Source organism: Quercus robur, chromosome 8 (genome assembly GCF_932294415.1).
Source record: "Quercus robur chromosome 8, dhQueRobu3.1, whole genome shotgun sequence".
NCBI classification, from domain to species: Eukaryota; Viridiplantae; Streptophyta; class Magnoliopsida; order Fagales; family Fagaceae; genus Quercus; species Quercus robur.
The window spans coordinates 53,462,682-53,531,286 of record NC_065541.1 but is presented as its reverse complement, the minus strand read 5'-3'; the positions used below and the strand labels follow the sequence as shown (position 1 = coordinate 53,531,286).

The window sequence follows — 68,605 nt, the reverse complement described above, 5'->3', positions numbered from 1 at the left end:
CATTCAAAAATTTAGATGCAAGTTAAAGTTACTTATCAAACGATTCTCATTATAAAAAATAAAAAAATAATAATAAAATTATTTATTAGAAAAGAAGTCACTCCTACACATAATATCAAAATGTGTTCGAGTGATTAAGTGTAAGTTTGGATTCACGTTTACTTTTGCGTTTTGCGTTTTGCTTTTTTTTTTTTTTTTTTTTTTTCCTACACGCGTTTCAGACTTTCAGGGGACAAGCGAACAGTAGAGTACTGTTTGGCCCTTTTTTTTTACTTTTCTGTCAATCAGTGGGTCCGTGCACTGTTCATGGACCCACAAATTTCATTTTTTATCAATTTTTTCATTAAAAATGGGTCCCACAGCACTATTTACACATTTAAAAATTATTTTGCTACAGTGTTTTCAGTTTTAAGTTTTCAGTTTCAGCAAAATAAGTTCTATCCAAACAGACCCTAAGAGTATCGTGGTTCAATAATATCGTTTGATTTTTTTCATAGGGAAGAATCTATGTTGAGAAACATATAATTAATGTAAACCTACACATAATTTGGAGCTAACTGAATATAGTAAAAAAATTAAAGAACAATTTCTTATAACCTACTTTTTGAACAAACTTAGATATTTTATTTTATTTTATTTTCTCAATTTTTCTGTGATATTTTATATTTTAAGGATGTACACTAGATGTATCATTGTGTTGAATTCAAAGGAGAAAGTTGATTTTAAACTTTAATGCCCATACAATTAAGTTTCTAACACTAGTTTAAGGTTCACTTCACTAAATAATGCATTATCTACAAATTATCACTAAATTAAGATTCATGCTAATGTTGTAAAGTAAAATAGGATATACGAATTTTTAATTAATAATTTGTAACACTAATCTCCAGCTGTTTGAACTGTGTTGCGTAGCAAGTTGTGCAAATGCAAAATATATATAAACCATATAATTAATGTAGAATCCGACAAATATAACACTGAAAGCAAAGAGTCTAAACTCTTAAACTAAGAATGTATAATAGTATATTGTAGAAACTAACATCCTCAGTTCCCTTCTTTTTTTTTTTTGAGGAGCAACATCCTCAGTTCCTTGTAACTTCTCTTTTGTTTGATGTGATAATATAAACTATGTGCCAATCAAATAATAATAAACTATGTGAGACCCTTTTTTGTTCATCAAAAAATAATAATAATATACTATGTGCAATTGTCACAATGAGACAAAACCAACTTTAATAAAATATATACACAAATTATATCATATATTATCAAATTTGTCACAGCCTTTTTATTTTATTTAGTCAAACCGAATCTGACCAAGAAAAACACAATGACAATGCCATAAATAAATAAAATAAAACTTTTATAATCATCCAAGGAACCCTCACTAGCAGACACATACAATATATTTTATAGATGCGATGCAGTAAATAATTGCTTACCTTGGGTCCCACGTCAGCATAAGTTTCTGTCCCTGTTGTCGTTTTCTGACAATCCTCGCCGACACGTGGTAAATACTTTTTACCTACATCAACCTCGTTTACAACGTTGTCCTGAGTATTACCGCCCCACGACGGTAGATGCTCCGAGGTAAAATCACTTTCACACCAACTTGAGCTGTTGCTACTACACGTGGTATTTGTGGACCCCGTTGTAATAGTAGTTGTGGTGCAGCGATTAGGCGAGGAATTGAAATCCAAGGGCTGAGATTTCTCCTCCACCAAGTCCCGAAACGATGTCCACCGTATGATGTCTTTGACTCTGACTGTAATTTTGACTTCACTTGGTTTCTTTCTTGACAGTCTCCTTGAAAGGCTTCTTGGCAAAATTGAAGGGGAATTTTTCAACGGAAAATTTTTGACTGCGTTGATCATGGCTTGGAGGGCTGAAATTGCTGTTGATGCAGCTTTTGATTGGCATCTAAGTAACTTGGTATTTGTATTGTTGGTGAAAACTTGTGCATTGGGATTGCAGGGTTGTCTAGGGAGTGATTTGAATCCGGTTGAAGTGCATGAATTTGATGTGTCATTGAGGAAATCTTTAAGCATTCTAGGCCTACCAATACCATCATTTGGAAGTGGTTTTCTTTGTTGCATTACTACTTTGGTCTTTGAATATGAAGCCATGGTTTGAAGGGTGGATAGAATATTTTTACGTGGTTGTGACAGTTTAGTATGGTATAGAGAAAAGGGTATAGCCTCACTCACCTATCTAATCCAATGAGAACTCAATTGTCTGTGCTGAATATGAGAAATGTAATGTAGGGTAAAAGAAAGTGAGAGATGGTTTGGTTTGAGAAGACAGAGAATGAAATGGAAATTGAGAGTGAGAGTGAGATGTGTAGTGATGTGATATGTCAATATAAAGGGGTGAAGAAGGGTGAAGAAGAAAGTGAGAGGTAGCTTCTAGGTGGAGATCTCCAGGCAAGAAGCTCGTGCGGGTGAGAGAGACAATGAAAAATTAAAATTGAGGAAGATGACAAACTAAGGTAGAAGCGTGGATGTTTCACTTTACAGGTTTTCTTTACTATGTAAAGGAAGAGTCAGATGTGGAGATTGTATATATATATAAATTTCTAGTATTTTAGGATTTTGGAGTAAGATATGAAGCATGTCGTACGGGGAATATGACTTGACTCCCCTAGTACTATTAACTGTCATTTGTGTCCCTTCACATGCATTTATTTGAATAGTACCTGCAGTTTGATTTTTTGTGATCTATATTAATTGTGTCCTTCAGTTTGTAATTAACAATGATGTCAGGGAGGGTGGGTCTATATCCAAGTATATGCTATATTTGTTGGCAGTAATTTCACTGTAGCATTTTAAACAGAAAATGAATTAAAAAGATGTAATTTAGGCTAAAATATCAATAACTAGTGTGTAACTCATATTTGCACACGAAAAGAATAAATTGTAATAGTGTTATTGATGATAACTTAAGTTATGAAACATATAAGATATTAGCTCGATAGTGACATTTGAAGGTACTAAAATAATTTTTTCTTTCAATTTCCATAATGTCAGTTATACTAAGTTTTTTATTATACTGCTATTATGTATTTAATTTTGAAAATCACTATTGAATATTATATATACAATATCAATTTTGATGCAAGGCATTTCAAGCAATTATATACCTATATCCTAATCCACTTGTAACTAATTAGTTAATTAGTTAGTTAGACAATTTCTTAAACATTAGCCTATAGGATTTAGACATACACTTGCGAATCATTTAGAGACTACCAATGCTAAACAACTAGTATAAGTAGGAGAATGTAAGCTCTTTGTAAATCGGTTTTGGTAATTGAATAAATTATTAGCTTTTGTGTGCTATTTGGAATTAAGTGTTCTTACAGAGGTACTTATCCACCTATTAATTTGTTCCAAGTAACTCAACCCTTTCATTATTTCTAAACCATACACAAACAATTCATCACATCCCCTACATCAATTTGGTATTAAAGCTGAGATCCTAAGGATTCAAGTTCGTTTGCAATTTGTTTCTTCATTTTCTGTCTAAGAACCTATCAAGATTTAGTCTTGATTGCTTTTCCTAGCCTAAAATACCTCTCTTACCAAAACCAAAGCCTTCATATGTGCTAGCAATTGGTTTGTAGTAGCAAGAAGCAATGGTTTTTGAGAAGATAAGGAAGGATAAGGGCAAGAAGCAAGTTGTTCTTGTAGTAGAGGAAGATGATATTGTAGCCAATAGACCAAGGTGTAAAAAGGTTCAAAATGGCTTAGAAGCTGAAGCGGAATTATTGAGGAGGCAACTACAAGCCTTGACTGAACAGTTGAAAAAAGATAAGAAGATACTACAGCAATACTACCAACATGATATTGCTGGAAGTGTAGCTTTATATAAGGAGGATTATGAACAAACTTTTGTTCATATTCCTAGGTGGAGATGAGAAGTATGGCCACAATCCTTTGATGGTTCAACCAAAGATGCCAAACCAAAATTGAGAATCAAGATTTGAGATTAAATTCCTTGAATTTGATGGCAACTTGGATCATGAGGAGTTTGTGAATTGGCTTAGCCAAGTTGAAAAGATCTTTGCTTGTTATGATATTCCAGAATCCAAGAAATTTAAATTGGCAGCAACTAATTTGAGAGGCAAGGCAAGATCTTGGTGGGAGCAGTTGAAGATTCAAAGATTGAGAAAAAGGAAAAACCAAGATTCATACTTGGGAGAAGATGAAACAGAAGCTTAGAGAGCAATTCTTGGCTTACAACTTCAGCCACACCCTTTATAGCAAAGTGCAAATCCAAGATGTCCATTTCCTCCAAAACAGCTAAACTATTTCAGAAGCTTTCAATAGGGCAGTGCTGATTGAGAATCATCAAGTCAAGGGGGCACAATCAGTTCCTTTCAGTTCTAAAATCAGTGCTTGAAGTGGTGATGCAACATCCAATTTCACCACGAAGGTTGAAAATGGATGAAATGTTGCTAAATCAAGTAAGGCTTCCAAGGGACCAGCCAAGAATCAATCTGTTTTGTCAAATGGTGAAACCTTGGTTGTTGAAGAGATAGAAGATCAAAACTTTCTGGTTAAAGAGTTAGAAGACCAAGACATTGGACGTCTTGTGTTTAATAGCTACATTGAAGAACATATTGGTGAGGGAGGACAAGAATTGACTAAATGCATAATAAGTATGGTAGAATTTGTGCATGGTCAATATGTGGAAGAACGAGCAAATGTTATTGTTAAGGAAGCAAATGACTCTCCATTAGTAATAAGGGTTATGCAAGTTCTAAAACAAGAAGTGGATGATGATAGACAACATAAATGTTATGTTCTTTGTGAGGAGGTAGCCATGAACAGGTTCCATCTTTTACATAGATGTGAAAAATCATATGAAACTATCATGGGCAGAAGGTGCAACTCACACAGCATGTACAAGCTAGTGCATCTACACTCCTTGCAACCAAAGAAAGGGAAGGCAAGCCACAAGCAAATGGTCAAGATGAAGAAGATTGATTCACCAATGAAGAATAAAGCCTTTTAGTATCAAAATATGCATGATTGATCATTAGTGAGGCAAAACACTTAATGTTCAATTTGGTGTACATGTTTTACAATTGAAAAGTCAACCAAACTTGAGGACAAGTTTGCTTTCAAGAAAGGGAGCCCCCTTAATGTAGATGCATCTACATTGGTGTTTCATTTATGTGGGACTTGGCTATGTAGAAGCAGTAGCCTTTGATGTGCTACAACAATAGCAAACTCATCATACAAGGTAAATGTATCATCCTATAACTTCATATAAATCTTGTGGCAACCAAGAGCACTTGAGGTCAAGTGCTTCTTAAGAGGGAGAGTCCTAATGCAGGGCATTTCAAGAAACAATATGCCTATATCCTAATCCACTTGTAACTAATTAGGTAGGTAGTTAGTTAGACAATTTCTTAAGCATTAGCCTATAGGATTTAGACACTTGTCAACCATCTAGAGACTGTCAATGCCAAACAACTAGTATAAGTTGGAGAATGTAAGCTTTTTGTAAATCAATTTTGGTAATTGAATGAATTGTTAGCCTTTGTGTTCTATTTGGAACTAAGTGTTCTTGCAGAGGTACTTATCCACCTATCAATTTGTTCTAAGTAACTCAACCCTTCACTGTTTCTAAACTATACACAAACAGCCCATCACATCCCCTACATCAAATTCACAATCACGATCCGTAAAATTCTACTAAATACAACACACACACACACACAAAATTGTTTTAAACACACACACACACACACACAAAATTGTTTTAATAGTATCTTCTAAATTGAATGAGGATATATAAGTGCATGGGATCATTCTACTCAATTACAATTTGTTATATTCAAGATCCTGACATACAAAATATCTAAATAGAAATAGTATAAAAAATATGCTAATTAGTTTAGAGAAAAAAAATAACAACAAATATCTAAATAATTTAATTTGTATGGAAAACTAACTAAAACAAAATTCAATTTTGAATCTAATTAGATTTTCTTTAAGCATTGGTTATATATATAAAGGTTTTTTTATGGTTTATTTATATTGAACTCCTATTTTTCTACATAGAATTAAACTCTCTTGACACAAAAATTAAAAAAACTTACATTAAATGAGATACGTGATGTAAAATTAAACTCTAATTAAATTCCCATTTTTTACACTGAATTAAATAACTTGGCACACAAAATTTTAAAACTTAGATTAAATGAGACGTGGCACAAAATTAGACTCTACTTGAATTTCAATTTGAAATCTAATTGAATTTTTTCTCTACTTTGCCTATTAATATATATATATATATATATATATATATATATATATGAGAGAGAGAGAGAGAGAGAAGTCGTTAGATTATTCTAGGAATGTGGTAAATACTGTATATATCAACTAAGATTTTGTATAATAACTAGTAAGATGACTTATAATGATTTTTGTAATACTGTATATTGTAATGATTTTAGGGTTATCATATTTAATTATTTATCCATTTCAAATAAAATTTTGAATAAAACTCTAGAATCTTGATGAAAATAACAGTTTCAATTGCTTTATCAAAGTGCTTTCAAGTATTGTGGAACCAATACTTGAAAAATATTTTTCTTACTTACTTATTTCTATTGTGTAGCTCATTTCAACTCAAGTTTCTTTACAAATAAAAATAATAATAAAAAGCTAAAACAAAACCGAACATCTATAATGGTACACATTAAGAAAATATTATAGTCACATTTTACTCATTTAATTAGCTATCTAATTAACCACTTCCGAATAAAAAATCATAAGCCTGCCTCTGATCTGTCTGCAATATTATAGATATTGACTTGCAAGTCTTGCATGGGGTCCTTTTTTTTCACGTTCTATTTTCAATTGTACCCCCATTGTACAATTGATACGATGGGGTCCGTTTTGATACTTGATAGTTCTGTAGGCTTGCGACTTGGGAGTTTTGCAATCAACTAGTGCATGAACGATGAACTCGAAAGATTTTCCCAATTTTTCAGTTTGTCTACTAGCTCCTTGCCAGGTCACTGGGGGCATTGCACGTGGTCAATCTTGATTAGCTTTGAACAGGTGCAGCTGCTATTTTCAGCGATATGTGGACCCCATTGCTAGAAGGTATCCGATGTTGATTTTGCAAAAGATTGAGACATGTCGGCTCTAATATCCCACCAGTCAGAAATTTCTATTTATGTTAACAAACTACTTTGCAATTTCAAACAAGCAACAAGTTACGTAGATCACATAGGACTATGCTTACTAATTTCCTTTTCAGGAAAATATCAGTAGCTAGTTAATTATAGGATAACTAGCACTCAAGCATGGCATTTATATACAGCCCCAAGCTGTACAAACTTAGTTTTGAATGTTGATACAGATTTAGCCTCAGTAATAGATTCCAACAGACTGCTCTTGAAGAGTTGTAAATTTTTCTGGTGCTTCTAAGCAACCTAGTTATTTCAATTCATTTCCATTACTCTTTGCACTAGAATTGCACAAGACACGCACACGACTTACTTGCATGCATATATGTGTATTGTTGATGGTCTGTGAGCTGTTGCACTAGTAGTCTTCACAAGAACAACACAGCCTTGCCTCCTTAGTATATGCACAAGGTAACACAGCACAGCACTTAAGTGACTCATGTAACATTGACCCAATTCATGTTTTCTGTTTTCCTTCTCTACCTCTTCGAACTTCCATCACTTAAAATTTTCCGTCCACCTCCCATGCCCTCTGCAATATAAAACTTCTGTCCATCTGCATTTCTAATCACACCAAGCCGTGAAAATTTATCTCATAAGTTGGTAGTCCAATGACTCCAATCCAACCACAACAATTCTCCCCTGTGAAATCACATCTTCCTACACGGACAAACGTTGCTCAGCAATAAGCCCCTAACAGTACTTTGAAATTATCATACAAGGCCATTGGTGGGAAGAAAACCATAATATAACAATGAAATTAAGAAGAAAAACCTATTACAGAAAGTAATACAATGAAGCAATTCATAATGTTGTACAAAGCAAAATTCATAATGTTGTTATATAGTCACTCTACCACAATTGTTGTATAGCCTCACAAGTTTTCTTCATCTTCTAGATCGTCATCTGCAGTTAGAAGGTGATTGAGTGCAATTCGTGCCTTTTTTGGCTCTGACGAGGCCTCCTTCCTATCATCTTCATCATCCTTCATCTCCACCTTTTCATTCTCTAGTTCATCATGTACAACTGAAGGAGATTTATCACCAGTATTCTCTTCCTTTTCCTGCATAGATGGCTTTGAATTAGATTCTCCAGCCTTCTGTCTACCATGAAGATCTCTTTTCTTAGATGACCTTTCGTATTCCTCCAGAAAGGAGAGAATTTCTTCATTGTTAGCAAGATCAACTGGAGTCTTCCCTGCTTTTGTCTTGGCACTCAGACTTGCACCTTTTTTAACCAAGTACTTAACAAGTTCCAGGTGGGATCCTTGGACAGCATAGTGTAGAGGAGTCAAGCCCTTGCGAGTAAAAGCATTAATGGAGGCTCCAGATGAAAGCAGAGTTCGTATGACTTCTAAATGTCCCTTCTGTGCAGCAAAGTGAATTGCACCCATATCATCCATGGCGGCTGCACCAACATCAGCCTTGTGCTTACAGAGATAACTCACCACCTCTGCTTGGCCAGACCATGCAGCTAAATGTAGTCTATGGTCCAAGTTGTTTGTGTCAAAGAAACAAAATCCGAACACAAGATTGCTGAAAATAGATACATGTCGCACTAGAAAATGGAAAAGAGCATAATAGAACTAACTAACTGAGCCAACTATAGGCACAAACAAAGCTCACACCTAGAAGAAAATAGTGAATCATTAAAAAGGGAAATAGAATGATAAAGTCCAATATCCATCAGGAATACAGGATTAACAAAGATGCCATGGTGACTACTCATCTTCTAAGGTGCCTGGAAAATAAAACAAGTCCTATAGGACATACATGTCTTGTATTAGAAGTTTTTCTACCCAGGAATAGGTAAGCCTCTGCAGACACCAACAAGTTGATATACAAGACTCTCTGCTAACCAATGGAGTTGACCAAAGATAGGTAAATTGTTTCCCATTATTCTAATAGCAGCCACTAAAGTTCATTTATAAGTTCACAATGCTGAGAAGGAAAGAAATTCAATGGCCAGTGGAAGATATTGGGATAGAGAGGATCAAGCTGGATTAGCATATAGACTAACTGAGCATTAAAATTTTTTTTTTTTTGTTCTATAAAAAAAAGGAAGAAAAAAAGAACAGGCTAAGGGAGTATGGGACACCAACATTTACATTTTTTTAGCTGAATAAGCACCAACATTGACATGCTAATTTGGCAATATTCAAGTTACATGTGAAAGACAAAAGTAACATTTGAAGTTGAGAGTCCACACTCTCAAAAAAAGAAAAAAAAAAAAAAAGAATAGGCTAAGGGAGTATGGGACACCAACATTTACATTTTTTTTAGCTGAATAAACACCAACATTGACGTGCTAATTTGGCAATACTCAAGTTACATGCGAAAGACAAAAGTAACATTCGAAGTTGAGAGTCCACTCTCAAAACCAAAAAAATAAGATGGAACTTGAATAAGGCAGGATGTTAGGAACCCGGTGGTTCCTAATGGGGATGGATAGGAATTATAGGAGAATTGATGGGAATTATAAGGAAATTGACTTAATTTGAGGTAATCACCCTTCATAGAGAAATATGAAGAGAGAGAGAGAGAGAGAGAGGAAATGCACTAAGCAATGAGTTTGTTTATTCTTTAATTATGAAAATGTGATTACAAGTAGGCATTTATGGAACCATAAAACTATTCTATTATCCCACATGGCCTTATCCTAATGGTCCTATTATTCCCCATGTGTATTAATAATTCCAACATGTGTTAAATGTGATTAACATGCTTGGAATTGTAACTAACTAACCAACTAATTAACTAAATGCAATATTACAACAATTATTACCTATATAGGGGTTCTTATCACAGGATTACTTGTTAGTGTTGGTGATAGCATACAAGAAGAAATGCGAACATTCAAAAGAGAGAATTTGGGCCTTCAGAGTGTGAATTTTACAAGAAAATTAATGTATTTCGTCCTGGTTTCTACAATAAAGTGCTGTTTGGGAGTACAATGGACACCGATAAATAGTTGAAAAACAAGAAAAGTGATTTACACTGTTTTCAACAAACAAGTTGGTAAAAAACATGAGACATCCATAAATCACTCAATAACAAGAATTGTCTCTTAAAAATACAAAAGCCACAGTAATAAACATGGCAAGTCTGAAGGGTACTCAACCTTACAAAGTAATTTTATTTGCTAGATAACCAACACCAGAAAAATATGATTTTGAAAATTACTTCCTCCAACCAATATTGTTGGTCATGTTTAGAAGATTCAACTTTTATAAGGGGATATTATTTAATTAGTTGTCTATCTAAAACTACCATCCTTAATTTAAACTCAAATAAAGCAAAGTGAAAAGGGAATTGAAAATTTCTTTTTAATAGATATGATAGAATTTCAACCTATGCGTCCACTTCATAATGATTCCTCTTTATCATCAGGCAAATACACCAATTGGTTTTTAGAGTAGACGGGGTGTTTTGAACCCCAAATCTCTTATTCAACTACAAGCGACTTTACCAGTTGAGCAAACATGAACACACAGGAATTGAATTTTCAAATAAAATAAAATGTGAGTACAGTTATTAAAATTGGTCTATTAACTTTTCAAAATGCACAATATTAGCATCACAACATGGTATAAATGTTTTCATCAGATGGGCATATATAAAATTGCACAGGTAGACTAGGCATGTGTTCAGTATATTCTCCAATAAACCAAAATGAGCAAAACCATTTCAAATCCCGAAGACAAAGCAAATAAGCAATAATTTATTTCTATTTCATCCATGTTATTGTAAAACACAAAAGACCCAGAAGAAGTTAGACAGTTTTCTACTATATCATCATTAAACTGGAACTGGGTTTGTTTGTTTCTGTAAATTCAATAAGACCCAACAAAAGTTTTACTAAGAAGAATGCAAAAATAACTGATAAAAAAAGAGTTGAGGAGGAATAGGAATAGGAATAGGAATAGGATACGGAGTTCTAGAGTGCTTATCTCTAGAATTGACGATGATGGACAAAGGGTTGTTGGTGCTCAAGATGGACTGCACCGCATTCAGGTCACCCGACCGAGCAGCCGAGTGAAGAAGATTCTCGGTCTCGCCAGTGCCGCTCCCACGATCCTTGCCCTTACCCATGATGAATATGATGATATCTTTTACTTTTGATTCTCTCTAAATTCTTCTGATAATTTCCTTTCTCTGTTTCTCTCTCTATAGGGTTTTTAAGAGGACACACTCACACGGACAGTCACTCCCACAACGCAATAGAACCCCAAAAGCGAGATGATAGAATATGTAAAAGAGAAATGGAAAATATTTCTGTTTTTTTTTTTTTTTTTGGGAAGAAAAAATATTTCTGTTGCTCATACATATGATGAAAAAAAAGAAAAAAAAAGAAAAAAAAAAAGCAAACAGAATAAATATAAAATGGATAAATTATATAAATAGTCCAGTCAATTTGATCTCCAACTTTTTGACTTTGTGCCAATTTTTTCCTTGATGTTAACTCTTAGATAGAAATTATTGACGTGTCTAACGGTTTAAATAAGAAATTATTTCTCTGACACGTAAGCAAATACTTAACACCTCGAATGCCACATCATATTACATTACTAAAAAAAAACATGAAGTACAAAATGGAAACATGCCTCTACCTCAACAAATCAAACCAAACCCCAAAATCACAAATCCAAATCATCGTAATGCACACACTGATAAAACAAACAAATGCTCAAAAGTGTATATTCCAATCAACAAACAAAACCAAATCCAAGCCCAACACAAACTCTAGATTACAAATTCAAAATAAACAATCATATCAACACATTGCAACACACATAACACAAAAACTCAAAGAGTATCCTCCAATCACAATTTTCAACCATTACCCAATTTAACCCAAGTATGAAAATCCCCCATCTTTGTGCCAATTCAGCAAAACCCCACATCAAAAATATCCAAAACAAAACAACCATAGCAAAAAATAGAAACAAAGAGAGAGAATGTGTGTACCACAACATATGCCAATATCCAAAATAAGCAAAACTCATGACCCATTTCAGAGAGAGAGAGAGAGAGAGAGTTCTTTCCGAAACCGTTAGTCTTCGCCATATGCAACCTTCGTTATTGACCAAAATGTGAAGAGGCTACCATGTATAACGGTTTGGAGTGATGAAGGATGGTTTGAATAGCTAACGAAATAGTTAGGGGTTTTGAATCTTCTATCCCAAATAAAACTTGCACTAGAGGTAAATGCATGCTTCTATTTTGTTCTTTGTTTTTTTTTGTTTTTTTTTTTCATTTATTAAAATTAATATGATGTGGCATTTCAAGTGTCTGCTTACATGGCAAATAAATAAATTTTTATCTAATCCGTTAAACACATGAGCAAGGACCAAAATGACACAATATCGAATGGTTAGGACAAAGTTAACACAAGATGCCAAGGTTAAGACAATTTATGCAATTTAACCATATAAAATTCTTTTTTTAGTTGAGGTGAAAAAAGATAAGAGAATAGAAAAAATATTTGATCTTAAATCATAATTATGCCCCTATTACATAAAAAGTAATTTATATTCCCAAATATCAAAGATTATATTTTGGATTAGATTTTTTTCTACATGTGTTTTTCTTATTTGTTAGAATTAATTCGATTGTTAGTCTTTATTTAGTTAATTCCAATCCAAGTATCCAACAGATCTGTTACCCACTACTTTCATCTTTCATGTTGTCCTTGGTAAAATACCCATCACTATTTTAATATATATTTTAATTGAATTTAAATTGTGGAGTCAATTTTGTACCATATCGGCCAGTATGGTCTATATTTTTCTGTATTAGTGTTCAAGCCAGAACAAAAACACAGTTATTTTGTGCCGATTTAAATACCAGCCATACCATAGTAGTTTTCAATTGTACTAAGATAGATCATGGATTTTAGTCGGAAAATGATCGCAATATATTTTAATTTTGATTTATTTTCCCCTCAATTTGAGTTTTCCATTTTTTTATTTTTTATTTTGAAATGGTCATTTTATTTATAATTCCACTATCTTTTTGTGGTTGGGTAACTTACTAACTTCCCTAATCAATACTCGTTGTATTTTTTTTTTTCACATCTTCTTTTGGGTCCTAAATCTTTGTTTAAAAAAAAGAAAAAAGAAAAATACAAAAATTATCCTTATGGTTTGGAGTAATGTTAGACATTATCAATGTTGGACTACATAATAGGGGTAGTCCTCTCCCTTGCCAAATCCCAAATCCACTCTATAGTCCATACTCACTCATAGCCCAAAAACTAAAATCTCTTACTTGTATTCGCAAAAAGAATAATACCCAACAATTGGTAGTAAAATTCAATATGTTTTCGACTTATTTATGAATTATACCAAAATTATGTGTTTTTTGGCAATTTTATTTACTGTTAATGTAGTATTATTATTATTTATACATGGGATACCCTTAACTTATTGATTTAATTATGTGATTTTAACAAATAAGCTAATACTATATGTATATATATATATATATATATATTTTTTTTTTTTTTTTTTTGTTGATTGTGAGTTAAATATTAACTCTCGCCAATTTTGCTATGTACTTCAATTGGTTCCTACCCCAACTATCAATATATTAAAAAACAAAAAACTCTCACCAATTATTTTTGTTTCCCAAAAATAAAAAAAATTCTCATAAATATTGAAACCAAATGTGGGCTTTGATTAATAGTCTTTCCAACCTCCTTAAATGGGCAGAAACATATGGAGCCCAAAAACATAGCCCAAAACTCACAATTTTTTGACCCGTTAAATAACGCAACGGTACAAAAACCAAAATCTCTCTTCCTCTTCCTCTTCTTCTCCGAAGTCTGAACCAATGAAACCTCAATAGTGAATAGCTTCAGCCACTACTTCTTTCTCAGTCTTTGTCCGTACCATCACTAACCCTCTAGTCCCCTATACTCTCTTAAACCCACTTCGAAAAAAAGCAATGGGGGTTGGAGGTTTATGGGACTTGCTTAAACCCTATGCCCGACTCGAAGGCCCAGATTTCCTGGTTAACAAACGGGTCGCCGTGGACCTCTCCTTCTGGATCGTCCAGCACGAAACCGCTATCAAAGCCCGTGTCAGGAACCCACACCTGAGGCTCATTTTCTTCCGTACCATCAATCTTTTCTCCAAGGTACATTTTTTGTTTCCCTGTTTGGTTTCCAAGAAAAATACGATTTTGGGCTCTGTGGTGTATGTTTTGGTTTACTATAGCTTTTTACAGAGACCCTTTTGGCCCTTTTTCTATTCTCTTGAAAAAAGTTCTTTAATTTTATCTTGTGGCCGATATTGTCTTGTTTTATTTATTCATTTATTTTTCTCTTTGGATGCTTAGAAAAGAGACTGATAACAATGTGAAAGTAGAATTTGGTTTTTTTTTTTTTTTTTGGGTCTGTTATTTGTGTTTTGAGGTAGCAAATTATGGAGGGGGGGGGTGGTTCTTAGGTTTATGATAATTAAAGTGATAGATATTAACATTGTAATTGCTAGTTGTTTCTTAAATAATCTCAGAAACCAAAAGGAGCATTATGCTATTTGAAATAATATATATATATATATATATATATTAAAACCCTCAACTCCACTAAGCATTAGTCCTACTTATAGGGTCCGCTCCATGAAACCTCTCTCAATATAATGATTGCAAGTAATGTTCTATGTTGCTAATGTTCTTTGGGCCAAATGGGAGCTTCACCCAATAAAAGTATGGGGTTACAGGTGAGGTTTGGGGGGGAAGGGGGTGGTCATGACTTCACGTCTCTTTGTATGTGTGAGTAAATTACCAATCGAAGAAAAAACAACTTTGATCTACTACATCAGCGGTCAAACTATCGTGACCCTCCTTTCTTTGTCAGACGGCAATGTTAGCTGAATGATTATGTTAGGCTTATTAAAATGGAGGGTCATTCTTTATGACTCTAACAATGAAATCTCCAACTTTTAAAACAATCACTTTGTTTTATTTTCTAGTTTTTATTACAAAGAATCATTATAATTTTTTTATTTTTTATTTTTATATTTTGATAATAACTGCATTGAGATTTTTGCAGTTTGGAGCATTTCCAGTCTTTGTCACTGATGGAACTCCATCACCACTGAAATCGCGGGCAAGGATTGCAAGATTCTTTCATGCTTCTGGCATTGATTTGTCAGATTTGCCTGTGGCTGAAGAGGGTGTTTCAATTGAGAGGAATACAGCATTTTCAAAGTGTGTTCAAGAGTGTGTGGTGGGTTGTCTCTTTATCATGCTTTCCATCCAGCTTTCAGATGTGTAGGAATTATGGTCTTTCTGTTTTGTGCTTCAATCAGCAGTGTTGCATGCTTTCAGTGATAATTCTCCTCTTGCTTGCTGAGGAAATTGAGAAACGCAATGAAGTTAAAAAATTTAATAATCTTAGTTATGTTTATGTCTATATTTTAATGTCCAGAGGAGGGCTTATGTGAACTAGGGAAGAGTCCCCCATATGATCTTAGGAAAAAAAATAAATAAATAAAAAAACCTTTACGTTATGAACTAAAGTCTAGTAAAATACCTTATGATCATGCAGTTTGTTTGTGATGAAGAAACTGAATGATGTTAAAAGATTCAAATAAGAGCTTTCATCCTTGTTTGCTTCATTTGTGTCTTGTAAATCAAAGTGTGAGATCACTTTAGCTCTTCTTATCATCAGTTTATTTTATATCTCATGTTAGAACTCTTTCTACTACCTGCCAGATGGTTGTTGCTTATACAGTTTCTTTTGATTTGTTGATGATACTTTTGAACCCTATTTTACTTATTAACTAATTGTGTCTTGATAGGAACTGCTTGAGCTATTTGGTATGCCTGTAGTAAAAGCAAAAGGAGAGGCTGAAGCACTGTGTGCACAGTTGGACAGTGAGGGTTACGTAGATGCATGTGTCACAGCTGACAGTGATGCATTCCTCTTTGGGGCTAAATGTGTGATAAAATTTGTTCGGCCCAATTCCAAAGTAAGTACAAGTACCCGTTTGGATACTGATTATAATGTTTGCGTCTGCATTTTATTTATTTATTTATTTTTTTCAGAAGCGCATTTTGTAGCTATGGTGGCTTTTCCAGTAGGTCCTGTGCACTGTTAACGAGACTCACAAACCTCTTTTTCAACAAAAATTTTATTAAAAATAGGTCCCACGGCACTATTTACACATTTAAAAATTATTTTGCTATAGTGTTTTCAGTTTTCAGTAAAATAAGCGGTATCCAAACACATCTCAAGTGCGTTAGTAGGTTATTTGTGCCCCATTTGTGCATTAGGTTCCATTTTGAATTGCTATCCAATCACTTTTTTCATAAGGCAATTACATCTATGTGGTATTTGTAGTTCAAAGATTTCTTTGTGCTCGTATCAATTGATTTACAGCAATTACATTTTTTAATGTGGAAATTGACATGCCCTTATCAGTTGATGTACCTTTATATTTTGACTTTTTGAGTTTGGCTATATAGTTTTTGTTGTTTACAAATTTGTCCTGCCATAGCATCCTTTTTTGGCAAGTTTGAGAATCTCATTGTATGCAGGAACCATTTGAATGCTACCATATGTCAGATATTGAAGCCGGTCTTGGGTTAAAGAGGAAACACTTGATAGCCATCTCTCTTTTGGTTGGAAATGACCATGATTTAAATGGGGTGCAAGGCATTGGGCTTGATACTGCTCTACGTTTTGTACAAGCTTTTTCTGAAGATGAGATATTGAATAGGTGTGCTCCTTAACTGGTTTAATGTGTTCTTAAAATTCTAAACAAATACTTGGTGATGATGTTATGTTGAGATTGATACTTTCTTGCAGGTTACATGAAATAGGCACTGGAGATAGTCCAATATTTCAAGGTGCTATAAAATCTTTAGATGATTGTGTACCTGTCTCGAGTGAGAGCTCACTGAAGATAAAATGTTCTCATTGTTCCCTCTGTGGACATCCTGGCAGCAAGAGAGCTCATCTTAAGTCTTCTTGTGAATACTGCAGTACTAGTAATGGTGAGGGTTGCATGAAAAAACCGGAGGGGTTTAAATGTGATTGCTCCTCCTGTGATATGGTATGGCCTTAGTCGTTGCCATTACTTTATTATTCTTTTCATAATTGTTGCAGTGACAATTTGGGATACCTTCTTATATACTTATAGTCAAAGAGTTGCGATCACTTTTCTCCTGTCTCTGTGCGATGTGTGTTTTATTCAATTCTTATTAAAAGCATTAAATGGTGTCTAAATGGCAGGATCGGAGAGAAAAGGAACAGAAGAAGCAAGAAAATTGGAGAATAAAAGTTTGCAACAAGATAGCTATGGAGTCAAATTTCCCCAATGATGAGATTATTAAAATGTATTTGTGCAGCAACCATGGTGATTTTAGTGGTACGTTTGTTTGTTTGGATTCATGAGTCTTTGCTAGAAAGAACTAATTGGTACTTAAGTAAATTAGTGCAGTGATATTGACATGAACTTCCTTTTTGGCATGCATTGAATATAATTTAGGATGCTTAAATAGTCAATTAAATTAAATGTTTCCCATATGCAAAAAGTAGTTACTTATTTTTAGTAAATCTCTCTCTCTTTCTCTCTCTCTCTCTCACACACACACACACACACACACAAACAAAAGGAAACACTCTTGGACATTTCTCCTTAGACTGTATGTTCCTGCATCTAAAATATAGGTTGCAACTAGATTTGAGGATTTAAAGGGATATGAAGAACAATTGATAGCATAACTTGCTGAGTATGAATTTTAACTACACATTACGGATTTGGATTTTGAGGATGTTGCTTTAACAAAAATACTTGTGCTGTTGTGGATTTAATTACACCTAATTGTTTCAAATCCACATATTGAATTCTGTTCATGAATTTCATCAATGTAAAATTTTTGGCTTTTTCTTATTTACTCAAGTTGTTTAGATTCAAGAACTGAAATTCAAACACTTCTCTTTAAATATTTCCATCCAAATCTACCAATGGCTGCTCTCAGTTAAAAATTTGCTTGAATCTTTTGTTTCTTCTTTGTGGGAGTGAAAAGGGTTAGGGGGGATGCTCATTTAGTAGGGGAAGGCTGCCCTTTACTCATGATCCTTTTCAATGTTCTCTGTTGTTCAGCCCAGTATTCAGGCCCTGGGAAAAGCTAAATGAAAAACTAATCAACCAATGGCTGCTCTCAGTTAAAAATTTGCTTGAATCTTTTGTTTCTTCTTTGTGGGTGTGAAAAGGGGTAGGGGGGATGCTCATTTAGTAGGGGAAGGCTGCCCTTTACTCATGATCCTTTTCAATGTTCTCCGTTGTTCAGGCCAGTATTCAGGCCCTGGGAAAAGCTAAATGAAAAACTACAAGATCAATATTTTGAAAGTTTGTTGTATTAAGATGTTTTGCTTCTTATTATAATTTTGTATACATTTTTTGGATTATAGAATGCCATGCTCTGTAACTGTGATTCTTGAATTTTTGTACAGAAGAAGTTGGTCCTTGCATATCATGGGGAAGCCCGAATACTGAAATGCTTGTTGATTTCTTAGCTTTTCATCAGCACTGGGAGCCATCCTACATTCGGCGGATGATGCTTCCTATGTTGTCCACCGTGTTCTTACGAGAAATGGCAATAAATCCTGTAAAAACTTTGTTACATGGGCAGTATGAGTTTGACTCTATACAGCGTCTGAAGATAAGACATGGGCATCAATTCTATGTGGTCAAGTGGAAAAAAGCTGTGCCTGCCCTGGGCAGTATTATGAATTCAATCCTTTCTGAGGAGTCTGATATGCAACAAGATGTTGTGGATGTTGATGAATCTCTTGATTTAGGGGATGAGTCTGAGGGCCCCAGGATTCATGTTGAGGAGGGTAGCTGCTACCTTTTGACAGATGAAAATATGGACATTGTTCGGGCTGCTTTTCCAGAAGAAGTTGACAGATTTTTGCATGAAAAGGTGTGTTCTCTCTCTTTTTTTTTTTTTTTTTTAAATATATATTTTTTATATCTTGGCCATTTCTTATTCCTTTTTATCCCCTCTTATCTGGATTTTGTCATGGTTATAATTTAATTTAGTTATTGTTAAATGAGGATGTTAATGTCAAGAATTCTGGTTAGTTGTTGGATTTGGCATTTGTTGAATATCTGCTATATTGGATTATTCAAGCTAGGAGTTGTAAGTTGTAACAAGAGATAGTGAATATTGACAGCCTAGAAAAATAGAGATGACTTTCTGTTATATTTATTTGGTTAATTGTGAAAGGAGGTGCTAAGGTGGAGGTCTGGACAAGGCTAGAATAATATATTAGTATAATTAGAGCAGTATAGGTTAAGAGAAATTCTTTTGAAAAATAATTTAAAAAAGATGCATCACTATTAATTTATCAAATTTAAGGAAGAAAATGAGAGTGGATTTACTGGCAATTGTGCTTACAGTCCAAAATTCAGGACTATCAAGAGCTGAAATGCCTAGAAAGTACTGTTGTTCAGTTTCTTATACAAGGTTGTAGAGATTAATGGATGGCAAGACAAGAAACTAAATAAAAGGAAGGCATTGATGAATGTGCAAGAAGTTGGTGATAATACCTTGTAGGTTTAATTACCATTTTGGTCCCTAATGTTTGCCCTATGTGTCAAAATGGTTTATAATGGTTCAAATGTGTCAAAATATTGAAAATAGTCCCTAATGTTAAGTGATGGATAGAACAAGCTAACGTGGCTGTTCACTTCCGGTGCACTTGGGTGTTCCTTTTTATCAATATATCTTATTACTTATCAAAAAAAAAACAAGCTAACGTGGCTAACAAAACTTTTAAAATATATATATATTTTTTTTAATGTCACCTGGCCTTATTTTTTTTTTAAAACTCTCAACTATACACTCTCTCTTGCACCCCTGCTGCCATCAGAAGACCCAACCCCTTCAGCCATCAACACTGTGCCACCACAATGCAAATCTATGGGTCACCGCAGCCACTCTTGCTTCTTCCTCCCTGACTACAAAAGAATAAAAATAAAACTGACCTAAACAGAGAAAGCACAATCGGAAAACTTACCTGGTAAGCTGAACTAAAGGTGCTTGTTCACTTTTCCCTATGATCTTCCTTGAGAAAAATGACAAGGCATATCAACCATTACTTTCTTCTTAAACAAAAATTTTAAAAAATAAATAGAAAGATAGACCGAGAGACCTTTTATTGTGGTGGTGGGGTTAGGGTTTTGAGGTAAGGTTCAGCAACCACAGCCCACAACATATCAATTTATTTTGAGAGAGAGAGAGATACGGGTAGTCACTTTGCGATGGGAGTCAATCTTGAGAGACAATTGAGGCAGCGGTATTTGCAGTGGCCTATAGATTTGTGTTGTGATACCATGGTGTTGGTGGCTGAAGGATACCATTGAGACTTTTACTTATTTTATTTTTAAATTAAGGCCATGTGGCAGTCCAAATGAAAGCCTAGATGGCATAAAAAAAATTAATGTTTTAATATTGTTATTGGTCATGTTAGCATTTTCTATCTATCACATAAAAGTTTAGGAACTATTTTGACACAATATCAAAAGTTTAGGGACCAAATTGACACATTTGAAACGGGTAGGAACCATTTTGACACAGGACAAATGTTAGGGACCAAAATGGTAATTAAACCTACCTTTTATAATATATACAATGAGTGTTGTTAGCTAGAAAAGAGATCTTTTAGGGAAGTTGCTTGATGTGCTATGAAGGTATTCCCTTTGTATTCGTTGGGGTTTTCTGCAAATGGTTTGGCAAACTTCAGAATTTACAAAAAAGGCCATACTTTGTGCCCAAAGCTCCCTCTTTTGTGGGGTCTGGGAGAGGTGATTGGTAGGTAGCCTTACCCCCATTTTTTTAGAGAGGCGGATTCCTGGAACTATAGGATTTACAACCCAAAAAAAAAAAAGTTTGAACTAAAAAGTTATTTATTAATTTTGGAGCTGCCACATGATTATTTCTGTGTGCTTGAAATTTTGCAGGAATTAAAAGAATCCAAACGAAAAAAGAGTTCAAGCTTAAGATCTGAAGGGACAAATGAAAAGTCAGAATTAAAAAGTTCACGAGGTGTCCAACTAAGTATTACTGAATTCTACCGTTCAACCAAAGTTCAAATTCAGTTAAAACCAGGAGAAGATCTACCGAGGGTTTCTGATAGTCAGGGTGATGGGACCTCAAAAGAGAAGAGAAAAGTGTCAAATCCAAATCTTTCCAAGTCTGTTAGGCGTCGCCTTTTGTTCAAGTAGGATAATTTAAGATTTAGGGTCCCCTTGCTTTTAAGCTAGGCTGAGGGATATTTTTGTAAGTATCTAGGTTTACGTATTGTAGGATGGCTCTCAATGTTTTCTCCAAGCAAAACAATGTTGCTTCTTTTGAGTTTGTATAAAGTAAACATTTTTCTCTTTTTAAGTTGCTATCCTTCTCAAATGTAAATGGTTTGTTTTTCCAACTATAGATCTTATTGAAATCCAGGTGATATTGTGTTAGTGTTTGAACTAGGGGTAAGTGCTTGTCTTTGCATCAATTTTATGCAATGACACAACTATCATTGAAGCTGTTAGATTAAGTGATTAACCCTCCGACTGTTTGCTTGTAAAATATTTTCCACTTTTTTTTTTTTACATTTTTGAGTGTTTGTTTTATTGTAAAATTTGGTCAAACTTGAAAATCTTTTCCGTTGACAAGAAGACTCTATAGAAATTTGTAAAATGTTTTATTTCAAATTTTTTAGTAAAACATTTTCCAAAATTCACTCACCTACAAACCCCCCTCACTCTTCATCTCTCTTGCACAAATCCCCATCCTCTCTTCCCTTCTCTCTTGTAGAGACATTGATGTTAATGGTGGCGGTTGACAGTCTCTAGCGTTGGTCTCAGGCTGAAAATTGGAGGAATTTCATGGCACTGGGGTTTATTGGTGACTGGCCTAGGCCTTCCGTGATAATAGAGTTTGTTGGCAATGGGTGGTGGGATTCATCGTGAATTCTCTGGCATCAACCTTGTGGGTATTTGGCTTTCTCACAGGTGGATCTCACAGTGGTTGTCATCTTTGCGATTTTCAGATTGACGCTTGAGATTTTTCAGATCTCTTTTGGGTGTGATTTTCAGATCCGTTTTTGATGTGTAATTTTATTTTGATCTTGGGTGTTATTTTGATTTTTTCCGGAACATTTTTAGGAACACAACCAAACACCAAAATTGATTTTCAGAGCATTTTCAATAACTCAACCAAACACTGAAAAAGAAAATGTTTTCACCAGAAAAAACATTTTACAACAAAACAAACGTAGAGTAAATTCACCAATTCTCATCAACTTAAGCTTTTGGGACAATTGGTAATATATCATGGTATCAAAGCAAGAGGTCCTGGGATAAAACTCTGTCTACAGTCTCTACATCTTACTTTCTATTTTTAAAAATTCCCACGTGTATGACCCCATTTAAAAAAGCAGTCGGCAATTTATCAAAAACCATACCATGAACTACTTTAGTCCTCTGAAACAATTCAGTCGGTAATTAATCTTTCAAATGACTCGTTTGTTTCAGTAATGTTTTTGCTTGGTGTTTGGTGTGGTTGAGAATCTTTATCAGCGGGAAACATTTGACAAGTCAATGGAAAATAACCCAAAAGAGGTGAAAAATGTTTTCTGCTGAAAATGCCTCCATTCCTTTATGTCACCACCACCACTACTGCCATCACTGTTGTCACAGCACCTCCACTACTGCCACATCTCCTTCATTGCCATTGTTGCGCCTCCCAACTCTGCCCCAATCAGGCAATCACCACTATTGTGCCGACAAAAAATACTAATGATTCTCCATGTGAGCCACTTGAGTGAAAATGTTTTGGGGTCAATTTCAGTTCCTGAAAAATATTTCTGTGGAAATCAACAGTGTAAGTATGGCCATAGAGATTATTGTTGTTGTTGTTATTTTTTTTTGGGGTTTGGAGGGGGGGGGAGGGGGGGGGGGGGTGGGAATGATCCCAGGGTTGGACGTGTGGATTTTCAGCCTGAGCCATCAATCACTTGGTTGTCATCAATTCAATGGATTGGAGTGGAGATGGTCTAGATTTAGGGACTGATGTAACTGGAGAAAATGAAAACCTCAGTTTGATATCTACGCAGGGTGATCTTTGTTCAATGCCTTCACCTTGAGCTAAGGACCATTTCATAATCAAAATAAGGCTTCTGCTCAGAAACCGCCAAACTGAATCTAACCTAATTAGAATCAAGTCAAATGAAAGGTTGGACTCAGTCTTCATTCTGATTTTAAATCAAGCTTTGCTTTACAATCAAAATTTTGTCCTAAATAGGTTGGGTTGAGCTGCCATGGTAGATAATATTGATTCTGCATTCAGTATTGATGCCACCACACTTCCACACTGTGCAAGGGCAAGGTTACTGTGATGCCAAAGATTACCTCAGCTGCTTGATTATATGCATGAAATGTCGTTCATGAAGTAAATGAGCTTGACAAGACTTCAGCACCCTGGAATTTTCAGGTGACATTATAAATTCTATTTATAGTTTTAGGAAAACAATTTTTTAAAGTATCTGTCCTTTTCTTTTCTTGGATAAGTATATCTGGCAATATCTATACTTCTTTACTTTTTTATTTTTGGTGTTTGCTAAGCCTGTTAGTTTCTGTGCCTAGTAAATCATCTGTGGATGTTTTACCTAATATGACACTTTTTATTTTTATTTTTATTTTTATCAGTTTCAGCTTTTAATTAAGTTGTACAAATTTTTTTACCTAAATACAAAGAAGCATTCAAAGTGCTCTTATTACTACACCAATCAATTGATGTAGTGAAAATTGGAAAATCAAATTTCAAGATTTTATAAGAGCACTTTAAGGTTGATTATCACCAGGAAGTTAGCTCTGTATTATTTATTTATTATTAATATTTATTTATTTTTATTTTTATGATGTCATCTACAAAAGTTCTATTTGGTATGGATTTGTTATTTTTCATTGTTTTTGAATTTAGTAAAGGAGATGTATGTTAGTTGTTCAATTCAAATGTTGAAATAGAATTTTGATTACATAGGAGCAGAATTTCTTCACCTTTTGTTCTATAAAGGAAATATTAAAAAACAAAACATGGTAAATCACATAGCAATCAAACTTCTACCTAAACTTGGGCATTGAGATACATGCTAGATCATAAAATGTAGCCTCCTTCATTCATCCACCCCATCTCTATTATATAACTCTTTGTTGTTGTCTTATTGATTACTATGCAAAGGAATGCAGACAGCCATTAAATGAACAGCACCTTGTTCTGGAAATTGACACTGGAAAAACTAAAAATGATATTTAGTTTAACCGGTAAAGTCTCTTATCCGTTTCTTATAGTCGAATAAGAGATTTGAGGTTTTATTTCCGCTTACATCAAAAACCAATTGATGTCTTGGTTTGATGATAAAGGGTAATTATCAAGAGCGGATGCTATAAGTTGAAACTCTACCTCAAAAAAGAAAAAATTATTTAGGAATATTATAAGAAAGTGTTTCGAGAAATTTAAGGTGTTTTGGGCTCCAAATATGAGAACATTAATAAATCCTGTGATTATGGTAGATCCTAGCATATGTGTTTTAAATCAATGCATGCAACACTCATGTGATCATCAGCATATTTTAAAAAGTACAAATTTACTTGCAATGGCGCTTGATACGCTATGTGAGGAACCCCATGGATTAAAATATGGAAGTTAAATTGGATTTAATAATAAGGTTAGCTAAATTTACTGTTCTTTTTCAAGTCTTTGACTCTCAATTAGGTTTTGAAACAACTAAGAGCATCCTGAATTAACTCTAGTTGACCAAGTCAAGGTTGTAATATTAAATGAAACACATCTTTAAAACTAAGGTAACCTGATTATGGTTTTTTAATATATGTAAACAAAACAAACCTTTATAAATAAGGTAACCTTATTAAGGTTATATTATATGTCCAAAATTTAGTCACTCTATAAAGCAATTTTTTCTCTTTGTAGGTTGCTATCCTTAACTCTGTATGTGTCTGTGCTTAGTGTTTCTATATTTGTTCACTGCTAGTCCCAAGCCCAAGAAAAGGAGAGGGGTTGTGGTAGGTTGAAGGCTAGCGTAAAATTTTCTCTCTTTAGTATGAATGAATTCAATACAGATACTCATTGGGGCATTCCCTAATACGTGTAGCCAATTCTAACTAATCCATTAAGGATTCATAGCCAACCCCAAAAATTTGGGATTACAGCTTCTTGTTGTTGTATGTCCAAAATTTCTACAATTTTCTTATATGGAAGCTCATTAATGATCTTGACTCCCTCTTTATATATGGCAGTTTTTAATTTGATAAATGACATGCTAAATATTCTTTTGACCTTCCTGTACACTTCCAACATTTTAGAAGAGTTGAAAAGCTATGGTTGCTCAAATCAATTACCAACTCTTTTACTTTGTTGCTTGGCAAAATTACTTTACAGAAGAAATCTTGATTGATGATGAGTTTCTCGTTTACAATTGCGGTTGCTGGACAATATAATCACCACGTGATAGCACTAGCACTAGCACTAGCAAACGGTAAAAAGTATGTGAGTTTGACATAAATTTCCTTTAAATGTAGTATGCATCGCAGTATACACTATATAAGAATACAGTATAAGCATCTCTCTCTCTCTCTCTTGACATTGTTTGTGCTCAAAACAAATATCTTCTTCATCTCTGAGTTTTACCTTGTCTTATAGCATAACCAGCATGAACAGTGAGAAGAGCATCTCAATTGAATCTATCAGAAATTCCAGTTCATTGCCTAAAGGCGTCAGCATTTTGGTTGTGGATTGTGATCCTACATGTCTCACCATCATATCCGAAATGCTCTGTAGATTTGGTTACAAAGGTAATCAGTAGAGATTATAATAGAAAGAGACAAATATTTCTTTTTGTTGTTATTTTTATATGTTTGTGGGATTATCTTAAATTGTTTGTTTTTTTTGGGTTGGAGGGAGGAGGGACGAGTAGATATATTTCGTTTAGTAGTATCAGTTTTTAGACTAAACAAAGAAAAATGCATAGGTATGCAGGGCCAGCCCAACACTGTTTGAGATCTAAGACAACAAATTTTTAAGTGGGATCTTTTTATCTTTCAATATAAATAAAATAATATTTATATCACTTTCTATAACATCCATGCTCCTTGCTTTTTGAGATGCCAAATTACTAATTATGTTTTTATTGATTGAAATTTCTTCGGGATTTAATTAAATTTTCTATTCTTCTCTCTACCCCTCACTTATAAAAATAATTCTTTTATATCCAAATTTGGGAAATGTGGAAGTAACATAGAGTATAATTTTGAATCAAATAGAATAGAGGAAAAGAATACATGTGGCCGACTTTAACTAATTTGTTGAGGACCCCATAGCCAGCCCCTAAAAATTTGGATCTAAGGCTTTGTTTGTTTGTTTGTTTTTTTAATATTTATTTATTATAAAAAACAAATTGATATTTATAGTAGACATTTATAATTAAAAAATATCTAGAAATAAAGGAAACACTATCTACAATATAAAATTACAATATGACAAGAATTAAATAAATTTTAAAGCATAAAAAAATAGAATCTAATTTATGAAAGGTGCTATTGCAACTTCAGTTAACAATGGAATCACCCAGTAACTTTAAACTGTCCTAGCAAAAACAAATTAAACACATAACTTGATGAATTAATACTAACCAAACCAAGATTAATTTCATATAGAAAATCAAATATCAAGATTCAAGACTAAAATTTAACAAAAACAGACGAAAATTTATTATATCTTGGGTAAGGCAATGCATGGTGAAGGAAAACTGAATCTGATTTTCAATTACAATATTGGTGTTGTGTGTGTGTGTGTGTGTGTGTGTGTGTGAGAGAGAGAGAGAGAGAGAGAGAGAGATTGTTTGATGTGTGGTTATGTAGGAAATTAGGTGACTAATGTTAAATCTACCATGAATTGATTTTCAAAAATTGAAGTTTCAAGCCATTGGGGGAAATTGATCATTAATGATGATTCGGCATTCAGCACATTTGCATCATTTTTTTTTTTTCTTTTGCGAAACAATCAATGTTTCTCCCAATCCCCATGGAAAACCAATTATCCCCCAATTTAAAAATTTTGGGGCCTTTTTCTAATGAGGTGCCTCAGGCCTAGGCCTAAAGTTGGCCCTCCAAATATATGTATTTGTTGCTCCTTTTTTTGTAATGGTGATGAACATCGAGATGTTACATCACTGCCTAAAGAAAACATCATATCTTTTCATAATTCTGAGAGACAAATATGTATTATATCCTTCTAGGCTAATATGCTCAATTTGGCTCCCAAGGAATTTACAACCATTTCTACCACAAGTTCCTCATAACTTTAAGATGTTATTTATCTCATCTTTTCCTCTGTCTTCTTTGTAACCTCTCATTTTGTCAAAGCTTGTTTCCAGCTTATTTGGCTTATTTAGTTTATGTACAATTTTTTAAAATTCTATTTTTCAAGGTAAAACTGTACTTTTGCCAACTTATTTTTTAAGCCCAATAAACCAATGAAAATAAGATCTCCCAAATTAGCACAAAGCACTATCAAACTTATGTAGCATCTGGGACTAACATTTCACTAGAGTTATTTTCTAAATAATCCTAATCAATTTTACCTCCAGTTGTGACCGCTAAGCGAGCCTCTGATGCTTTGGCAATTGCACGGGAGGAAGATGATCTTCAACTTGTTCTGGCAGAAGCTCATTTGCCTGACATGGATAAATATGAGTTCCTGGAGAGAATGGGAGAAATGTCCAAATTGCCCGTTGTTAGTAAGTCTCACTTCAGATTAAGCTTTTTCTCTTGTTTTCTTTGACCATAAAATGTTATCAAAGGCGTGGTTCCATCTGTCTGACAGTATTGATCTTTTATTCCTAATGTAGTTATGTCAGCTGATGATAATGAAAATACCGTGTTAGGCAGCTTGTTTAAAGGTGCTGCATTATATCTTATAAAACCAATTACTTTGAACGACGTGAAAAACCTATGGCAGTTTGCATTCATGAAGAATAGTGAGAAAACACTAGTTGCTGACGGAGTAAGCAGTGTTCAAGGGGAATCATCTGAGGAGAGTGCATCAGATGAGGATACAGAGAGTCAATCATTTGAGAATAAAAGGAAGCAAAGCCTCCAAAAGGCCAAAAGAATAGCACTGGAAGAGACGGAAAAAGACGAGGAGGAAGAGAATTATGATTCATCAGTCCTAAAGAAGCCAAAGCTAACTTGGACTAATGAGCTACATGACAGATTCCTGCAAGCTATAAAAGTACTAGGCATTGACAGTAAGCATTTCTTAATTCTAGTTTGATGGTGGAAGTTTATCCTATTTAATACCGTTTCTACTCTTCATAATTACGGTGGCTGATTCCTGTCTTGATTTAGGAGCTCATCCAAAGAAGATACTTAAGTATATGAATACGCCAGGACTGAAAAAGGAGAATATTTCAAGCCATTTACAGGTATGTCTTATATAAGGAAGTGCAATCTTTTCAATAGTCTGTTCTTGATGTAATTGGTATCTTTATAAAAATCTAAAAGCACCCTTTTGATATGAGCTGGGGTTCCCATATGGCAAGAAGTAGTAATACTTGAAAATCAATTTGCAATGCCAAGCAAAAAAGGGAAAAAAATATATTAATTTTCCAAATGAAACTTAGCTGAAGCACAATTACTTTTTCACCATGACTTCTGAATTTTCCTGAATTCCAGCTTTTGTTTTAGAGAGGTATCAAGAAATATTTTGCTCCATACTCCAAATTTTTTTTTTCTGTAGATGTACCAATCTTGTAATGGCATAATGATGTCAATTGTGACTGAAAAGAACTTGTCATAAATGTTACTGTTGCAGAAATATCGTCTCTCCTTGAAACGGGAGCAAGATGCAATCCAAAAGACAATGACAAGAGATCCTACTGGATCAAGCCTTACATCATACTATCCTTCATCAACATTCAATTTACAAGGACTTCTTCAAGTTTCAAATCAGCAATCCTCAGCCACATCAAATCAACCAGAATTAGGAAATGATTTACAGAGAAATTTAAGTAGTCAAATGCACATGCCCTTTCATGGCTCTGCAGATTTTCCTAATTACATAGACTCAAGTTGTAGTGATCCATCCAATCCTATGTATGGGCAATTGACTCCTCCAGTGAATCAGCTAGATTCTACTTATCCTGATTCTAGTTATGTTGGAAGCTGGATCACTAGCAATGAGTTAGCAGGCTTTTTCCAGATAGGAAATTCTAGTGGTGAAGAGACCCTCAGCGGGAACATGGATCCTTTTGGTGTGGATCATATTGGTTTTCTGAGTGATACCACACAACAAGAACAGCTGCAGCAACCATATCAGCCACTTCCTCCACCACCACAACCACCACAGGAGCCAGAAGAACCTGACATTTTTGGGGTTGAAAGAGGAGAAATTGATGAATTATTTGATCTTTTGAAAGACCCTAATAATATGTTCAATGATGAGGACCTTGACGATCTTTGGCAATCGACAAGTTTTGTGTCCAGGTATATTGGTGCTACTTAATGTTGAAGTTTATGTACCTTTTTTCTTTTTCCTGGCATTTTGAAAATTCTTCACACTTATAAGCCATGTTTTTAAATGTTTAGGCATCAAGGGTGAGAAGAGGCCATGTACATGGACATTGACATCACTATTTATTTGGACCAGTGAGCTTCCAGATTTATGGCTTAAGCATTGGGTGAAAGTTTGGAATCCAAGCACAAAAGGTGTAAAACTTACATTTGTTTTTCAATTTTAGTCTGAAGGTTTGAGTCCACTCTTAGTGGTTTGGAGGAAGTACTTGAATTTGATGATGTTGTTTTTGTTTAGTTGTTATTTCTTAGTTGCATTATAATAAAACACTGTTTGATGGATAGTGGTTTGGAGGAAGTAGTTGAATTTGATGATGTTGTTTTTCTTTGGTTGCTATATCTTACTTGCATTGCAATAAAACACTGTTTGATGAATATCTTTGTCTATTCACTATTCAGTCTATCATGACAATTTGGGTTAGACTGTCTTCATTTTCTACTGTAATTCTAACACTTCGCCTCATGCATGGGCCTAAACTCCCCCTTAATTAGTGGGGCCAAATGGGATCTCCTATCTTTGTCCTAAAAGCTTAACTTGTTAGAAAATGGTGAATTTAATCATTTAGCCATAATTCTAACAAGCTAGATATATTCTTTAAAGCTTAAACAAAAGTTGTTTTCTAGTTGCAAGGTTTGTAGGTTCTAACGCTTGAAGTGTTATTCAAAGTTAGTCATTTGAGTCTAATTTAAAATTAATGAGGCTCACTTATTATAATTACACATATAGAAATTTGATCTTTATTACAAGATAACATCTAGGTATTATATTATGCATCATATTAATTATGTGAGGATGTTCTCCCATTTTGTTGATTAATGCTTTTGAATATGATTTGATAAAGTGAAAAATTGCCTTCTGCAGTTTGTCATCATGTTAATCTCAAAACATTAGATGACATGAAAATTACTTTAAAAACAATCTCAAACAAATAATTTCCAAAATTTTGACAAATCTGGAATATTTTCAAAACTTTCAAGGCAGTACTGTCATTTCCCCAAATAATAATGCAGACTAGGCATACATGAAATGAGCAATATAATCATTTTATGAAATGTTTTTATCCCATCACAACACATTTTTGGTAACAACTCTGTTGCCAAGGCCAATGGCTCTGCATGGTGACCATCTGTCACCCTTGCAACTGCCTCTACATCTCAGTTATATCTTTTCGTAACGATATAGTTTTGACGTGTTACTAAATATATTTTCAAAAGTTGAAAATTTGTACAGGGATACAAACAAGCATTCTTTTATTACGGTATCTGTTTGTGTCAGAGCCTAATCAATCATAATTGACGTTGTAGAAATTGGAAAATCAAATATGAAGATTTTATACAAGCACTTTGAGATTGATTAGGCGTGATTAATCATTTAGCCATAATTCTAAGCTAGATATATTCTTTATTGCTTAAACAAAAGTTGTTTTCTGAAGCTTGAAGTGGTACTCAAAGTTAGTCATTTGAGTCTAATTTAAAATTAATGAGGCTTACTTATTATTATTATGCATATAGAAATTTGATCTTTATTACAAGAAAACATCTAGGTATTAATTATGCATCATATTAATTATGTGAGGATGTTCTCCCATTTCGTTGATTAATGTTTTTGAATATGATATTGATAAAGTGAAAATTTGTCTTCTACAATTTGTCATCATGTTAATCTCAAAACATTATATGACATGAAAATTACTATAAAAATCATCTCAAACAAATAATTTCCAAAATTTTGACAAATCTGGAATCTATTCAAAACTTTCAAGGCAATACTGTCATTCTCAAAATAATGATGCAGACTAGGAAAACATGAAATGAGCAATAAAATTATTTTATAAAATGTTTTTATGCCATAACAACACATTTTTGGTAACAACTCTGTTGTCAAGGCCAATGGCTCTGCATGGTGACCATCTGTCACCCTTGCAACTACATCTACGCCTCAGTAATATCTTTTCGTAACGATATAGTTTTGATGTGTCACTAAATAAATTTTCAAAAGTTGAAAATTTGTACAGGAATACAAACAAGAATTCTTTTATTATGGTATCCGTTTGTGTCAGAGCCTAATCAATCATAATTGATGTAGTAGAAATTGGAAAATCAAATATGAAGATTTTATACAAGCACTTTGAGATTGATTAGGCATGAAGTTATCTGCCAGATCATAAAATGTAGCCTTTTTCATTCATCCACCCATTCTCAATTATATTCCTATCTGCTGTTGATAACTCAACTATGAAAGGAATGCAGGCAGTTTTAAATAAATCATGTAACAAATGAACAGCAGCTTGTTCCGGAAATTGACACCAGACAAACTAACTAGGATATTCAGGAATATTATAAGAATTTATTTTGAGAAACTTATGGTATGTTGGGCTCCAAATATGAGACCATAAGTAAATCCTGTGGTTATTGGAGATCCTAGTATATGTGTTTGATATTGATGCATGCAACAGTCAAGTGATCATCTGCAGAGTTTAAAAAATACTAATGGGAAAATCATGGAGTCATGTATCTTTGCAATGGCCCTTGATATGCTAGGTGTGGAGCCTCCCAGACTAAACTGTGAAACTTAAATTGGATTTAATAATAAGTTAGCTAAATTTACTTACTTTATCAAGTCTATGACAGTCAAATAGGTTTTGAGACCTCTAACAACTAAGAGCAACATGAATTACTCTAATTGAACAAGTCGAGATTATAATATTAAATGAAATAAATCTTTTAAAGAAGGTAGCCTTATTAAGGCTTTTATATAAATGTAGCACAATAAATCTGTGAAAGTAATTAACCGTATTAATATATTTTTAATATATGTGGCATGTACAAAATTCCTAAATTTTTTACAAGGAAGCTCAGTATTGAACTTGACTCCCTCTTTATACGTGGCAAATTTGATTTTGATAAATGACATGCTAAATATTCTCTGGACTTTACTGTGTGCTCCTGCTCCCAACTTTTCAAAAGAGTTGAAAAGCTTAGGGTGCTCAAATCAATTACCAACTCTTTTACTTTGTTGCTTTGCAAATTTACATTACAGAAGAAATATTGCTTGACTAATGAGTTTCTAGTTTATAATTGCAATTGCTGGCCAATATAAGCGCCCTGCAATAACACTAGCACTAGCCAATTGTAAAAATAAATAGTTTTGTCAGAGACTTCCTTTTGAGTTAGAATTGTATGAATCTCAATATACACTATATAAGCATGTGGTATAAGCATCTCTCTTTCTTTCTCTCTTGACTTTGTTAGTGCTCTAACCAAATATTTTCCCCATCTCGGAGCTTCATTTTGTCTTTTATAGCGTAACCAGCATGAACCGTGAGAAGAGCATCTCAGTTGAACCTGTCCACAATTCCAGTTCATTGCCTAGAGATGTCAGCGTTTTGGTTGTGGACGGTGATTCTACCTGTCTCACCTTCATATCAAAAATGCTCTATAGATTTGGTTACAAAGGTAAGCAATAGAGATTAGAATAGGAAGAAACAATTCTTTCTTTTTGTTGTTATTTTTATATGCTTTTGGGATTTTTCTTGTTTTTCTAAGATCCTAATTAAGATATAACAGTGGTTTTTTTTTTTTTTTTTTTGGGTCTCTCTCTCTTTCCAGTTGATTTATAATCAATATTCACTAATTAATGAAAAATTTATAGCAAATATGCAAGGCTGACTCGACACTGTTTGAAACCTAAGGTGACAATTTTCAGTGGGATCTTTTTTTTTTTTTTTAATTAAATAATATTTTAATAATATTTATTTCACTTTTTCTATTATAAATTTTTTTATTTAAAATTCATTCTTCTTGCAAATTGTTTATTTAAAAATTCTTCGTGCTATTTGATAAACAAAATTAATAATTTAGTTTTTGGACTAGGTATTTTTTTAAATGAAATTTTCTATCTGAGATTCAATTAGTTTTTCTATATTTTTCTTTCAATCCCACTTTTCATTTCAAAAGTTTCTCATATCTAAATTGATATTTTCTAGTAGTCATTTATTATTGAAAAATATTTTCAAATAAGAAGATCACTATCTACAATGTTAAATTATAATTTGACAAGAATAAAATAAATTTAAGACATAGATCAATAGAATCTAAGTGATCAAAGGCACTATCACAACTTTAGCTAACTATAGAGTATAGAATCACCTAATAACCTCAATCTGCCCAACCAAAAACGAATTAGACACACATCGATGAATTAGAACTAACTAAATCAAGATTAATTTTGTATAAAGAATCAAATTTTATGGTTCAGACGTAGAATTTAACAAAAATAGCAAATTTTATTATTTTTATTTAAAAAAAAGTAAGTTTTACTTTATCTTAGGTAGAGGCGATACATGGTGAAGGAAAGCTGAAATTTAATTTCCAATTTTGATAATGGTGTTGAGAGAGAGAGAGAGAGAGAGTGTTTGATGCATGGTTATGTGGGAGATTGAGGGGGTAATGTTAATAATTTACCTTGTGAGAAACTAGTTTAGAAAAATTGAAGTCTCAAGCTGTTAGGAAAATTGATCAACATTTTTTTTGTGTGTGTGAAACAACTAGGGTTTCAATTGGGTTGGATTTCTAATGGCTGAAAATTTTGTGAGCTTTCTTTGGGTGGGGGAGAAAGCATACAAGCCAATTATGTTTTTTTTCTCCCTCTTTGGAAGACCAATTATCTCAAAATTTGGAGTATTAGGGCTTTTTTCCTCTAATGGGGTGTCTTAAGCCTAGGCCCAAAGCCAACCCTGCAATTATGATGTTTTCATTGCTTCCCTTTTGCTATTGTGATGAACATTGACATGTTACAGCCCTATTTGAAGAAAACATCATATATTCTCATAATTTAGAGAGACAGATATGTATTATATCCTTCAGGACTAATATGCTCAATGTAGTTGTTGGAGATTGCAATCGTTTCAACCACAAGCTCCTCAGAACTTTTGAAACTTTCTTTATCTTGTCTTTTCCTATGTCTTCTTTGTTAGCATCCGGGACTAACATTTCACTAGAATTATTTTCTGAATGTTCCTAATCATTTCACCACCAGTTGTGACTGCTAAGCAAGGCTCTGATGCATTGGCAATTGCACGGGAGAAAGATGATCTTCAGCTTGTTGTGACAGAGGCTCATTTGCCTGACATGGATAAATATGAGTTCCTAGAGAGAATGCAAGAAATGTCTAAATTGCCAGTCATTAGTAAGTATCACTCCAGATTCGGTTTTTTCTTTTGTTTTCTTTTACCACAAAATGTTCTCAATGGGCGGTTTCTTCTCTCTGACACTTTCTGTCTTTTATTCCTAATGCAGTTATGTCAGCTGATGATAGTGAGAAAGCCATGTTAGGCAGCCTGTTTAAAGGTGCTGTGTTGCATCTCGTGAAACCAATCACTTTGAATGACATGAAAAACATTTGGCAGTTTGCACTCATGAAGAAAAGTGACAAAACCTTAGCTGCTGATAGAATAAGCAGTGGTCAACGGGCATTATCTGAGGAATCAGTGAATCAGCCATTTGAGAATAAAAAGGAGCAAAGCCACCAAAAGGCCAAAAGAAAAGCACCAGAAGAGATGAACAAAGATGAGGAGGAAGAGAATTATGATTCATCAGTCCTAAAGAAGCCAAATCTAGTTTGGAATAATGAGTTACACAACAGATTCCCACAAGCTTTTAATGTATTAGGCATTGACAGTAAGCATTTTCATAATTATAGTTTGCTGGTGAAAATTTATCCTATTTGGTACTGTCTCCACTCTTCATAATTATGGTACATGATTCCTGTCTTGATTTAGCAGCTCATCCAAAGAAGATAATTCAGCAAATGAATGCCCCGGGACTGAAAAGGGAAAATATTTCAAGGCATTTACAGGTTTGTATTTTGAAAGGAAGTGCAATCTTTTCAAATTTTGTTCTTGAATTGAGAGGTATCTCTATGAAAATATGTAAGCACCCTTTGGACATACGCTGGTATTTCAATTTGGCAAGAAATAGTAATAATTGAATCCCAATTTGCCATGCTGAGCAAAAAAAGGAAAAAATATCCTAAATTTCTAAATGAAACTTAGTTGCAGCATAGTTACTTTTTCACAGTGACTTCTGAATTTCCTGAATTCCATCTTTTGTTTTAGATAGGTATCAAGAAATGTTTTGCTCTATACTCCAATTTTTTCGGTAGATGTGTACAGATCTGGTAATGGCACAATGGTGTCAGTTGTGACTCAAAGGAACTTACCATAAATGTTACCATTGCAGAAAAATCATCTCCCCTTGAAATGTCAACAAGATGCAATTCAAAAGACCATGATTGGAAAATCTACTGGATCAAGCCTTGGACCATACTATCCTTCATCAGCAGTCAATTTACATGGACTTCATCAATTTTCAAATCAGCAATCTGTATCAACATCATATCAACCAGAGTTTGGAAATGATTTGCGGAGAAATTTAAGTAGTCACATGTACACGCCCTTTCTTGGTTCTGCACATTTTCCTAATTATGTAAACTCAAGCCTTGGATCACACTATCCTTCACCAGCATTCAATTTACATGGACTTCTTCAATTTCCAAATCAGCAAGCCGCATCGACATCATATCAACCAGAGTTTGGAAATGATTTGCAGAGGAATTTAAGTAGTCACATGTACATGCCCTTCCTTGGTTCTGCACATTTTCCTAATTATGTAGACTCAAGCCTTGGATCATACTATCCTTCATCAGCATTCAATTTTCATGGACTTCGATTTTCAAATCAGCAATCCGCATCAACATCATATCAACCAGTGCTTGGAAATGGTTTGCAGAGGAATTTAAGTGGTCACATCTACATGCCCTTTGTTGGTTCCACACATGTTCCTAATTACATAGACTCAAGTTGTAGTAATCCATCCAATCCTATGTATGGGCAATTGACTCCACCAGTCAGTCAGCTAGGTTATACTTTTCCTAATTCTAGTCATGTTGGAAGTTGGATCATTAGCAATGAGTTAGCAGGCTTTGTCCAGATCAGAAATTCTAGTGGTGAAGAGACCGTCAGCAGGAACATGGATCCTTTTGGTGTGCATAATATTGTCTTTCTGAGTGATAACACACAACAAGAACACCTGCAGCAGCAACAACAATTTCTGCAGCAGCAACAACCATTTCTGCAGCAGCAACAACAACAATTTCTGCAGCAGCAACAACCATTTCTGCGGCAGCAGCAACCATTTCTGCAGCAACCATATCAGCCACTACCTCCACCATCACAACCACCACAGTAGCCAAAATAACATGACTTTTTTTGGGTCTTAACGAGGAGAAATAGAAGAATTATTTGATCTTTCTAAAGACCCTAATCATGCATGATGAGGAACTTGATGATCTCTGGTAATAGATGAATTTTGTGTCCAGGTATATTAATGCTACTTAACACAGACCTTTATGTACCGTCTTTCTTTGTCCTGGAATTTTGAAAATTCTTCGCACTTATAAGCCAAGTGTTTCAACATTTGGGCGCCACAAGGGCGAGAAGAGGCCATGTTCTTGGACATTAATATTGCTTTTTACATGGACAGTGAGATTCCAGAAATATGACTTCAGCCATGGGTGAAAGTTTGGAATCCAAGCAAGAAAAGTGTAAAACTTATCATTTGTTTTCCAATTTGAGTCTGATGGTTTGAGTTTACAGTTAGTGGTTTGGAGGAAGTACTTGAATTTGATGATGTTGTTTTTGTTTTGTTGCTATTTCTTATTAGCATTACAATAAAGCACTGTTTGATGGATAGTGGTTAGGAGGAAGTACTTGAATTTGATGATGTTTTGTTTGGTTGCTATTTCTTTCGTGCATTACAATAAAATACTGTCAGACGGATATCTTTGTCTATTCACTATTCAGTCTGTTATGACAATTTGTTTTACACTGTCTTTCTTTTCTATGAGATCTGCATCAAGCCATACAGCTCTGTTAGTTCTAGTGATACTTCAATCCTTAAAACTCTAATTTCTGAGGTTATAATGCCATTATTTTATTTTAAACAACTAAAAGCTAGATATATGTTTTCAACCTTAAACAAAAGCCATTTTCTAGTTGCATAGTATTAAGTTTTAAGGCTTCTATTCAAATCTAGTCATTTGAGTTTGCATAAAAAATAATGAGACTCGCTTATTATAAGTACGCACATGGAAATTTGATCTTTGTTACCAGTAAACGTATAGGTATTATTTTATGCATCATCTTAATATGAGGATGTTTTCCCATTATGTTGATTAATGTGCTTTTGAATATGGCACTGATAAAGTGAAAAGGCCGTCTCCCGCCATTTGTCATTACATAAATCTCAAAATATTATATGAAATGAAAAATAAATAAAAACATCTCTAACAAATAATTTTCAAAAATCTGAAATTTTCAGACTGGTTATTTCATAAAAAATTAGTTGGGTAAAAGTATCATTGTATCTTAAAAAAAAAAAAAAAAAAAAAAAAATTGAAGTTTTAAAAAACTACACATAATATGCAAATATTATGCTTGTTGCTCTCCAAACAATAACACCAACTAGAAAAACATGAAACAAGCAGTAAGAGCAATGGTACTTGTGCAAAAAAATTGAAAACGTTTGAGTTGGCAAGCTTGCACTGGTTCTCATCTAAGCATACTATTAATATCACTTTTTTATTTACCACTAATAATTTGCACCTTAAGAACTATGTTGGAGAGGCAAATAGCTCTGCGTGGTGACCTGGTGGCCATCTATGTCACCCTTACAATTGTGTCTTCGCCTCATAAGAGATCTTTTGGTAACGATACTGTTTAGAATTGTCACTAAATAAAATTTTAAAATGCCGTCTATGCCCTGTTATCTTCACAAGCTGATTTGTTGCACTCTTCCATCTAGCTAATTTCACTTCTAATCATGCATTGTTTTTTGTTCAGAAGACAATGTCCAATTAACAGAAATAAAATTATTCTTTTAACCAATTCTTCTCCAAATTATTGCATTGAGGTAGCCATAACAATATATATGCACAAGCAATCTTCAAGCATGTGGATGTTGTCAAATTTGTTATAGTAGCATCCTAATCACCAACAATCATGTAATTAAATCCCGGAATCCAAATATTGCAGGATTAATGGTGTCAAAGTTTACAACAGTAACATGGCGTGGGCAAAAATGTGGAATACAAATTCTCTATATCACGTTTTGTGTATTACTCTATGTTTCATCAATCATTACTTGCTATGTCTATGATTGTTTTCCATTTTAAACTTCAATTATTTTATAAGGAAAATAAAATCAAAACATGACAAGTAGTGATTGGTGGAATATAAAGTGGTACACAAAAAGTGGTACAAAGAATTTGTATTAAAAAATGTGAGTGTAATGAAAAAAAAAAAAAAAAAGATAATCATTACTCTTAATTAATACCTGTGTTTGTTAAAACCTTGATGGTAAGGTTTTAAGTTTATATTAAATGGTACTAGCCACATTTATGGTCAAGTAATAAATCTCTCTCCTAGAAGGAATATGTAAAATGGGACTCAATAAACTTACAGACAGAGATTACTTTAAACAATGTATAAAAAGGTCACATAAATTCAAACAATCCTGACAAGATGAGTACTAAATGCTCTATCTGCAGGATCACAGTGTTTTTAATGATAGAAACTCATGATATAGGTATGTATTTATGACTATGATTTAAAAAATTTACCCTTAATTTTTTTTTTTTTTTAGAAACAATTTACCCTTAATGGAGAAAGAGAATAGCAGCAGTAGCTTTGGGTATTTTGGTAACTTTCTTTTAATAGTAGTTAATTATGTAGGATAAGGAATGACAATTACATTCATATTGATAAGGAATAACTATTCTTCATTTTAAGGAATAACTATTACTTGTAATAAAAATATAACCAAACAATTGAATGGTTATTCCTGTTAGTTGTAGTTCCATAAATTCTTTTCAGGGTGGTTATTAAAAACAATTAAATTTAAAAAATTTAATAATAATAAAACTTGAATATATTAACCTCACAAAATAAAAACATACGCAAATACATAAAATTTTAAAATTTCCTTTCACAAGTTTTCATATTTTGAAATCATTGCGTGATATGATAGTTTCACCATCAATATTATCAGTTACATCTTTTTTAATGTACACAACCAAACAATTATTAAGTTACTAACCTCTCATTCAATTACTAACATATTACCTAAATAAGTACTGTGGGGGTTTTTTCCCCGCACACTCAGCTCATTGTCCTCTTTGGGGAGCCAAGCCCCCAAGGATTTGTCATCGTCCCCAAGTGTGGTCTTTGGGATTTTCACCTCTTTGAGGCTTGACACCCTTAATCCCACATCGGTTAGAGAAGCGCCCCACGCATGCCTTATAAGCCCTTGGAGTATTGGCTCTCCAAAGAGGACAATGAGCTGAGTGTGCGGGGAAAAAACCCCCATAATTTTATTACAATGTCTATTACAGTATGTCAAATGTCCCCTTAATTAATATATCAATACATGCTTTCTAGGTTGCAATATTATCTTGTTGCTATGAACTTCATTTTACAATAAGCTTAGTTCACAACAAACACATGACAATGTGAAAGGAAGTAAATTCATCGTTTAAACATTCTTTATTCTACTATAATCCCTTTTCCTTTGTATTTTATGACAAATACCATTAATACATTACAAATGTTTTTAGTTAGTAACCAATGCACCACACAACAAGAATAAACTCAAAAATAGAAAGAAAAATAAATAAATAAGAAGGAACATACTGTAAACAAAGACAGGTATCTCAATTATTTTATTACCACTCTGGCAAAAATACACATCATACTCTCCTTACGCATTTCTTTTTCCCTTTATAATTACTACTGATTATGTGCGGTAAATTCAATGCCTACAACACGTTTTTCTTGCTCCTAGATAGTTGAAATCCTTGCCTGTCCTATTAATAACAAACTATAAATTGAAGAGATTGAATGGAAAACTATCATGTATGCGTTTCGGCTTTGACGGTCCATGATCATAGATATAAATCAAGACATTTGGAAATAGACTACGTAAGTTTTCAATGATGGATTCTACTCATTCTAGCACAATTGAGTGGAACAAAACTGACAACTTTCCTTCAGAAATCTGCATTCTGGTACAAGAAGGTAGTTCTACATGTCATCACATTGCAACCACGATGCTTAAAGAAGGCAATTATGAAGGTACTGCATTAAAATGATGTGTCCATACGTCTAAATCTCTCTTATGAATTTTCCTTTTGAGATATTTGGAAATATTTTTCTTCCGACTTGTGTATGCTATAAATTCATTCCAAATATTCTCCATAGCTTTTAATAAATGACAGTTTGATAGAATTAGATGGTTAAAAATGATAACAGTAAAAACATGTCAACCTTAATCTTAGTTATAAAAGGTTGCCAACATTTGATTACATGGTCATGACTTTTTTCTTTGTCTCTCTATCAGTTATTCATTATGATAAGCCAACTGAAGCATTAGAGGCTATTCAAGAGAGGAAGGCCAGACTCGACCTTGTTCTGACAGACGTCTATATGCCAGAAATGAACAGGTTTCAATTCCTGAATTGCCTTGAGAAGGAATTCAACTTTCCTGTTATCTGTAAGTATAACTTTTCATTTGCATACATATATTACATAGGTTAATTGCTGAGAAGAATTGAACATAAGTGAAACTTTGAAATTTTTTCTTCTGACATCTCAGCAATTAGTTGGAGCATTAAGGTTTTTCTTTCTTTCTCTGTTATTGATTTTAATTTTTTTTTCATTGTCTATTTAGTGATGTCTGCCAATTTTATGGAGAAATTCGTATCACAAGATCTTGAATGTGGCATTTCACTATATATCATGAAGCCTTCAAACTCAAATGAAGTTCAAAACCTCTGGCAACATCTCCTTGCACAGAAAGCAAGTAAAACAATGGCGAGCACATCTGTTAGTGAAGCAACTTGGGTACATCAAGACGCTAATAGACCAGAACCACGGAGGAGAAGAGAACAAAAAGAAGTAGATAAAGATGATTCCACCCCACAAAAAAGGCATAAGGTTCGGTGGACTAATGAGTTGCAAGAAAATTTTTTGGAAGCTATCAACCACTTGGGACTTGAAAGTAAGAGACCTTATGCATGCTTTCTATCAGATATGGTTGTCATTCTCCTTTTGTTTTTATTTTTTTTCTCCATCTTCAAATTTTAACTATTATTCTCTCTCTCTCTCTCTCTCATTTTTCTTGATTTTTTTCCCATTATTTAAATGTAGGGGCTGTCCCTAAGAGAGTATCTGAGTTTATGAATGTGCCTGGATTAACTAGACGTCATGTTGCAAGCCACTTGCAGGTATGTTCCTTGGTCTGCTTTACATATGCCTTGCAATAGTATCACATATTTCCTTTTTAATTAAGGAAACAAGAAATTACTTGTCTTTGCTCATACTATAACAGATAGCTTGTTTTATAAGAAAAGAAAAACAAGGTGCAAGTTCATGAATGTTTTGTTGTGTGAAAATAACGATCCAGTAGAATATCTACCTGGATAATATACCCAAATCTCTACTTTCTGAAAATAGGAAGCAAACTCTTATGCACATTTCTGTTGTCCAAAGATATTATGCAATCTCTCCGCCTTGCATCACCAAATCTTGCAATGGAAGACAAATCAAATTTAAAGAAATTCCAATTAATTTCAGACTCATCCAAGTATGAGTTTGTGTTGCAGAATTACTTGATATGCTCTTGGATTATATACTGGAGGCTTTCATATATATATATATATATATATATATTTGGTGATGAAGGATGTGTCTTTTTTGCAGAAATACCGTCGGAACTTAAAGCAAGTTCAGGAAGGAAAGCAGTCTACACGTTCTGTGCATGATATACAACAGCTATTTGGCGGTTCTCCTCTTAATATACAACAGCTAAATTCTCAGTTCTCCATTAAGTTACCCAACAGGACACTGACTCAACCAGTATGCAATGGCAACATTACCGTGCCTTCCTATAGTTATGCTCATATGCTTGAACCCAAAGCATATGAACATAACCATGGGAAGGCATCTAAAATTGATGCAGCTCCTCTAAACAACAACAGTGGATCATATTTTGGGATTGCAGAACATGGTACTCATAAGGGCTTGACTCAGGTGGGTTCAACTCATTTCCAAGATGACCAAGTTAACATTAACAGTCTAATAAGCATGTTAAGCACTGAATCACAAAGCAATGCCAATGAACATCCACGTTTATTCACCAGTAACCCTTGTGTTGGTGGAATCAAGATGACCAGTGATGGGAAGTATGTTGGGCATGACGAAGGGAATCTTATAGATGCCAATGAAATTAGAAGTATGACTCCGTCCATGTCCCAAAATTCCGGTCACGAGACTATGAACCGGTACCCTTCAATGTTCATGAACTCCATTCCACAGCAGCAACATTCTCTGCCTCCACCTCCACCTCCACCACTTCCATCACTGCTACAAGATGAATCATACAGTTTTGGGGCCAATGAAGATATTGATTTTCCAGAAGAGATTATTCAACTGTTTCTAAGCAGTGATTTTGACAATTTAATCTCCGAAGAGGACATTTAATTTTCAAGTCATGCAATTTTGTAACAAACAAAACATGAAGGTTCATTCGTACTTTTCTTGTATTTAATTCCTGTAGTAAAACGAATTTTTTGCTCTATGTAGTTATGTAATCCTTTTAAATACAAAGTACAAACCACTTTGCTATCCATTGATCTTGAATCAACTGAAAAGATATTGCGTTTACCCATGAATTTTGATATATTTATCCCATTTTCTCCTCTTATTCCCCTGTGGATCATTATGTTCATTTTTAGTCCTCATAAACTAGAAAAAGTAACAAAATTGGTCTCAAGCGAACAAACAAGCATAAGTTTCTTCCATTTTAAAGGTTTTTTTTTTTTTTTTTTTTTGGAGAGAAATATATCATTTTAAAGTTGAAGATTCTATTAAGAATGTAGATCTGGCAGCAAATTTGACTCTCTTGACTTATTTGTTACATTAGTGCTGGAGTCCATTCATGCATTAAGACATCCATTCACAGGAGTCCTATTATATAATGCACGAACCAATTATAGACAAAAAGATGCATTACATTAATTTATTACTCAAATAAATAAACCAAATCACATTCCCCTTGTTCAATCCCAGCCTATACCAAAAATTGATTGATGTCTTGGTTTGATAATAAAGAACTATCATCAAGAACAAATGTTATAGGTTGAAACTCACTAAAAAATAAACACCTTCCCCTTTGCTTGAAATAAAAGCAAACCCATTGTTTTTTCTTTTAAAGTAAGAATAGAACCAAAATCCACTTGAATCATGCTTTGATCATGATAATGGTGTAGTTTGTAAAAGGGTGTCGTTTTTTACACACAACTGCACGTACACATACATTTTATGGAAAGCATGCCAAAGGCCAAGGGTAACTTGGTAATAGTGCACACACTCACACTGGCATGCACAAAATAAAGTATATATCATAATGAATTAATGATAACTTAATAAGGGGAAAATATTGTTTCACACTCATTTATCTAACACAATGTTCTTCCCCCTCAAAAAAAAACACAATGTTCTTCCTTTCACATTTGTTGTTTGGTTGTGTTCAGCTTATTTGGTTAGCTTTTAGTTTTTATGTACAATTTTTTAAAACCTTTTTTTTTTTTTTATACTTTCTCTTATTTTTTTCAAGTATAAGTATATTAGCACACTTTTAACAAAAAGTTAAATAATTGATGCCAAACACATACCAATGGTGTTCACATTTTTAAAAATGTTCACATTTAAGGCAAGATACGAAGATGGTATACTATTGAGAGTACAAAACAAATAAAGGTATATATATATATATATGTATGTATGTATATTTGCTAAATAAGTAACAAATAAAAGTCTTAGAAATTATAAAATAGCTTAGTATAGAATGACAATTTAAACTTGCCTCACTGACCCTTAATGAGTGGGTTTTACTTTTACCCATCCCACAAGTAAATAGGGTGAGGATCGGGGTTAACTTTTTCCCTGAACTTGCCTCGTTTATATTTATAGATTAAAAAAAAAATTTTAATCACGCAGATATATTTGTTTAAACTTTAAACTTTAAATTTATGATTGTTATAGCTATACTTTGAGAAGGTTTTTGTAGATGTTTTATGGGATTTTTTAAAAAACTAACTACAAAACCCAAACAATATCATTAGTTAGCAAACGTTTCAAACTAATTTCGTTTATAACAATTCGAGCTCAGTGGACTCGATTTAGGAAAAACTGATGTGGAGAAAACATGGAAATCGAGTTCAACGAACTCGGTTTCCATGTACAGAAATCGAGTTCATTGAACTCGGTTTCCATGTACAGAAACCGAGTTCAATGAACTCGATTTCCATACATGGAAAACCAGTTCATTGAACTCGTTTTCCATACATGGAAAGCGATCATGTACCCACAAGAAATTGATTTGCCAACAACAAGCTCTCTGAGCACAATCTGATAAGAAGACGATCTGATAAAGTCCATCTTCTGCAGACGCAGCCAAACATTAGATGGCACTAGACTTCGTTATCTGATCAAGCAAACCCAACAACAAGCAGACGCAGCCAAACGAGTTCAATGAAGGTCCATCTTCCGAGTTCAATGAAGGTCCATCTTCCGAGTTCAATGAAAACAAGTTCAATGAACTCGTTTTCCATACATGGAAATCGAGTTCATTGAACTCGGTTCCTGTACATGGAAACCGAGTTCAATGAACTTGATTTCTGTACATGGAAACCGAGTTCGTTGAACTCGATTTCCTTGTTTTGTCCACATCAATTTTTCCTAAATCGAGTCTACTGAACTCGAATTGTTATAAACGAAATTAGTTTGAAACGTTTGCTAACTAATGATATTGTTTGGGTTTTGTAGTTAGTTTTTTAAAAAATCCTGTTTTATGAGTTTAAACTTAGTGAATGATAATATATATTTTTAACTAAAATTTATTTATTTATTATTTATATATAAACGAAATTAAGTGTGATGGGAGACAGGTACCAGCGGTTACCCGCTAAGACAAGATTGGAGAAAAGAAAACCCGTCACATTGCCATTCCCAAGATATCAAATGCATGAAGTACATTTTACTTAGCATTGCATTTTGAAAGATAGAAAGATGTGTACGGGTACCAGACCTCTCTCACTTCAATCTCTCCCGCCAGTATCTCCTACTACACCACCACGAAGTCAAACAACCCTCAAACCTACACTCCCGGCGCACAATAGCACCGCAGGCACACCACTATATATAGCTTGCGCCACCAATGGAAGCAGAAGCAGAAGCAGAAGCAGAAACAGAAGCCCAGACGATTACCAGTCCACTCTCCAAGCTCTCAACTCCAAAGGCCGCGTCCCAAGAAAATCCCTCGGCCAGGTCCATATATCCCCACACTCAGTTCACTTAAAAAGTTTATAAATTTAGTTTCGTTGAGATATATACTTGAAGCCAGTTGTATATTCTGTTGGGTGTTCGATGAAATGCCTCAATGAATGAATGTTGTTGTGATTTGCAGCATTATATGTTGAATTCTGACATCAATGAGCAGCTGGCGAGTGCCGCCCGTGTTGAAGAAGGCGACGTGGTGCTAGAAATTGGGCCTGGAACTGGCTCCTTGACTAATGTTCTTTTGAATGCCGGTGCTTTTGTGCTGGCCATTGAAAAGGTTAGTTCCAAAATGCACATGCTTTATTCATGTGTATTTGTGTAAGCATATGTATATGTATTTGTATTTTTGTGTGTGTGCGTAATTGTGTCCCATTCATGCATATATATGCTTTCTTTAACTTGAATATGATGCATATGTTACTTATGTACTTTTACATCCTAAGATTTATGGCATTTTGTTTTAGCATAAAATACGTCCTCAACTCTAGTGAACACTATCCAGGAATATTGAATTTTCATTAGAATAGCATTTTGGGTTTTCATAATAGGCCTCTGACTCATCGACAATTCAAAGTTGTTTATTATGAAAGTAGGATCTTGAGGTTTTTTTCAGGATTTTATACAATCTGAAGCCATGCAAGCAACCATGAGGAGATCATGTGTTGTTTGTTGCAAAAACTAGGACAATGCTTTTTTGTTTTATTTTGATATCACTGACTTATTTGTGTACATGTGATTTTTAGGATCCATACATGGCTTCTCTTGTGAGTGAAAGATTTGCAAGTACAGAAAGGTTCAAGGTAAACTATACTTTTCATGATAAATAACCTTTGAGAAGTAATAATGTGTTCCGGCTAGTCTCTTTCTTGCTGAGATGCACATGTTATGTTGTTCTTTTGAAAGTGACAACTTAAATGCATCATCTGTTAGGAGCTGGTACTTGCTTTTCAGTAACATTTCAATAAACCAGCAGAATGTAAGACTGCAGTTCAGAAATTTCATGTGTTAGTTACCTTTTCACACTTTTCAGTGAACAACTTTAGATGAATTTCATTATAAAGATATGTTCTTGGTAAGTTTACGAATTTCCTGGATGCTATGCAAAAATGGCCATCATACAAATTGCTGTGCACTTTTTAGTGTAACAGGTTTCCACTGAACTCTGGAAGATTTTTACTTTTGCACTTTATATCCAATTTTCATGCATACACTTTCATCTACTCCACATTTGATAATGCTCATCGAACTTTCTAGCATAATCAATCACTGACAACCTTGGTGAAAACTGAAAACTAACTATTATGATCGTAAAATATTTGTTTTAAGTCTATCTTGAAAAACCTTTACTTTAAGACGCATCTGTAATTCCCCCCTATCACATCACTGAAGGTGTGTAAAATACCACTGTGTGGAAAAGTAGTGGTGTAACTAACCGCTTTGATACCAAAATTAAATTAGGACAAAGGGAGCAAAACCAAATCAGATCTAGCAGTTTGGACAGCTGAGTTTTTTAAGAAATTTGGGTTAAGGTTTGGTCAGAAAAGGGGTAGACAATAGTGAGAGATATAGGGTTTTTATTGGTAAAGAGGAATAGTAGGATTTGTTGATGACTTACAGGGGAAAATTAGGATTTGGGTTGCTGTTTCCAGGGCTATAGACAGAAACCTGTGAACAGTGTTTTGACTATTTGTCAATTATTTGAGGCTAATTGATAGAGGGTGGTTTAGGGTTTTGAAGTTTTGGATTATGGTTTAAAAGGTGGCAAACCAATGTGTGTTTGCAAGGTTGGGAATTTAAGAACAGAAAACATAAACAAATACTCCCTCTATTCCAAATTGTTGGTCCTATTTAGAAAATCTAACTTTTTAGGAGAACATCATTTGATGTGTTGTCTTTTATTAAAGAGGTACAAGTTTCCAAAACTGCCTTCATTAATTTAAACTCTATAGAAAGAATGGTATTGAGTTTTTAAATAAAGTAAGGGGTAAGATAGGAATTTTATTTATTGAATTTTAAAGAGGACTACATTTTGGGACATCCCAAAATGGAATAGAAGACCAACAATTTGGGACGGAGGGCATCACACCTTGGAGAAGGTGTATCACACAACCTCAAACGAAGCTTCAAAGCTTCTGAAAAGATAACCTTCTCCAAGGTGTGATTCCTATTATTGTGCAACTCTTTGAGTTCTCATTTCCAGCTGTACATTGGGAACAATGTTGACTTCTGTAATTGAAACCTGTAGGTTTTGAAAGAAGACTTTGTCAAATGTCACATTCACTCGCACATGAAGTTGTTGCTGGGAAGTAAAAAGTCATTGGATCATCCAAAGTCAAGATATGCCAAAGTGAGAACCCTTCTTCATATTTATGTGCTATCTGCCTTTTTTTTTTTTTGGACACTATCCTCCTAAATTTGGTCTTATTTATAGATATATTGCAGCAAATGCATCTTTCGTACAATATGAGAAAGTATGAAGCACAAATGGTTAAATTCATTGCACTTGTTTACAAATGTGGCTCAAGACTCACCTGAACATGAGTCTGGGATGATATCGTATATTTATGTGTTTGAATGTCAGTATGTGTGCATGTGTTTGTGTATCTATTTTTTTTATTTTACAATATACTTCCAGTAAACATTAAAGACAACATACCTATGAGTTTCTTGTTTGCAGGTAGTCTCTAATATACCCTTCAATATAAGTACAGAAGTAGTGAAACTATTACTTCCAATGGGTGACATTTTTTCAGAAGTTGTTCTCTTACTCCAGGTCAGTATTGCCCCCCTCTTTTTCTATTCCTTTTTTCTCCTTTCTTTTCAGTATACAGGTTAATATATCTACCTTTGTGTTATTTACTTCTTATTTGTACTGTTTTTAGAAATTTATTATCAGGAAGCACTTGCCTTTGGAATTGGAAAAGGGATTTCTTGTTTTTCTTTTTCTTTTTGATAAGTAATAAAAATATATTAAAAAGAAGAATGGTGTCACCAGAGTACAGGAAGTACATCAAGGACAAAAACAAATCAAGTGCATAAGGTACAAAAGTCCATGAAACCATGGACTGAAGAAAAAGAACGAAAGCCTAACACTACAACCCAATCCAGAAGAGTTTTAAGGAAGAAGAGTTCAAGATCTGAAACAGATCTCTCTAAATCCTCAAAAGGGATTTCTGACCTTCTTCTTGTTTTATCTGCTATATGATGGTTCCTTAACTCTATTAATGTGAATGAATTAGGCTGCTTTAATTAACTTTTCTGTCATTTCTATTAAATCCACTTCCGCTGTTTAATTGTGGTAATACACTTATTAAAAATTTGATTTTTATTGAAGCATTCTACATTTTAAGGTTCAAGCATGGGCCTGAAGAGCCATAGAAACTTGATGGCATAAGGGATAGTATAAAGGCCAAATATTTTATCTTTTAGCAAAGGATGAAGAGGTAATGCTGATAGGGTAGTTTTCAACAATTATTTCTTGGTAACCAAGAGGGTTTTTTTGGAAGACTTCAGACTTTCATGTGAGGTTAGAAGTTAAATTTTTCCTTAATTTCTAGGTTTCAAAAAAAAAAAAAAGGGATTTGCTTTGGAAAAGATGAATGTTAGCAAGGCAGAATATGGCAGTAGGCTTGGTAGTTGGACTATTGGTTTGATCTGCTTGACTGAATTGATCAACAGAATTGTAAATGATTTTCAAACAGCCAAGTAAATGAGAAAAAGACTTATTCTTACTTCGCAGATTATCAGATTGGATTGTGGATCATACTCAGATTTGTTTAACAGACTTATCTACTTACTTTCACCATTGAATATTTCCAGGAGGAGACGGCAGTGCGCTTGGTGCAATCATCTTTGCGAACATCAGAGTACCGACCTATCAATATCTTCGTCAATTTCTATTCAGGTATCTTTGCAATAATATAAACTATTTAAAACGATTTCAAAATGGATAGCAACTGAGGATCTATAACATGACTGGTGAGCTTTTGTACTGAAAAATGTGAAGATGAGTGGATCAATTTGTTACCCTTTTTTTAATGCTGTTTATAAATGACGCTCAAGTTTGCTTATTTTTCTTCAAATCAATCAAAGAAGCCAAAACAAGATTATGTTAAAGAGTTATCAAATTTTGGTGCTTATAAATTTCTCTACCTGCCTATTACCCAGAATATTTTGCACAATTTTGTAGACATCTTTCTGACAGGCTTTCTGTTTGTGAATTCCCTTTTCAGATCCTGAATACAAGTTTAAGGTCCCACGGACAAATTTTTTCCCTCAGCCCAATGTAAGTGATTAATATTCCATAAATTCATATACATACTTAACACTATCAGTTGTAATTTCTGTTTAAATGCACATGCCATAACAATTATATAGAAACTTTGACTGAATAAATTTCAATTTTTACTATACTACAGCTAGTATATCTCATACATGCATAATGTGCATAACAAGCCTTTTCCATGCTTGTGGTTTGAACCCCACCTTCCCCTCTCCCACTATCTACCTATCTAAAAAAGAAGTAAAATTTACTAGCAAGGGGGAAAAGGTAAAATGCACGAAGTTATTTCCTTAAAGGAGGGAGACACTAGACATATGAACAAACATAAAATGGTGATACCATGGCTTTTTGCACTTCATGAAAGCATTTCATGTGCCTGTCACAACTTGAAGTAGCTGGCCAATGTCTCTTACCTGTATGCTTTCTCCCAAGTTGCCACTTTACCAAACAGTGATAAGAAACTTTCACAGAAGCCATCAATTTCTGGCTATATGAGTTTGAAACAATGTTGAGTGGAAGCTTGTAGAGTTAAGTTTGGTCTAATAACTTTTTCCTTCTCTATAGAGCTGACATCCGTCCATGGCATACCTCATCATGCTTGTAACATATCTAAATATGGCAAAACTTGACCAATACTTGTTTTCTGCGCTGAAAAGAAAATCACTTATCTCAAACCCATCAGGACACTTGCAACTTTTTCAAGTATAGAACCACTGGCCCTCAATTGTTACTGATTATATATGCCAAATACTCTGTTTTTCCATAGTAGTTGCTAAAAAATATTAAATGATGTTGTTAGTGCTGTGGGTTGGGGGATAGCATGATAGTTAGTGATGCTTGACTATGATCGACAGATACGATGTATGAGGGATGCATGACTATCAACAACACATCATACATCTTGTCTTATATATAATGAATGTCTTATATCAGCAACACATCACACATCCTATTAGTTAAATGAATGGAGATTAAGCTGATCCTTTCTTGTTTCTGTAGGTTGATGCTGCTGTTGTCATATTTAAGCTCAAACAAGCTGCAGACTATCCCCGAGTTTCTTCCACTAAGAGCTTCTTCTCAATGGTTGTTTCAATTTCAATGTGCAAGATATTATACTCTTTAACTGTTTCAAGTTTTATCATATTCAAGAAACTTAAGCTAGTTTTAATGCTGGCCTTTGGCAACAATTATGTTATATTGTCTACTTTTGGCTGATAGCCTGACATGCAGTAGAAAAAGGATGCACAATTAACTCATGCTTTTCTTTTTTCTTTTTAAATTTATAATTATTATTTTTTATTGGTAAGACTTCAACCTGAAACTTATCTAACCTGCCCACTACCTTCATTACTTGAGTCAAGCCTATCTATTTGTCGCCTGCTATATCAAACATTGCCTTTTAACTCTTTATGCTTATTTATCATTTCTTTCTGTTAACATGCCTCTGTTGTTTGGATATAGGTCAATTCAGCATTCAATGGGAAACGCAAGATGTTGCGAAAATCACTTCAGCACATATGCACATCCATTGAAATTGAGGAAGCTTTGGGAAGTGTTGGCCTTCCAGCTACAGTAAGTTGGTAAATAATATCCAGTTGATTGATCAGTAAACATTGCAAAAACCCATTCATTTCGTCATAATTCCCCCCACCCCAAAAAAAAAAAAAAAAAAAGGAGGGGGGGACTACATTTATGTCTATTGTAGCTAACATCATTAACAAAAAAATATAGAATTATCAACTATGCCCTCATATTCTCTCTTTCCTTTTCTTTATTGGTAAGTTACACATGCAACCAATAGGTCTTGAACCCACGGCCTCACCCTCTACCTCTAAGGAGAGGAGGTGCCAGCTGAGCTAGAGTTCATTGGTCTCTTGTTTTCTCTTCCCTTACAGCTGTCTATGGAGGAAATAGAAGAGCTTTATTTTCAGTTCCTGTCTTATATTTTGATACTTCCGTTCATTTTGAGAAGTGTAACAGAGTCCACGACAAGAGGTGTAAGTGTCCCATAATTTCTGCTAATTTTATTGATACATTTGGTTTCTGTTGCAGTCGAGACCAGAGGAGCTTACCATGGATGATTTTGTGAAGTTGCATAACTTGATTGTGAAAGTATAGTGCTTTCTGGTTTTCATGAAAGGGAATCAAAGCAAACACCCACAAAATTGGTGCGCACACACTGTTACACCTCATTGTTGGAATTGCACCAGATATTATTTAAATATTGAAGTCAACATTCAACAATGAAAAACATTTGCCCGACATTTTCCATATGAGTGGCGTCCATGCTTAAAGCTAATGGTGAAATCGCGGAGACAAATGGGTCGTGGGCGAATCTCTTTTCACATAGATATTCCAAGGGCTGTAGCCAGCATACTTAATAGTGGAAGTAGCATCTTTCAAGTGCATACAGTGAATTTTATCATGAAGTAACCCAAAAGTATTGCATTAGCAATTTAGCAGGACGCTTCAAATTATAAGCAATGTTTACTGTATATTACATGTAATACTCTATTGTAAATAAAGGCTAATAATAATTCAAGACAAAATGCCACGGTGTTGCGTTCTTTTTACCAGAAAAAACAAAAGAACCAGTTCTGTTTCATTCTCTGTTGTAAAGAATCAGCAAACCATCAAGGAGTTAAATCCCAACTGAAGTTCATGAAGAAAAAAAAATTTCGCCATCTTGCTCACTCATATTCCAAACACAATGGCGGAGAGAAAAGAAAACCAAAATGAATTAATTACAAAATCCTAAAATTAGGGTTCACTAGAAAAAGTTGAGAGTTGACCCACATCCACATGTTCCTGAAGGACTGAATCCACAAAGACCCATAATTCCAGTATCCCGATCTTCTACTCCATTTTTATTCCACCAAAATCCATATCCTTCCGTACCAGAAACCAAAAAACAAAAATTTGAGCTACATTTAATTTAAAAATAAAATAACATGTTGCCCAAAAGTTGAATTCCTCTGTTTTGCTCTGTTTCTTCATCTTCACCCATGAAACTGGTACACAAGGTCCAAAGCCCTCAACCTCGTGGCATAAGGATCAAAACCCTTTACACTCCTACCAAACCCATCATCATAAAGCCTTCTCTCCTCCGCCATCGTGGCCGCCGAAGGCGAAAGCGGCCGCTTTGGCCGCTTATTCTTAATAAAGCAATCCCTCATCTTCTCCTCAACTTTTTCAATTATGCCCTTCGAATTCCCTTCAGTATCTTCCCCATCATCATCCGCTAGTTGCATTGGGTCAGTGTCAGCACCGCCGGTTGTGGAGGAGACGGAGTTCTCGGCGGCAGCGTGTGGCAGAGGCAGCAGAGAAGGGAGAGGAGGAGGAGGAGGGAATTGTTGTTGATGGGTTTTGGAGAGAAAGTTAGAGAGGTGGTGGTGGGCTTGGTGGAGAGAGGTGTAAATTTGGAGGAGGTGGGTGGGGTCAGCGGTGGCGGGGAGCTGTTTGGCCATGTGGGTGGCTTGCTCCAGAGTCAGTACCAGCTCTTGCAATGGTGCTGGTGGTACAGCTGCTGCCTCTGCCATGCCTTCCATGATTTAATGATCTTTGATTCTTTTTTCCTCTGTCTCTCACTGTGTGTGTGTGTGCAGAGTTTCTTCTCTCTGTTTTTTTTCCTGTGTGTTTTGTTTTTTTATTGTTCTTCTTTCTAGAAACTTCTTTGCTGATGGAGAGTTCTTTCTGAGGATGCGAAACTGGTCTGGTAACAGGTTAAGTAAGGGGAACTGGGAAGTGCAGTGCAGGTGGGGTGAGTTCTGTTCTGTTGTAAATTCTTAATTCTTTAGTTGATGTGATGTTATGGGCTTACTGTTTCTTGGGCTCACTCAGGCTTTTCATGAACTCATATGGTATCCGTCTTTATTTATATTTTTTATTCCTTGATCACCTAATAATAATAATAAATAAATAAATAAAAAATCACTCTCATTTATGTTCTAGAAAGTTCATTTTTTTTATAGGATAGTAAGTCGAATAAGAAAGGGTATTCACTCTGCAACCAAAACAGAAATAAGATAAGAATTTTTTTTTTTTTTTTTTTTGAGAAACAAATAAGATAAGAAATTAAGAACAAGACAAACAATTTTTCTTTTTCTAATTCAGTAATTGAGAGAGTGGGAATTTTCATTTAAATTTATTTCATGTCTCATTAGAGTATTAAACATTATTTAAACTTAATCAACGTTAATCCAAAAAAAAAAATTGCTGTGTATGGTTTTGTGAGGTATTTTTTTTTGGAAAAGTATTACATCCATAACATTTTTATAACACTTACACAACAAATTCTAAAGAGTAAATTGTTAATCCAACATTTAAATTATTTTTTTGCCCACTTATAACAATTTGTAACAACCCTCCGCTTAGTATTTGTTGTAAAAATATTGTGGACATAAAGGAGGAGTTAAAAAATAAACATGTAATCAACAACCGTTGATAGAGTATAGAGGGAAACATCCACTTTAGGATAATTGATTTTTATTCCTTTACACATGGATGATGTGGTTGCTCAACAAAATTACAAAAGAATTCTTGCATTCCTAGCAAGGAGAAGGAAACCTATCTAATCCAAACTATGAGACTATTTACAATATGCACCTTAAATTACAAATTTTAAAGACTATAATGACAAGCCAAATCTAATTTCGTTTTAAGAAATGACTCTATCCAATTAAATCATTCAATTCCCTCTCATTTTTAGTCGGATGTGCAATACAAGGTAATTATTGAGTACTTCTAGAGTACCATAAATGCGTACCCCCCTCTCACATAAATGTAGATTCCACTAATTAAATTTATAGTGGGATCTACAATTCATGTGAAAGGGAAGAATACAGATTTAAGGTATTTTCAAAGTATTCAATAATTTTCCTGCAATATATGACACTTATTTAATCTTTCTCTCAAAAATTTTTTTTTTTAAGGGAATCTTATCCCATTGGTTTTCATGAAATTGTTATACCTGAAATTCATACATGGTTGAGTAATATGATTTTCTCATAAAATCCTACCATCACATCAACAACCTACAGAAATATCTTCAGAAGTTATTGCTTTTTTAATCTAGAGATGAGTAACAAGAGCACTTTTTTAATGCATTAAATACACACCGAACTTTCTATCATTTGTCTGACTTCCTGCAATTTAGAAAGGGTGTCATTACCTAAGGCCTCGTTTGGAAGAAATGGAATGTAAATGAATGAAAAGAATAATTTTAAAATATTCTTTCATTCTTGTTTGGGAGTTTTAATAGAGGGAATGTAAAGCTCATTCCCTTACTTGAGAGTTTAAGTGAGAGTGAGAGTGAGAGTGAATGGAATGAGCAGGAAGGAACATTCATTCCTCTCTATTCCCTTAAAATCTCAAATTTTCATTCTCCTCGAAATTGGGAGGAATGAAAGAGAATAGAATTAGATTTAATGATTTTTTTTACTAAAACTCCCAAAATACCTCTATATATTCAACCATTTATTTTAAAATATGAGTCTAATAGTAATATTGTCATAAAATGATTTCATTCTATTCCCTCAATGTTGCTCCCAAACAAGATTACTTACATTCCATTCATTTTCATTCATTTCCATTCCTTTATTTTAAAACATCCAATCAAAGTTATTTAATTCTTTTCCATTCTTTTCTATTCCCTTATGATAATTTTATTCCATTCCATTTCATTCCCTTATGAACTCCCAAACAGAGCCTAAAGGAACATATTTTGTGTGTTGCTTCACCTTTGTAAGAAAACATCACCTCCTTTTTCCATCTTCTGACTTCTGAGAGATCATACCTAATGAAGAAATTCAAACTGAAGCTACTCAAAAAGAATGTCTGCAACTTGTTTGTTAATATCTTCTTCTTCTTTTAGTTCCAAGAAAACAGTAGTGCTGATATCACTTTGATGTACCATTTCATTTAACAAAGAAAAAATTGCAAGTGCCAATGAAAAAAACTACTGAGGCCAAAGCAGCAAAATATACAGGCAGAGTTAACTTTGTTGTGTATAAACATGATAATCATTTTAGACCAAATGCTAAGCATTTAACATTCTTAGATAGTCATCAATTATAGACATGGCAGATGACCGGTAGCCAGAACCAAAGAGATTGTAATGATTCAAATAATGATACAACATATAAAGATCTCTCCTCTTCTCAAAGCCTGGCTGTTTGGGCATCACCTGAAGAAGGCATACAATTTAGCAAAAGATAACTGTTAATATCAATGTAGATATTGAGAACCTAGTGCTTAAAAGGAAATACAGAGAAGTTTCAGATTGATTGACACATTCAAAATACAAGTGCAAATCAGCTTGAGGTTGGGTTAGTCAGTTTTCCTCCAGAAAACTTGTTAAGAATATGATCTAGTTTATTTTGTAATAATAATAAATATGGTTCAAGTCTAGGTTTTAAGCAATTAACAATAGGGTTATGTTCAGATGATATGCCTATGCAAGCTACTGAAATTCTTTGGATTATCTGTTAGCAGATGATATTACCTCAAAATAAGCATTATAGAATGCTCCTCCAAATCCAGCACACCACGACATTCCAAACTCTGCCTCATTATGTCCATCTGTACAAAAAGTTAATTAACAGTGTCATTGCATGTAGTGCTTTAAATTATCAATTTCCATAACACGATCGAGGGGATGAAAAAGCAAAAACTTAAAATCCTAGTCAAATGCAAAAATATACTATTACATCCCTTGCAACTTTTATTGGTAGACAGTACAAACCATGTGCATTTTTAGAGTGTGATTTCAAAACTCTGAATAATTCCCATATGTTCTGTTATTTTGGTTGTTTTATTCACATGTGAGCATAACCTTTTTTTAGGGACAAAATAAGTCTTCTTGCTTAAACAGCTCAGTAACAACATGTTGATTTCTAATCTAAACTTCACTATTATCCAAAAAAACACAACCATTATTCTGGACACGTCCTCAACTGCCATCTCTCCATATTCTCTAAAGACAATCGTCAGTAGATACATGGAAGTTCGTCTATCCATCTAAGTCACTCTCATCTAAATTACAGTAAGGAAGCCTCCTTTAATATCTTTGGCTGTCTGGTTATTTCTACAGTAACTGCTAAGGTTTGACAAAGTAGTATGTTAATAACTTTATGTGTTTCAATGAAAAAGAGGCACTATTCTGAAGAAGCTTTGGTTGCTTCTTTCTTTTTCTTTTTCTTTTTCCTCTCTCTATGAAGATTTGAAATAATTAAAACATGCCAAGATATTCTTGTTTTCCTCACTTCGTGCACTCAGGCAGAATATGTCCATCCTAGGATTCCACGTCACAAGCAATTAATATCAGAAGCTAACTTCAGAGAAAAGATTAAGAAATCAGCTTCACAGAACTACAAGCAAAGCTTAATTTTCAATGCTTAAAAGTAACACTTTTTAGTTTTTAATCTCAAAATGATTTGCCCTGGGCCTCCTGGCACAATATATCTTAACTATCTTGGACTTACAGTAACATGCTGGGTCAAGTATAACAGGCTCGCCATTTTTATCAGAGCTGATATTTCCACTCCACAGGTCTCCATGTAGCAAGCATGGCTCTATCACCACATTGTCAAAGAGAGGTCCCAGACTCTTCACCAGTCTTTGTCCTGCTTAAAATGATGAATATATATCATATGCCATACATCATTTCCAGAAATCTTCAGTGAATTGGCAAAAGCTAATGATAGCAACTCTCTTTTGTTTTTGGGTGGAGGGGGAAGGGGGTATGATGGTATAACCCTACAACATATTTTAAAAAGATTATCATGAAAAAGTAGGCATTTAGGTAATTGAAGTTCTAAATTCTGTCTCATCAGCTCTGAGGACCCTGCACTGCCATAGAGCAACAATCTCTGAAATATAAATATATAGTCTGACGAATACAAATCCTTTTTCCCAATTTTTTGTTTGCCACTTTATACTCCACCAATCACAACTTGCCATGTATTCTTTTTACTTTCTTGTAAAATAACTAAAGTTTAAAATGGAAAAAAAATCAGACACATGGCATACCACAAATAAAGTGGAACACAAAAAATGGGACAAAGGATTTATATTTTAGACAGACTTAATTCAAACCATATCTTGTAAGCTTCAAATGATATTGTAGTCAGATATTATCTTAAAATACTCCTTATTTGGATAGCACACTGCACACACTTCATTTAGATACTTATGTTTCCCATGGGATATACTTTTATAGCACACTGCACACACTTCAAGTATAAAAGGGGAACTTTAATATCCCACAACTATCTTGTGGTTGGATTTCAATTATAAATGCAACAGTAAAGACAAAGAAAAAGGCATGTAACAATTCCATGGGACTGTTATTTCGAATAGGAAAAAGTTTCCAACATATCAATCACAGAACCAGAAAAGGGAGTATGGCATGTCATATAGTTATTATACTTTTGTTTGAGTTAAATTGATTGACTAAATTATCTTTAATTGATGTATCTACAAGTATTTAACAAACTATGATCTAGAATCATAATAATTTGATGGGAATAAATATTATTTCAAATGCTAGATAACCTTTTTCATAAATGGTACTATCACCATACTGGTCTAGTGCCAACTTCAACTGGTAACCCAATCTATGCTCCCCATAAAACCGAATCCAATCTGATGACCAAGTGTTCATTTGTGGAGTACTACAAGGAATATACATGATCTTATTAGAAAGCAATCAGTATTATTTTATAAATGCCAAAGAATTGTAAATGTGTGCGCATGTGCATGTGTGTGTGTGTGTGTGAGAGAGAGAGAGAGAGAGAGAGAGGAGATGAGATCCATATTTCAAAAATCCAGATACTGTACCTGCCAATGGTGTTATTAACATCAAAACCAAAGCCTTTCTCAGATTTTCCAGCTTTATGCATTTCAGCAAGTTTTCTCCCTAGAACAGACTGAGAATTAACAAATGGTTAAAATTCAAAAATAAGTTGTTACAACCCACACCATATTCACAATTCCAGTCTCACCTGATTTCCTCTGGAAGAACCAAATTCAATGAATTCCATGATAATGTAGGAACCACCCGTAGGAAGGGGTCCAACCTACAATGCTTAGCAACAGGCTCACTTAAGCTGTATTGCCAAATAATGGGCTTAAGTTGGAATAACAAACAATTTGGTATATATACAAAAAATTAACGTTGCAGACCTTAAATGGCTTAGGCACACGGATTGATCCGGTTTCATACATAGCACCTAAACCAAGAGCCTCTCCCTCAAACATTGAAGGTCCAATACTCCTGATCCAGTGTTTGAAAATCATAATGTATTTGATACTTTGACATGGATTTAAAAGGATTTGAATCATCAGAATATGAAATTTACCATATCCATCTACCTGTTTGTTTTCACAAAGAAAGAACCTGCATCAGTGTCATAACAATTAGCAAGATTAATGCAACCACCGCCTACGGGACTGATATTTGTTATCTTAGTTGCCTTTCCTTCTGACAGAATCCACTGACGGACTGGATCTTCATTCATCGCAGCCACTGCCAAACAACTAACACTGATTAATTTAACCAGCACAGTTAAAACATAGGTTCCCTCAGCAAAATTTTGTGGAACAGGAACACAGCTTAATAGTTTCATTTAAATGAGTAAGCTCTCTTATTATCCAAAACCCAATAAATCAGCTTTATTACAGCTCAAATTGAAAAAATACCACATTTAGAATTTAAGTTTAAGTCATCATATCACCAAATCAATGACCCAAGACCAACTAAAATATTATTGCCTCCACTGCTGCTCACAATCAGTCACTATTAAGTGCAAAAGCACTTCATGGTAGCCACAAATCAGTGATGGGAAATCTCTTAATACCCATAGGTTGCTCCATCACAGCAAAAAACCATAAAAAGAAAGGACTGGGAGGAGGAAAACATCCAGAAACCCATTAATTGCCTTCACCGCAGGACTAATAGGTATCAAGAAGCATTTAGAGAAATAATATGAATTTGCACCATCAAAAATCAAGTCCAAATTTTTATTAGCTAAAACAACAAAGTAGTATCCCAATACAAACAGATAGCTAGAAACTCAAGAAATTCATCAAAAATCAATGATGGGTAATTTCTTAAACCTCTAACAACAACAACAACAATAACAAAGTAATTCGATATCACCAAAAAAAAAAAAAATTCCTTAACAAAATGCCCATATATTTACACACGCAGCAAACAAACAAACGATGGGTAGTGTCATAAAGCTCATATATTGACTCCATTAAAGCTCCAATCAGTGACAGACAACTAAAATTCAGTGCATACACATATTAGATATGGTAAACTTGGTAATTTTGATACGTGTACGTACTGGCAAATGGTTTGTGCTTGGTGGAGGAGAGGCGAGGAAGACGAGAGAGAGGAGAGAAGCATGAGGTGAGAGAGATGAGTCCCACGTGTGCCACCATTATCTCTTCTCCCTTTCACTCCAAAAATGCCTTTTACAAGCTAGTCCACCACTTAATTCGGTGGCAAGCCCGTTTCTTTTGGTTAATTGGTTACTGCCACTGGGCTTTTTTTCCTGTGGGGGAGAAGATAACGATGTGTACAAGGTGATTGAGAGTCCCTTCTATTCTATGCCTTTTAACCAGAACTATTGCCATGATCAAGTCCAAGTGTAGAGCACATATATAACAAACATATTATGTGGTTCTAGTTAGTTGATCTTGTAAAGTTGTAAAATTTATTGTCATCAAATAAAAAATACATGGTTCGATCTCTCCTACACCAAAAAATCAATCAGTGTCTTAGTTTGAAGATAAAAAACAATTATTAAAAGCGGATATCATAGATCGAAACTAACTCTATGCATACTTACGTAAAATACCAAAAACTAACCTACAAAATAACAAAATTAGGGGAAAAAAATAAAAACCAAAACATGAATACTAAGGTTAACATGATTTGAGTGGTAAACTCTTTTATTGTCGAATAAGAATAAACATAAAAAAGAAAAGCAACTAGTGTCTTGATCTAATGCTAAAGAATAATTATTTTGAAATGAATACTACAAGTTTCAAATCCTATCTTATCTAAAAAAAATGTTTAAACTTTCACAGTTTGTGTAAGTAAATTAATTTCTTTGATATTAAGGGCATAGCTTTTTTTTTTTCATAATTAATTGAAATAATAAATTGTAATTGGTATAATATCACCTTACATATTTGAATAGGGAAGAGCCTTTTGTTTCTGTGAGGATTTTCATTCTTTTCAAAGTGACCTCCATAATTTACAATTCCAAGTAATTGAAGACACATTCACTGATCCATGTTATTCTTGGAAAACACTTGAACATGTGAAAGATCTATAGTCAAAGAACTATCCTGAATTGCATTCTCTAAAATTTTTTATTATTCTTTGCTTCTCAAAGAGTGCCATGCAAGAATGTTGTCACTTTAGTGCTACTGTAGCTAAAAATTCAAGGTTTGGAATTTAATCGGCAACTCAGGAAGTTGTTAGTAATTGCGAGATTTGGAAAGAATTCCATGATCAATTAGAAAAATGAATCTGAGACTGTGCTAAATGCATTCCACAATAGAGTACCATATACTGTCATATATTATGCATTGTGCAGAATAATTCAGGAAGCTTCACTCTTCTTTTTGTAAGCCACCAAAATTTGGATATAGAACGCTTATTTACTTATTAATTCAGAAGTTTTAATTAATAAAGTTATGAATAAGAAAGTGAGAATGCCAAACATCAACTAAACTTCATTATGATACTCCTAGAATTTTGAGGATTTTGTTACAACAGGTCCAAACAATTGAGTCTGTACATTCAGAAATACAAAATCTCCAATAAGATATATCCTGCCCACTGTTAATTTCAATGCCTCAAAACCTAAAAGTTGTTCACTCATTGAATATACATAAAAACATGGCTTGGTAGAAGAAGAGACATGTAATGCTTTGGAGCAGAATAAATTTTAGTTGATTTCATTGTCTTCTTTCTTCTTCTCCAGAAACTGTTGGTTCTGGAGGATTCACAGGAACAGACACAACATGTGCTTGATTACTTACATTCCCTCCTGAACGATGAGGGCCTGGTAGCAGCCATTGCTCAAAATGGTCCATAGAGACCTCAGAATTATCAAAAGGCTGAGTTATATCAAACATAAGTGGCCTCATAGGTTTCGGTCTAATAGAATCTTGTAAAGGTAGACGACAGACAGGACACGTGGACTGCCTTCTTAGCCACACATCAATGCAAGAGAGATGAAAAGTGTGGCCGCATTTTGGCATTATTCGTAATACTTCTTTCTCTTGGTACTCCGCCAAACATATTGAGCACCTGCAGGAGCAAATGGACTAACCTCAACTTTATCTATATCAAAGAGGACTAAACACCAATCACTTACACTGAAAAAACAAGAAGTTCCTAAATGTTGAAGAGGCTAAAAGAGAAACAAAAGTCTCTTCAATGAATATTACCAAAAATTAACACATGAATGTTGAGGTGAATAAGTTCTTATTTAATGACCACAAATATTGGCAGCTAAACTTACTGTGGATCTTCCATAGAACTGAAAGCCTCACGGTTGAACTTCATTGTAGGGATTGCAGCAACCAAACCTTGTTCAAGGCCACCAGCCCGAGGCTCTGGCTGTCAGCAAATAGTGAAAATTTAAAAACCAATGCTCCAACCTCAACTACAATACAATCACATTGAAAGGAATACGAAGGAAAGTGCAACTTTCTTATGAATTAGTCCTATTAAGTCACTCAATTTGTGAGTGGGAAGAAAAAAATACAGGCTTAAGGTTCACCAACAGTAGTTGGTATTTTCTTTATTCTTGTCAATGTTGTGAAGAACATTCAGTCAATAATTAACAAGAAAACTATCTTTACAAGTAACTATGACAGGTGAATAAACAAGATTACATGAGATGCTCCCAAATCTCCCCCAGATTTTGTTGTTATCTTTCTCTTTCAGCTAATGTGTTTATCACTCCCTTTTACACTGTACTAGTACTAATTATTAATTTTTTAAAATTCACTTCTTCAATACTTCACTGCGCAATTGCGTCCAAGCAATCGTGAAATTGACATAAGAATCAGAACATAATAGAAACATGAACTGAAGGACATATCCACAAAGCTATTAAGGTACAAAGTTGCAGATTGATCTTAGTCACTACACTTTACATAAAGCGTGTATACTAACTAAAACACGTCAAGCACGATTCACTACAACACTTAGTGTAGACACAAAAATTGAGACAAATAGTCAAATTCCCAAATCCGCTATTCTTACAAGGTACCTACCAAAAAAATGAAGGCATAAAGAGCTAAAGTATAGTATGATACCTGTTCAAGATCAATCCTTGATTCAATCTCGAACATGGGTCTCGATTCGACCCTGCGGAGCCTCCCACAGATTATTCTTGTGCAGACAAATACAATAAATGTTGCACTCATCCCAAACCCAATAATAGTGGTAATCAAATTCATACCTGTACCCATTAACTCCAACTTCCCAATTCTCAAAAAAAAACCACACAAAGTCCACAAGCAAAAACCAAGATGGAAAAACAGCAACAACTCCAACAGGCAAAACAAGATGAAAACTTTTTTTTTTTTCCTTTTTTTTCTTTTTGGCGACTAAACTGACAGGAAGTGAAGTTTTGACGAAGACCCAGATAAGGAATTTCCAAGAAAGAGCAAGTTTTGAAAGCAAGATTCACAAAAAAATACAAAAACTACCCCTTCTTAGAATCAGAATTGCTTTCGATGGACTCAAAGCTGTCAAAGAAGACTTGAGGGGTGAGTTGGGACCTTTGAGCTTTTGTGTTGGTGGGGATGAGAGAAGTGAGAAATGAGGATGGAACGAAGACCGTTCACTCTCTTCTCCTCTCTTCTCTTCCCTAGCCCATTGGAATTGGGGTGGAATCGTATTCGGTGAAGGGTCCCACAAAGTGAAAGGGCCCCCCACAGAATTTAAGAGAGGTTTTTTATTATGATCAGACGGTTGAAGATGCTTGTTAGTTTTGGCGGCAAATGAACTCAACGGTAAAAAGTGGATTCTGGGAGATTCCTATGAGTGTAAGAGTGTATGTGTCGTTGAGTGTGTGTGTTTTTAAGGTAGAGAATCTCATGCCCGATTCGCTTTTTGCAGCTCTGGCTGTTTCCCAATCTTGCTTAAATGCTACATATAGATAACTGGATAAGACTAGTAGAGTTACGTGAAATTACTTCAATTATTTGACAAGAAATTTTGCTACGGTTTTTTTTTTTTTTTTTTAATTTGAAGGAATGTAAGGTTTAGATTCGCAGTATACAAAGGTTTTCAAAAAAACGATTCGCAATATACTAAGTATCCATAGCTGTTTAGAAACAATATATCTAATTTTTTTTGTTGAGAGTATACTAAAATATCTTTAAAAAATGATGTTTAAATTTTTTTTTTTTGGTTAAAAAAACAAGGAGTTCGCTAGGTTATGCTAGCTCCTGGACAGGGTGCTAAAGTTGGACAGGCTCAGCCAACTCATCTGGATGCCCACAAATAGACTCCTGCTGACAGCAGGACTCGAACCTAGATGAGTTAAACGAAGCGTCTGAATCTTACCAACTGAGTCAAGTCCCTGTTGACAATGTTTAAAAAATTAAACATAAAAGTTAAAAGCCAATACTAAATAGTGATGCTAAACTCACCCCAATTATGCTACAACAACCTTCATATTATAATTTTTGTCACATATCTAATATGATCCACTATAATTTTTCTATCACTTTCACATCAATTCTCTATTTGTTTAAGTATTGTGTATACAAATTTTCTCACTTCCTATGGGTCATCTCTATCATCATTTTCACTTGTACAATCAAAAACCAATCAATTGTAAAACTTTGTTGAGTATATTGAAATATTGTTTAGTTGAAATGGGAATGCCTTGGTCCAAAAGGTGGAATCTTGAGTAAGTCCTTCACAAGTCGTGATTCTTGCTCTACTTTTTTTCTCTCAAAATTCTTTTTGGGGTGTCTTTTCGTAGTATATGCATAAATCAAAACCAAAACATGGGGGGAGGAAGACTTTTGAAGTCTGACAAGGCACATGTTCCACTATGCAGAATTTAATCCAAGTCACCCACCTCGACCACGTGTGCGTGTGCCAAACGTTGTAGCTGTGCTCAAATCAAGACTCGCCACGCGCATTAGAATTTTTTCTCTTTCGTATGATGTACGGCACTAACCTCAATTATTATGAAAAAAATTTAGGCTCTATTTAAATAAGTTTATTTTCTTGAAATTGAAAATTTATTTCTAAAAATACTGTAAATAAAGGTAAAAATTAGTTAAAATAGTAAAGCATAGCCTATAAATATAATCAAAAAGTACAGTGGGTTCATGAATAGTAACAAAAATAAGCTAAATAGTAAAATAATTTTAATTTTTCATTAGTATCCAAACCCACACTTAGTAACACGAAAAAAATTATAACTTTTGTCACGAATTGTGAATAATAGAGAAAAAACAGTCTATCTATGTGGAATAATCAAGCAGCCAATCACAATCCATCACGTATGATAGTTGTCACTTTTTATATGGTACTAAAATTAGTCAATTTTATTGTTACGACTTTGATACTAGTTATTACTCTGATATGATAGATTACGAGTGATTGACAAAAAATAGTGAATTTATATGAAAGTAACAGGTAGTCAGTCACAATCTGTCACATCAGAGTTGTGGCAAAATTGTAGCAAAATAAAGTTATGGCCTTAGAACAACTCATCTACCTATGATTTTTGAGTTATGATAATTTAGTCTTTATTTGTAAGGAGAAAGTTTAGCTTCAAACTAATTTGTAGCTATCTTTTCTAACCCACTATATGACTATTTATAAAATCATTTATGTACATTATTTAAATAAGTCATATAACTCATTAAAAAAAATCATGTTACTAAAATTAAACATTAATGATCTTATCAATTACCAAAGTAATTCGAAGGAAGATAACTCTAAATCGATTTGGAGCTAAACTTTTTCCAATTTTTAGTTGTTATGTTTGAACTCCCTTACAATAAAAATGAAATCTTTATGAGTTCTATCCAAAGAATTGTTAATAATTTTATTTAAATTTAAATTTTAAAGATCAAAATATAATAGTTAAAAAATCCGTAGAATTAAATTACAATTGAACTAAACTACAATGAGCTAAATTTTAGCCATCAATTATAAAATATGTTAATTTGAATGTAACTCTTTAACAATTTTAATTTAAAAAGGACAAAGCGTGTCATCAAATTGCAGGACATGGTTTTTCCAAGAGAGCACATGCCTATACTCTCAAGTCGAAAGTCTAAAGGAGAAAAGCACCCAATGAAATTGATGATGCCGAAAAATCACCAGTGAGCCACACAGTCCTTGCACGCTCGCAACAATACCTACACAACAAAAAGAAAAGACCTTACAGAGAACACCGGTGTGGTGCCGACCGAATACCCTCCGAAGGTTAAGTTAGAATCTTTTTGCAACTCTAGAGTGGCAGAACTAGGATCAATTATGCGTACCTTTTTAATAAGGGTCTTTGGGTTTTTATAGTAGTGTAAAGCCAAACTCCTATGCTTGCGTAACAAGTCTTTTCCTTATAGGGAAGATCTCCATTAATGTGCGTATATTCTAGAATCCTTCTTATGTTAGAATTCTATTCATATTGGGACTCTATAGACTAGGGTTAGTCGTGAGACACAAGTCATTTCCATTTAGGGTTTCTTGGAGACCACATAATGACCAATTGAGTGCCACGTGTCCTTTTGATCCGTCCACCCTGTGTCCGTTCACATAGGATCCGTTTACTATTAGCCCATTTGTCTAGCACTGTCAAGTCCATCTAAGTGGATCCGTCACCTCCAATTTTCTCATATAAGTGGATCCGTTCACTATTAACTCATATAAGATCGAGTGCATGATCTGCCTGGACTGTCCTACGACCAATAATGAAGCAGAATATGAAGCTTTAGTGGCACGTTTGGACCTTGCGAAAGCTGCAGGAGCTGAAAACATGGTCGTATACTGCGACTCCCAAGTGGTAACCAGTCAGATTAATGGCAACTACGAATGCAAGAACAAAAGGAGGAAGTACCTTGAGGAGGTGAAGGGTCGAATTGGCAATCTCTAAATCAAATTCTTCCAAATCCTAAGGGAGGAGAACGAGTGTGCCGATTGACTAGCTTAGGCCGCCTCAGCAAAATACATGCTCGTCCCTGATCAGATACTATCTTTCGTCCAAATCTCTTCACTCATAGATGAGGTTACGAGTGTGCAAGAAATAGGTTCTGAAAGCAACTGGACCACTCCATTAGTCTCCTACCTAAGGAACGGCATGCTACCGGACGGGAAGGATGCCGCTAGAAAATTGAAGATCCAAGCATTGCGGTTTGTTCTAATAAAAGATGTCTTATACAAAAGAGATTTCTCCTGTCCGTACCTAAGGTGTTTGGGCCCCGAGGAGGCAGATTACATCATGAGAGAGGTCCATGAGGGGATCTGCGGAAACCACTCGGGGGCACAAGCTGATTCGAGCAGGATACTACTGGCCTACTATGCAGAAGGATGAGCAAACTTATGTCAAAGCTTGCGACAAGTGCTAGAGATTCGGCAACATCATCAGACAACCGTCCAAGGAACTCACCCCTATGACAGCCCCGTGGCCGTTCGCTCAATGGGGATTAGATATCATGGGCCCCTTCCTAATAGCAGTCAAGCAGCTAAAGTTACTAGTAGTTGGCACTGACTACTTCACCAAATGGGTGGAAGCAGAAGCCTTAGCCACTATCATGGAAAAGAATATTCGGAGTTTTGTCTGGAAGAGCATCATTTGTAGATATGGGATACCCAGGGTGCTTGTCTTGGACAACGAAAAGCACTTTGACAACGGCGCATTCAAAGACTTTTGTTTGGAACTAGTAATCAAGAACCACTACTCGTCACGTGCCCACCCACAAGCTAATGGACAGGTTGAAGT

General features: G+C 34.3%; 10 protein-coding genes across 16 annotated transcripts in view; 5 read left to right on the top strand and 5 right to left on the bottom strand.

Moving 5' to 3' along the window:
* Positions 1-2,515, bottom strand: part of LOC126697024 (uncharacterized) — a 4,652-nt gene extending 2,137 nt beyond the window's left edge. Inside the window, exon 1 of the mRNA XM_050393827.1 lies at positions 1,443-2,515. Coding sequence (XP_050249784.1) covers positions 1,443-2,126 — 684 coding nt within the window. The 5' untranslated portion in view covers positions 2,127-2,515. The remainder of the gene's footprint in view (positions 1-1,442) is intronic.
* Positions 2,516-7,933: 5,418 nt separating this feature from the next.
* On the bottom strand, positions 7,934-11,467 carry LOC126697023 (uncharacterized). The gene is made up of 2 exons (XM_050393826.1): positions 11,138-11,467; positions 7,934-8,691 (listed from the first exon to the last, which is right to left on the bottom strand). Exons 1-2 carry the CDS (start codon positions 11,296-11,298, stop codon positions 8,082-8,084), a joined length of 771 nt encoding a protein of 256 aa, XP_050249783.1. The 5' UTR covers positions 11,299-11,467; the 3' UTR covers positions 7,934-8,081.
* A 2,527-nt stretch (positions 11,468-13,994) lies between these two features.
* On the top strand, positions 13,995-23,668 carry LOC126697019 (flap endonuclease GEN-like 1). 3 transcript variants are annotated; one of them, XM_050393821.1, is made up of 8 exons: positions 13,995-14,346; positions 15,263-15,439; positions 16,014-16,184; positions 16,753-16,934; positions 17,024-17,270; positions 17,450-17,585; positions 18,674-19,146; positions 23,521-23,668. In XM_050393821.1, exons 1-8 carry the CDS (start codon positions 14,155-14,157, stop codon positions 23,545-23,547), a joined length of 1,605 nt encoding a protein of 534 aa, XP_050249778.1. In that variant the 5' UTR covers positions 13,995-14,154; the 3' UTR covers positions 23,548-23,668. The 3 variants fall into 3 exon arrangements, with proteins under 3 accessions (XP_050249778.1, XP_050249777.1, XP_050249776.1); XM_050393820.1 differs by lacking the exon at positions 23,521-23,668 and adding an exon at positions 21,189-21,692 and having other exon boundaries at positions 13,996-14,346; positions 18,677-19,146; XM_050393819.1 differs by lacking the exon at positions 23,521-23,668 and adding an exon at positions 21,189-21,615 and having other exon boundaries at positions 13,997-14,346.
* LOC126697021 (two-component response regulator ORR24-like) lies at positions 23,582-33,187 on the top strand. Of its 3 annotated transcripts, XR_007646133.1 has the most exons (9): positions 23,582-23,709; positions 25,675-25,778; positions 25,936-26,087; positions 27,881-28,030; positions 28,142-28,540; positions 28,641-28,717; positions 29,107-29,777; positions 29,880-29,999; positions 33,169-33,187. XR_007646133.1 is itself a non-coding variant. In XM_050393824.1 (8 exons), exons 2-8 carry the CDS (start codon positions 25,690-25,692, stop codon positions 29,890-29,892), a joined length of 1,551 nt encoding a protein of 516 aa, XP_050249781.1. In that variant the 5' UTR covers positions 23,582-23,709; positions 25,675-25,689; the 3' UTR covers positions 29,893-30,146. The 3 variants fall into 3 exon arrangements, 2 of the variants coding, with proteins under 2 accessions (XP_050249781.1, XP_050249782.1); XM_050393824.1 differs by lacking the exon at positions 33,169-33,187 and having other exon boundaries at positions 29,880-30,146; XM_050393825.1 differs by lacking the exons at positions 25,675-25,778; positions 33,169-33,187 and having other exon boundaries at positions 23,611-23,709; positions 29,880-30,146.
* LOC126697020 (two-component response regulator ARR14-like) lies at positions 30,274-37,717 on the top strand. Of its 2 annotated transcripts, none has more exons than XM_050393823.1 (5): positions 30,274-33,320; positions 34,903-35,052; positions 35,163-35,543; positions 35,648-35,721; positions 36,105-37,717. In XM_050393823.1, exons 1-5 carry the CDS (start codon positions 33,179-33,181, stop codon positions 37,110-37,112), a joined length of 1,755 nt encoding a protein of 584 aa, XP_050249780.1. In that variant the 5' UTR covers positions 30,274-33,178; the 3' UTR covers positions 37,113-37,717. The 2 variants fall into 2 exon arrangements, with proteins under 2 accessions (XP_050249780.1, XP_050249779.1); XM_050393822.1 differs by having other exon boundaries at positions 35,645-35,721.
* A 3,197-nt stretch (positions 37,718-40,914) lies between these two features.
* Positions 40,915-43,527, top strand: LOC126696477 (two-component response regulator ARR10-like). The gene is made up of 5 exons (XM_050393212.1): positions 40,915-41,053; positions 41,319-41,471; positions 41,649-41,978; positions 42,128-42,204; positions 42,680-43,527. Exons 1-5 carry the CDS (start codon positions 40,915-40,917, stop codon positions 43,457-43,459), a joined length of 1,479 nt encoding a protein of 492 aa, XP_050249169.1. The 3' UTR covers positions 43,460-43,527.
* A 2,400-nt stretch (positions 43,528-45,927) lies between these two features.
* Positions 45,928-53,173, top strand: LOC126697017 (ribosomal RNA small subunit methyltransferase, chloroplastic). Of its 2 annotated transcripts, XM_050393816.1 has the most exons (11): positions 45,928-46,306; positions 46,446-46,595; positions 47,062-47,118; positions 48,372-48,473; positions 48,564-48,665; positions 48,996-49,091; positions 50,138-50,222; positions 50,551-50,603; positions 51,600-51,683; positions 52,062-52,172; positions 52,653-53,173. In XM_050393816.1, exons 1-11 carry the CDS (start codon positions 46,049-46,051, stop codon positions 52,716-52,718), a joined length of 1,164 nt encoding a protein of 387 aa, XP_050249773.1. In that variant the 5' UTR covers positions 45,928-46,048; the 3' UTR covers positions 52,719-53,173. The 2 variants fall into 2 exon arrangements, with proteins under 2 accessions (XP_050249773.1, XP_050249774.1); XM_050393817.1 differs by lacking the exon at positions 48,372-48,473 and having other exon boundaries at positions 45,930-46,306.
* A 6-nt stretch (positions 53,174-53,179) lies between these two features.
* On the bottom strand, positions 53,180-54,403 carry LOC126697018 (uncharacterized). Its single transcript, XM_050393818.1, has one exon. The coding sequence runs from the start codon at positions 54,146-54,148 to the stop codon at positions 53,600-53,602; it is 549 nt and encodes a 182-aa protein (XP_050249775.1). The 5' UTR covers positions 54,149-54,403; the 3' UTR covers positions 53,180-53,599.
* A 2,144-nt stretch (positions 54,404-56,547) lies between these two features.
* On the bottom strand, positions 56,548-61,237 carry LOC126697016 (protein-ribulosamine 3-kinase, chloroplastic). The gene is made up of 9 exons (XM_050393815.1): positions 60,950-61,237; positions 59,973-60,126; positions 59,784-59,874; positions 59,603-59,677; positions 59,439-59,527; positions 59,154-59,272; positions 58,082-58,222; positions 57,103-57,179; positions 56,548-56,784 (listed from the first exon to the last, which is right to left on the bottom strand). The coding sequence occupies exons 1-9, from the start codon at positions 61,044-61,046 to the stop codon at positions 56,638-56,640; spliced, it is 990 nt and encodes a 329-aa protein (XP_050249772.1). The 5' UTR covers positions 61,047-61,237; the 3' UTR covers positions 56,548-56,637.
* A 1,094-nt stretch (positions 61,238-62,331) lies between these two features.
* On the bottom strand, positions 62,332-64,762 carry LOC126697015 (putative RING-H2 finger protein ATL69). The gene is made up of 3 exons (XM_050393814.1): positions 63,948-64,762; positions 63,146-63,243; positions 62,332-62,931 (listed from the first exon to the last, which is right to left on the bottom strand). Exons 1-3 carry the CDS (start codon positions 64,101-64,103, stop codon positions 62,577-62,579), a joined length of 609 nt encoding a protein of 202 aa, XP_050249771.1. The 5' UTR covers positions 64,104-64,762; the 3' UTR covers positions 62,332-62,576.
* Positions 64,763-68,605: the final 3,843 nt, after the last annotated feature.

Bases quoted from the DNA above. Each gene is read 5' to 3' on its own strand.
- LOC126697023 (XM_050393826.1), bottom strand. From the start codon at position 11,298: ATGGGTAAGGGCAAGGATCGTGGGAGCGGCACTGGCGAGACCGAGAAT. The intron at 8,692-11,137 runs GTATCCTATTCC...CTTGGACCATAG, and splicing joins GATAAGCACTCTAGAACTCC to ACTACATTTAGCTGCATGGT.
- LOC126697019 (XM_050393819.1), top strand. From the start codon at position 14,155: ATGGGGGTTGGAGGTTTATGGGACTTGCTTAAACCCTATGCCCGACTC. The intron at 14,347-15,262 runs GTACATTTTTTG...AGATTTTTGCAG, and splicing joins CCATCAATCTTTTCTCCAAG to TTTGGAGCATTTCCAGTCTT. The intron at 15,440-16,013 runs GTGGGTTGTCTC...GTGTCTTGATAG, and splicing joins AGTGTGTTCAAGAGTGTGTG to GAACTGCTTGAGCTATTTGG.
- LOC126697021 (XM_050393824.1), top strand. From the start codon at position 25,690: ATGATGAGTTTCTCGTTTACAATTGCGGTTGCTGGACAATATAATCAC. The intron at 25,779-25,935 runs GTATGTGAGTTT...CTTGTCTTATAG, and splicing joins GCACTAGCAAACGGTAAAAA to CATAACCAGCATGAACAGTG. The intron at 28,541-28,640 runs GTAAGCATTTCT...GTCTTGATTTAG, and splicing joins AAAAGTACTAGGCATTGACA to GAGCTCATCCAAAGAAGATA.
- LOC126697020 (XM_050393822.1), top strand. From the start codon at position 33,179: ATGAACCGTGAGAAGAGCATCTCAGTTGAACCTGTCCACAATTCCAGT. The intron at 35,053-35,162 runs GTAAGTATCACT...TTCCTAATGCAG, and splicing joins GTCTAAATTGCCAGTCATTA to TTATGTCAGCTGATGATAGT. The intron at 35,722-36,104 runs GTTTGTATTTTG...TTACCATTGCAG, and splicing joins ATATTTCAAGGCATTTACAG to AAAAATCATCTCCCCTTGAA.
- LOC126696477 (XM_050393212.1), top strand. From the start codon at position 40,915: ATGGATTCTACTCATTCTAGCACAATTGAGTGGAACAAAACTGACAAC. The intron at 41,472-41,648 runs GTAAGTATAACT...TTGTCTATTTAG, and splicing joins ATTCAACTTTCCTGTTATCT to TGATGTCTGCCAATTTTATG. The intron at 41,979-42,127 runs GTAAGAGACCTT...ATTTAAATGTAG, and splicing joins CAACCACTTGGGACTTGAAA to GGGCTGTCCCTAAGAGAGTA.
- LOC126697017 (XM_050393816.1), top strand. From the start codon at position 46,049: ATGTGTACGGGTACCAGACCTCTCTCACTTCAATCTCTCCCGCCAGTA. The intron at 46,307-46,445 runs GTCCATATATCC...TGTGATTTGCAG, and splicing joins CAAGAAAATCCCTCGGCCAG to CATTATATGTTGAATTCTGA. The intron at 47,119-48,371 runs GTAAACTATACT...AAAATGGAATAG, and splicing joins CAAGTACAGAAAGGTTCAAG to AAGACCAACAATTTGGGACG.
- LOC126697018 (XM_050393818.1), bottom strand. From the start codon at position 54,148: ATGGAAGGCATGGCAGAGGCAGCAGCTGTACCACCAGCACCATTGCAA.
- LOC126697016 (XM_050393815.1), bottom strand. From the start codon at position 61,046: ATGGTGGCACACGTGGGACTCATCTCTCTCACCTCATGCTTCTCTCCT. The intron at 59,273-59,438 runs GTACAGTATCTG...TATTCCTTGTAG, and splicing joins GTTAATAACACCATTGGCAG to TACTCCACAAATGAACACTT. The intron at 56,785-57,102 runs GTAATATCATCT...TGCCTTCTTCAG, and splicing joins TCTATAATGCTTATTTTGAG to GTGATGCCCAAACAGCCAGG.
- LOC126697015 (XM_050393814.1), bottom strand. From the start codon at position 64,103: ATGGGTACAGGTATGAATTTGATTACCACTATTATTGGGTTTGGGATG. The intron at 63,244-63,947 runs GTATCATACTAT...ATTTGCTGACAG, and splicing joins CAAGGATTGATCTTGAACAG to CCAGAGCCTCGGGCTGGTGG. The intron at 62,932-63,145 runs GTAAGTTTAGCT...TTGCTCCTGCAG, and splicing joins AGTTCTATGGAAGATCCACA to GTGCTCAATATGTTTGGCGG.